This window comes from Sus scrofa, chromosome 3 (genome assembly GCF_000003025.6).
Source record: "Sus scrofa isolate TJ Tabasco breed Duroc chromosome 3, Sscrofa11.1, whole genome shotgun sequence".
NCBI lineage: Eukaryota > Metazoa > Chordata > Mammalia > Artiodactyla > Suidae > Sus > Sus scrofa.
In genome coordinates this window covers 76,937,855-77,009,763 of record NC_010445.4, presented here as the reverse complement: position 1 = coordinate 77,009,763, position 71,909 = coordinate 76,937,855, and the positions used below count along the sequence as shown (strand labels likewise).

Sequence of the window (71,909 nt, the reverse complement as noted above, 5' to 3'; positions counted from 1 at the left end):
CACACTATACCCCCAAGCCTGGCATGGCATCCGGCGCTCAATAAGTAGTGACGGCAGATGTGCAGTTGTGGTCATAGTTGCCAGTAACTGAGCGCTGACGTGTACCTGGCTCTGTGCTAAAGGTTTTACTGGTATTTTCTCACTTGGTACTCCTAAGAGTAAAGTAGGTGGCATTACTCTCGCCCCTGTAGAGGACCACGATGGGACACATTGCATTTTCTCTGCAGGCATGAGGAAACTGAGGCACAGAGTGTTTAAGTCACTCGACAGCTGGAAATATGTAAAATGGATATAGCCAGGCTGAGTGGCTAACCATCAGCCCTGACAGGCTCCCCATTTCTGCCATGAAGATGCACAGGAAAGACATACCAAGGTGGTTAGCCCAGCTGCAGGGATCCTCCCAGCTGATTTCCAAGGCGGGGTCCTAACCAGAGGCACCTAGAACCTCAGGGTCAGGAGGGACCTTTAGAAGACCCATCCCTTCCCTGGCACATTGGGCGCCTGAGCCAGAGGGCTGGATGATTTCAAGGCCACTTTGCTATTTGCTCTTTCTTGTTCCTTGAGTAGGAATTGCAAAAACCATTCAATCAGAGGCCTGGCACTGCCTGACTGAGAAAACAAGTTGCTGTGACGACAGTTCTGTAAAGACAGGATGCGGTTCATGGCCTGGCCCTGCCCATGCCCGGCTGGAGTGCTGCCTCAGTGACTTTGGCACCTTGGCCACATGGGCGAGCCTGGCAGCACTTGCTTGCCCTTTGCCTTAGCATTACCATCCTGCTTGCTGGAATGCCAACTGGCTCCCAGGTGCCCATCTCTCCCTGCCACCTTGGCAGTCGCTCTGGTGCTCCTGGTGCAACACTGGGGCCTAGTCCATAGTTTCTGACTGTTGTCTCCTATCCGGCTTCCTTCTCCAGAGATCCTCCAAGCTGCTTCCCACTCCAGACCTGGGAGCTACTTCCTTTTGCCAAGTCCTAGCACCAGTCCTGCCCACCTTTGCTCATACCCAGCCATAGCAGTGACCTCCCAGATGCCTCTCAGCCTTCACTTCTGCCCCCTCCAATCCATTCTCCACCCTAAAGCCAGATGGACCTTTACAAAAACCAAGTCAGGTTAGCCATTGCCCTATTAAAAGCCCTGAATAGGAGTTCCCATTGTAGCTCACCTTAGTTAAGAACCTGACTAGTATCCATGAGGATGCAGGTTCAATCCCTGGCCTCGCTCAGTAGGTCGGGGGTCTAGCATTGCTGTGGCATAGGTCACGGATGCAGCTTGGATTTGGCATTGCTGTGGCTCTGGTGTAGGCTGGCAGCTACAGCTCCAATTCAGCCCCTAGCCTGGGAACTTCCATATTAGGATATGGGTGCAGCCCTAAAAATAAAATAAAATAAGCCCTGGATAACTTCTGCTCACCCTGTGGATGAATCCCTAGTGTGGCATCTGGTCCTCTCCAGCCTAGTCTCCTCCTCCCTCAGCGGGGTTATTCCCAAAGCCCCTCTTGTGTGCACCTGACCTCTCAGCCTAGCTCAAAGCTGCTGTGAGAATCACACACCAGCTGGTGTGCACAGCACCTGGAGCAGAGGAATTGCTCAGCAAACATTGGCTACCCTGGTAGGCGGGCACTTCCCCTCCAAGTTCGCTTCCAGAGCCCAGCAGGGCTCTGCTCTGAGCCAGGGGACATGCCCTTAGCTGTGACCCTGGCCAGGTCTTCAACTCCTCAGATCCAGGTTACAACCCCCAAGAAAAGGGTAAAATGAAGATCACCTTGCCAACTATTTCTCAGGGCCTGTGTGTGTGTGTGTGTGTGTGTGAAGAAAAAGTATGGAGGCAATACATTTGGAATAGCTACACAGTTTGTTATTCTTTCCTATCCTCTGAGTGCAGGGGAGCCACTGTCCCCTTGGGTCCCTACACACAGCTGCGTGTCTCTATTCAGGACCAGGAAAGGACATAAGGATTATTCACTCCAAAGCACAGGGGTGATATCCGGTAGCAAGTTCTAACTACTTATTACCACATGTAGGTTCTTGTCGTCCGACAGGCAAAAGCAAGGAGCCATTTCAAGAATGCATTGTTATTACATCCAGAGGTGAGCAGGGAGCACTCCCGCAGCTGAGGGGGACCACCTCTGTGAGCCTGCATGAGGAAGGCAGATTCCAACTTGTACTGAGAACCTGGCAGCTGTTGGTTCATTAGGTTGTCTGTCCATTCATCCATCTGTTTATCCAGAGAACATTGATTTTTGCATCTCTTCCTTGTTTGTTGCCAAATAAGACACTGTGGAAGAATACCATGAATTGCATATTTGTGTCTCCACAAAAGTCATATGTTGAAGGCCTAATCCTTAATATGCTGGTGTCAGAGGTGGTGGGCCTTTGGAAGTAATTCATTTTTTCTGGGGTGGTGGGGGTGGAGCCCCCATGGTAGGATTAGTGCCCTTACAAGAAGAGCTTTTGGTAGGATGGTGGCCATCGGCAAACCAGGAGGAGAACCCTTACCAGACATGGATTCTTCTAGCACCTTGATTTTAGACTTCCCAGCCTCCAGAATTGTGAGAAATATTTGCTGTTTTTACACCCCCCCCCCCAGTCTATAATGTTTTGTCATAGCACCCCAAAGGAAGACAAAGCATAAGGAAAATCAGAGAAGCAATCCAGCTCTCCCAGGACTCTTGGGATCCTTCCTTCCTCTTTCCTTCCCCTCTTTCTTCTATCTGGAGGATGCATAGGGAGTTACTAAGATGATAAGTTACAGACAAGGTAAACTCAGTCCTTTCTCCCCCTTTATTATAGTCAGTTTTTTATTTTTAAAAAATTTTTAGCTTATGAAGTACTTGAAACATATGGAAAATTATAGAGAATAAGGTAACAGTCATCTAGGTACCCATCCCCCACTCCAGTGAATATTAACCTTTTGACATTTGCTTTGAAAAATGTTTTTTTGAAACAAGATGTCACAGATCCAGTTGAAGTGTTTGGGCAGGCTTTGGGCTTTTAGCCCCTGGGTGTAGGTCCATAAGCAATACGTAGTTTTTGCAGTTTGGGATTTCATGTAGATTATATCATACTACAGGCATCCTTTTGCAACGTGCTTTTTAATTTTATTGGAGTTTTAAAAAATATCTGTGTAATAGATGCTGGTTGTAACAAGTCAGGCAACACAGACATGGATAAAGGTGAATCATCTCCATCTGCCCCTTCCAGTTGCACTGCCGGAGGTAGCCACTCTTAACAGGTGACAGCCTTCCGTCTGCATGTTTGCTTCTGCTCACACAACACACACACAAGGGCTCTAACGCTGCAGGAAGAGCCAGGGAGGGTCTGGGACAGGCTGGAGCAGCCAGGGGTGCCACATGAACTGAGGTAGGAGGTAGATGGGCCCGCAGGCTGAGAACAGATGGGACTTGTTAGGCTGAGTAAATTTAGCCTTGCTTCTCTTTGACACTTCAAGGAGAAAGTTAATGGCAGAAACTCCACTCTGCTGGAGTAGAAAGATAAGATGACCACATCAATCACTCTTGGGGTCAAGGAGATCTCCCCAATTACGCATGTACAGAAAGACTCCTAGGTGTCAAAAAATCCTAATACTGTCCCAGAACGCTTTGGTCTAGAATCCATCTTTGCCAAAACATGTGCACATGTATTGGCGAAGGTCTGGTGTCCAGTTAGGTATGAGACATAAAATAATTGGCCAAAGGAAACAAAGACCCAGAAGAACTGTCCTGTGTAAGTGAAGTAAATCCCCTCACCGGTGCGCTTCTCATTGAGGGGGACGCCCGCACCCACACTCCTCTTTGGGGTGTGTTTTACTCCTCTTTGGGTGTGTGTTACAAAGCTTGACTGCTTTTCTGATTTTCCTTATTCTTTGTCTTCGTTTGGGATTCTGTGACAAATAATAGACCAGGGGTGGGGGTGTAGAAACAGTAAATATTTCTCACAATTCTGGAGTCTAGGAAGTCTAAAATCAAGGTACTAGAACATTCCATGTCTGGTAAGGATTCTACTGTAGATAAATAGACTGCTTCTCTGTGTGCTCTCCCACATGTTGTACTGTGTTTCTAACAATAAACTTTACACCTGTTTTTATAGTCTTCACCTCCTTGAAACATGCTTGCTTTCAACAAGGGGCAAGAATCAGGGAAATTCTGCTTCTTGCCTCTCGCTGGTCTAGTGGCTAGGACTCCTGGTTTTCTCCCAGGCTATCTAGGTTCAATTTCTGAGCAGAGAATTAAGATCTCACTTCAAGCCATCACTCACTGCTCTCTCTCTGAGATGAGAACAGACCCTTGTGCTGCTGGGTGAGAGGAAGGGCAGTCGGAGGCTGTGGAGGGAGGTGTGCAACTTCTCTGGCCGTTAGCCCACAGTCTGCCGGTTTCGCCACCCACAACCTCTCCCAACAGGCCTTGTGGTCTGCGGGGTGTCCAGGGTCAGTTCAGGAGCTTTGTCCTTCTATTGTGTCCTTGGGATGAGACACAGGAAGGGTCTCCTGCTGTCTGGCTGGGTGACTTGTGATGAAGGGCCCATAGGATCTCTGCAGCCCTTTCTGATGGATGATTGTCAGCCAGATTGTTCTAACCAAGAGCTGACCTGCCTGTGGGTCCCAGATGTTAGAGAAGTACTTGGGAGGCCAAGCTGGCTTTAGCCATGACCAAGGAGACTTTCACAGATGATATGTTTTCTGACCGTTCTATGAACCTGGAGTGAGGACACAGAATGCTAAGAAAGTTTCCAAGGTTGTTTTTGGGGTTTTTTTTTTTTTTTTTTTTTTTAACTCTTTAAAAGTGGACAGGACCAAACATGTTATGCTCAGAGCTGGACTGGAATTTTTTTTTCCTCTCCAAAAAAAAAAAAAAAAAAAAAGCTAATAATTAGAGCTTACAGTTACAGCTGTCTTGTTTTGTTTTTCAAAATGAGTTTCATGTCATGGCAAAGCAGTAAAAGAACCTAGATGTGACTTGATCAATCCCTATCGTGGAGCCTGCCCAACTTTTCTACCCTTCCAGGTTGCAATAGTTTGAAGAGAACCATGACGTTTGCTGGGGCTTATAAATCAAGATTTGAGATTGACCCTAGGGAACCCTGCAGTTGTTAAACTCTATAGTAACGTGCTTTTTCTTTTTTCCCATTCATTCATGCAACGCATTTTTCTTTTGAGTGCCTGCTCTGTGTCAGCCATTGTTCCAAGAGCTGGGGACACCAGCGACAGATCAGACAAACCCCTGCCCTCAGGGAACTAAGAACTCCTGAAAAAGGGTCTCAAAACATGAAGACTTGGAGTTCCTGTCGTGGCGCAGTGGTTAACGAATCCGACTAGGAACCGTGAGGTTGCGGGTTCGGTCCCTGGCCTTGCTCAGTGGGTTAAGGATCCGGCGTTGCTGTGAGCTGTGGTGTAGGTTGCAGATGTGGCTCAGATCCCGCGTTGCTGTGGCTCTGGCGTAGGCCAGAGACTACAGCTCCAATTAGACCCCTAGCCTGGGAACCTCCATATGCTGCGGGAGCAGCCCAAGAAATAGCAAAAAGACAAAACAGAAAACAAAAAAAACTATGAAGACTCACACTCTGTATCAACATTCAAATCATTTATTCATTCATCCTTCAGAATAAATTAATCCCTACAACACCCTCCTGCCAGTGGTTAGGACAGGTCTTCCTGGTTCCATTTTCCGAATGGCCAGACCAAGCACTCATAAATAGGAGTGAGGAGCATCCGTAGGAGCCCTGCAGCCTCTGAGGAAACACAGAGGTGGAAAGGCCCCCATCTCACTGCTCAGAACCTCTCTCTAGCTGCTCTCACAGGCTGGGAAAACTGGAAAGTGCACATCTTCCAAAGAAACCTCTGTTTGTTTGTTTGTTTGCTTGTTTCTTTCTTTCTCTTTTCTTCTGAAGAGACCTTAGTTTCCAGAAATGACTTAAGAAATAGGCAATGAATTCTAGAAAATGATAATTGAGTCAGGGAGGCAATTCCTTGAGCAAATAAGTGCCCCCTGCACTTCTCCATTTCTTCGAAAAGTTTGGGTCCCCATTTGACATCCTAAGAGCTGAAAACAGCTCTCTCTCTTCATTCTTTTCTTTCTTGCATTCTCCCTGGCCTCGTGTTGGTCCCAACGACACCACCCTACATCCAGGCTGGGGCCCTGATGCCTCCTCAGGCCCAGGGAATGCATCCCATGCTGAGCCCAGGACTCCCTAAATTGCCCAATGAGACTTTTATACGATATTTAATGGCTTATCCATGGCTCTGGCTCCCCCAGTTCCAGGCTCCCCGCCAAGTTTTCCAAATTGTTTCCATTAGCAGTGAAAGTCCTTCCTAGCCTTGCAGCAGAATTCAAGGGCTTTTCTCTCTTTTCCTTGCAGGGCTGGGAAGACCTTTTCAGGCTGCTGTCCTCTCGCAGCACAGATCATCCATCAGTAGGTGCCCAGTCCCAAATGTGGGCCTCCGGGTGAGATGGTGGCTCCCAACAAACTCTGCAGAAGGCTCCAAGTTGGCAGCACAGGCATAAAGGATTATCCGAACATTTTCTGTTCCTAAAAAGGTGCTTGAGATTTTAGGGTAGCAAATGTCTATATTTTGTTAGTTAAAATGGGGAAAATGATAATGCATTCTCAACTCAACCGAAATCCCCAACAAATATCCTTGCAATAACGAAAACACTGAGATACTTATAAAAAACCCACGGAGGAGCTCTAAACAGTATATATAAATCACTGGTCCCTAAAGCATGATCCCAGGCCAGGAAGAATCAGCATCATGTGGGAACTATAAAATGCAAATTCTTAGGCCCCATCCTAGACCTGCCACATCAGAAACTCTGGGATTGGGTCTAGCACTCTTGAGTTTTAGGGGATTCTGGTACATGTTAAGGTCTAGGGACCACTAATATAAAACATTTAACAATTAATTATTTAACATATAATGAACTCATCAGTGTACCTTTGCATCTAAGACATAATTTTCCTTCTCCATCACAATGATGGAATATAAACAAATGAAATTTTTTCTATACAGCAGAAATAGGCACAACGTTGTAAATCAACTATAATAAAAAAAGAATTTTTTTGTTTAAGATTCAAAATGAATGCATAGAAATCACAGAAAGAAATTGCACACAAGGTTGACAGGATTTGTGCACGGCTACGTAAACATGTCTTGTGTTTTCACATCTCACAATGTACTTTCTGTCTTCTCAACTCTTCCTCTTTGAAACTATGGGGTTTTTTTCAGGCCTCTTTGGCTCAATTATTTAATTCACAGGCTTTTAAACTTTCTTCCAAGACATCTTCGTAATACTTATGAACAACATGGGCACAAGAGGTGCTTCTACCAAGAGAAGAGCTGAGATGTGTCTGTGGTACATCCTTCACCCAGGATTTCAGAAACATCAATGTTGTTGTTGGAGCAGCAATTCTATAATGGAACGATTTTTGTTTTTGTTTTTTTTTTAAATTGAACTATAGTTGATTTATAATATTGTGTTAGTTTCAGGTGTATAGTAAAGTGATTCAGTTTTACATATGTATATTTTTTATATTCTTTTCCAGATTCTTTTTCTATAATGGGATGCACCCATGGCATGTGGACCAGGGTTCAAACCCAAGCCACAGCTGTAACCAGAACCACAGCAGTGACAACACCAGGTCCTTAACCTACTGAGTCACAAGGGAGCTCCTAACAGGATTATTTTTGCCAAGGTTTTTTTTTTTTTTTTTTTTGATTTTTAGAGCCAAACTTGTGGCATACAGAATTTGCCAGGCTAGGGGTCCAGTCAGAGTTACACTGCTAGCGAACACTACAGCCACAGCAATGCCAGATCCAAGACACATCTGTGACCCACACCACAGCTCATGGCAGTGACGGCTCCTTAACCCACTGAGTGAGGCCAGGGATTGAACCCATATCCTCATGGACACTAGTCAGGTTTATTACCACTGTGCTACAGTGGGAACTCCACTGCCAAGCCTTTATAGCACATACTTAGAGAGTGAGAGTTCAGGTGGTGATGGGGAGCTCAGGATGGTGAAAAACAATGGGTCACCCTCTTTGAGAAAATCATCTCCATTGGATAGATGGATATTTAAGTTCTGGACCTGCCCATGCCCTGCAGGCTCATTTCAGGAGCTAACTCCATACTCCCTGGAAGGATTACAGACACTCTCCACTCATATGTTCACAGAATTCCTGTCCTCATTTCAAACACAAACATCACAAGTGCTTCCTCCCTACAGATCCACAAGAAATGGTGGGCAAGTAAGATGCTTTTACCTTGTCCAAAAAAACTCCCATGACAGTTCCCTCCAGCTCAGTGGGATTAAGGATCTGGCATTGTCACTGCTGGTTACAGCTGTGACACAGGTCCAATCCCTGGCCCAGGAACCTGCACATGCTATGGACAAAGCCAAAAAAAGAAACAAACAAAACAAAACCCAAAAAACTTAAAAAAAAAAAAAACCAAAAACCTTTCCGTGCTCACCACTTCCCATAGGAAACTACATGGTGGGGGGGCTCCCCCCTGACACTGCTGCTGTCAGGTGGTTTCTGGGGGTGAGGTTCTCTGCAGGGACTTCCTCATTTCCAGTCTATGATCTGGGTGGATGCCTTTCTCTCCTTTCGAGGGTGGGAAAACTGTGAGAGGCTGGGCAAATGAGTGGCACAATTCTTGGCAGCTTCTCTTGATGAAGGAATCAATGGTGTCCAGTTTCCAAGGCTCATTGTGGAGTAAATGGCTCCCACCTTTCTGCCTGCCCCCACCACCTTGCCTACATCCCGGAGCTTCTCTTGCCTTGTGGGACAATTAAGAGGCCTTTGTTTTCTAAAGCTCAGGTTCAGGTCACAGTGGTGTGAGGTGAGGCTATAAAGTTTAAAGGATGAATATGAACTCAATAGAGAAGAGACAGGTGCACTGGAGATGGAGGACCCAGGGGAGAAAGGGGTGCCACGGTAGTGAAGCCTGCATGCACCCCCCTACAGAGCCCTGGGGAGGCTCCTTGTGACCCCATATGTCATGAAGGCTTTCTCTGAACCCACTCAGGGCAGCAAGGGTGGGACCAGCTCAGCAACTGCATCTTGCAGCAAAAGGGTGACTGCACTGCCGGCCCTTCCCTTGGACTAAGGATCAAGTTCCTCACAGCTTCTTGGCATCACGTAAGCTTCTTGACTCCATCTGGTCCCATGGAGATGGGGGCCAGCTCCAGAAATGGCCACATCAGACTTATCAGTTGGCAGGCACTTGCTCACAAATGGATGGATTCGTGATTTTTTTTTAAGAAGATATATGATGGTTTCATACCTGAATATTTCATACCTGAAAATGTGTACATATTAGACTTGATCATGGATCAGTGTGACCCTGCAGCTTCCTGTCAACTCAGAGGCATTGGGAGAAGGGCTACAGGGAAGGGGCCCTGGGAGCCTCAGAACAAAGCCCTCCTCCGAGGAGATGAAGAGACTCTCTTTTGGCCAAAAGCAAACAAAAAGGGACACTCACAGGGCACATGCAAAATAGAAATGCCCTTTACCACAGGAGGTCTGCCAGTGTCCTGTGGACTCTGTGAGATTCAGAGGGAGTGGACTAATGACTTAGAGCTTGTGAAGGCCAAACATAGGGCATCTGTGTGGTCCCTCAGGGCTGGAGCTTGACAGAGGACTGGGCTGGAACCAAACACTCCAAGAAGACCAGCCATGTCTTCAGCCATGGTGAGTGAGGTAACAGGCTCTCCCAAGATGGAGAATTTGGCTGTGGAGGAGAGGGGAGTGACCCCGATGCACATACTAATTACCTGATCCATATCACTGTATATTCCTCGATGTTCTCTAAAGTAAATGTAACTCTGTGCGGAGAGCTTGAGGGAAGAGCGTTATCTGGTTTAGTGGGATGGATAGTCCCCAAATTTGAGACACTGTTTGAGGTCTATGCCCCACCGCTGCTGGCTCAGAATCCGCCATCTTTTTATCACCCCTTGAACACAGCTGATTGGACCAGGGGAGGACACCTGTCCCAAGATGCGCCAATCAGCTTCCCTTTCTTAGGAATATGGGCGTGGCAGTGAGAGACTGCCAGTTATTCTCAACTTGAGGGTACGTAGTTGTTTCCAAGTGAACTTGGAAGCCGTGGGAAAAGGAAGGCAGTGAGCACATTCCATCCTGTGGACCAGAGAGAGAAACCAGGTCATAGAGAGAATGAGGATGAAGTAGAATCACAGAATAGCGGAGACAAGGAAGAGTCCCAACAGCCCTCCAATTCTTGACTCCAGTTCTCTGAGATCTCTTAGTCTGCCCTTGGGATCTTGAGATACACACCTGCCTCCTTGCACATCTCTTTTCTTTGCTGAAGCTAGCTGTTATTTGTTCTGTAACTTACAACCAAAGAATCTTAACCAACCACCAGGAATAATACATATGAAAAGAAGAAAGTCAGTGACTCACCATATTCTTTTTATTGTGGTGGTGCTCAAATATACATAACGTAAAACCTATCATTTTAGCCATTTTAAGTTGTACAGTTTTGTGGCATTAAGTGCTTTCACACTGCCCTACAATCATGACTACTGTCCATCTCCAGAACTCCTTGCCATTTTTTTTGGGGGGGTCTTTTTGCCATTTCTTGGGCGGCTCCCACGCATATGGAGGTTCCCAGGCTAGGGGTCTAATCGGAGCTGTAGCCACCAGCCTATACCAGAGCCACAGCAATGCGGGATCCGAGCCACGTCTGTGACCTACACCACAGCTCACGGCAACGCCGGATCCTTAACCCACTGAGCAAGGCCAGGGATCGAACCCGCAACCTCATGGTTCCTAGTCGGATTCGTTAACCACTGAGCCACGACCGGAACTCCTCTTTGCTATTTCCTTAATCAGGGCCCTCATGATGTAAGTGTTAATCATTGCAGTTGATCAGCAGGGGCTCAGGTGGTGACACGTCAGCACTGTGAGGTGGCTTTGGGATCCATTTGCTTTAGTTATATTCTTAATTTATTGTCAAGTGACTTGCTTTTTCCCGTAATTTCAGAAGAAAGAAATTGTAGTTATTTGAAGATTCCACTTCACCCAGTGTTCATTATAAAAATGTTGCCTGTTTGATAAAATTCATTGGCAGTTGCTTTGATTTAATACCCTCTTGCTAAACCTCACAAAGAACTTTATATCTAGATCTACACCCAAGTAATCTCCATTTTATATAACAACTTCTCTCAAAGGAGTTTATAGGCAGTCCCTTAATTTCCTGCTCCTTAAAACTATTTTAAAATACACCAAATTTGTATATTTCTAGGGATTTCAAAAACGGGTATAAAAGTAACAAATATTCCTAGGGATTTAAAAAGTATAATAGCTCTTGTCTTTTGAACATAATTTTGAACATCTATATCCACCATGTGTGACGGTTAATTTTATGTGTCACCTTGGTGGAGCCATGGGGCCCAAATATGTGGTCAGATACTGTTCCAGATATTTCTGTGAGGATATTGTTGGGTGAGATTAATATTGAAATCTGTGGACTTTAAGTAAAGCATATTGCCTGTCATAATGTGGGTGGGCCTCACCCAATCGGTTGAAGGCCTGAATAGAACAAATGCTTGAACTTCTTGAGCAAGAGGGAATCCTACCAGCAGATGCCCTTCAGATTTGAACTGAAACATAGGCATTTCCTGATTCTCCACCTTGACAGCCTTCAGGCTTGAACTGTAGATTTTTGACTCACCATTCCTTTATATATATATATATATCCCTCCTATATCTATCTATCTATCTATATATATCCCTCATATATATATATATATATATATATATATATATATATAATCTCTCTCTCTCTGTGTGTGTGTATATATATATATATATACACACAGTTGACATTGGAGTTTAACTGTGAAGGAAAAGAAAAAAATGAAAGGAAAAAAAACCCATGTATTAGTCAGGGTTCTCCAGAGAAACAGAACCAATGCGATGTGTGTGTATGTATATGTGTGTGTGTGTTTATATATATTCTGTTTCTCTGGAGAACCCTGACTAATACATCATGTCATACTTGGGGTTTTGTTTTGTTTTTTTTTTTTCATTTTTCTCCTTTCCTTCACAGTTAAACCCAAAAGTCAACTACCATAAATAAATATCCAAAGCAAGATTAACTATTCCTAGTATTCAGAATACCTAGTGAGCTCCATCTTTGCCTTAATCCAATCAAGTTTGAGCTCTTCTTCTTCTTCTTCTTCTTTTTTTTTTTTTTTTGTCTCTTTTGCCTTTTCTAGAGCTGCACCCATGGCATATGGAGGTTCCTAGGCTAGGGGTCTAATCGGAGCTGTAGTCACTGGCCTACGCCAGAGACACAGCAATGCCAGAGCCAAGCCATGTCTGCGACCTACACCACCGCTCACGGCAACACCGGATCCTTAACCCACTGAGCAAGGCCAGGGATCGAACCTGTAACCTCATGGTTCCCAGTCAGATTCATTAACCACTGAGCCACGACAGGAACTGCCCGAGCTCTTCATTTTTTATCACTGGGATGAACACTGATTTTCCCACTTTATATTTGTTTTGTAAAAATAAACACTGGAAATGTAATAAAATATTTAAATAATGGTCCCCAAACTGCCATGCTGACAAAAATGATGAAACTTCAGAACAGAGCAGTTGGCTGGGAAGCAACTCTGCCATGCAACAGCAGGAAATGTTCATTTTTGTCAGCTGATGCCTGAAGGGCTGAATTTGGCATAGAATCCTGACTTGGGGAATATCAGAATGTAAAAAGAGTTGAGGGTGTTTTAAAGCCCAGCCATTCATGTTGAGAACAACCAGTGCTATGTAGTGAAGTATAAGTAAACAGCTAACTCTAAGTGACTGAAAGGGAACCAAGGAAGGGCAGCAAGAGGCTGCAGCAAGGGTAGCTCCCATCTGCTTTCAGGGGGAGGGGTTCCAGGGATGGCATTTGTCCTGGGCCCTAATGGATGGAGAAACTTGGACACACAGATAAGGATCATTGGGGTTTTAGGAAGTCAAAGAAATAATATTCCCCCACCACCACCATGAGTTTTGAACTACTTGAGATGGAGATATAGGAATCTGGCATATGAGAATGAAAATATCACTCTTATTATCTATACAGCCGTTAAGATAACATGACTAAGGTCTGTGGCCAAGAGGGTTCATGGAGGCTTAACCTCTGGGGCCCAGCTGGGTGAATTCTTTAACCTGCACAGCAGAGATGTTGACCACAGGCTATCCCAAAAGAGGAAGGAGAGCAGCCAGCATGCCCAGATCTTTCTCTCAGAGCCACCTACCAGATGTCACTTGTGAGAGGAAGACAGGGCGGGGCGGCGGAGGTGGGGAAGCTGGGAGCATGGCTCTAGGTAGACTCTTGCATGGGAAATGTGAGCAGTGGGGAGCAGGTGCCCACACAACAAGCTCCAGCCTCCTGTTCTCCCAATGCCTTGGGTTTCTCCATCAGGTTTGCCATCAGCTAGGGATGTGACAACCCCTTCGAGAGATAGAAAACAACAGACTAGCTGGATGGTCCTGCCCCACCTCTGAAACTGCCTGGTGCTCTGAGCATCCTCCGAGGACTGCTGACAGGCTGTGTACATTTTATCCCCAAAGACTCTGGAATGGGTCAGGCGAATACACTAAGTCAATCATGTTCCAGTTGTCCGTTGCTGCATAATAAGTCACTCCAATTTAGTGTCAAAACCTGACAATCTCCTACTATTCTCTCCAACAGTTCTGAGTTGACAAGGCTCCGCAGGCAGTGGGGTCACTCTCAGCAGCTGGAGCAGGATTGCCTCAAAGCCCTCCTTGTGTGTCTGGCACCTCGGCTGGGAAGACTCGCAGAGCTGGGGCTCCTTGGACATCTCTCTATCTCTGTGTGACCTCCCCGCATGGTCTCTCTCGAAGGGCAGCTTCGGCATCATGCAGGGCTCCAAAGGTACATGTGGAAAGGGACAACCAGGTAGAGCCTGCAGCCTCTTCTATGACTGAGTCTTGAAATTGTGCAACATCACTTCTGCCGTCCTCTGCTGTCCTTGGAGGTTCAAAAGAGCAGAGCAGTCGTGGGGTTCCTGTTGTGGCTCAGCAGATTAAGGACCTGAAATTGTCTCAGTGAGGATGCAGTTTCGATCCCTGGCCTCATTATTAATGATAAATCTTTTATGAAAGAAACAAACTTGAAGGATTCTCCCCATTCCTGCACAAAGCCCATCACTGGGCAGACTTCATTTGCCCAGGCCAGGAAGCCACACCTGCATCCGGAAGGCCTACAGAGCACAGAACGCTGGAGGGGAAGCAAGAACTTGATAAGGCTTGAACCCAAACTAGATTGGACTCTCTGATATGCTGAACCAAAACCCCTCCCCAACACCACCATGCCTCATTTGCCTCTCATCTGAGGAGGAGATGTGAGGTGAGATGCAATTTGGATAATCAAGTTTCCTCCTCCCAAAGCCCTCAATCATTTGGGGTGATTTTTTTCTCCTAAAATATCTTGCCTATTTTCTTGCCATTTTAAACACACCATCAGAAACCTCTTCAGTATCTTATTGATGTGGCTGCATCATCACATTGAACATCCATGCCAGGAGGTGAGATTATTAAGCTATTTTAGCTTTTCGCTGTTTAGTGTTTGTCTTTTTTTTTTTTTTCTTTCTGTTGTCTTTTTAGGGCCCCACCCACAGCATATGGAGGTTCCCAGGCTAGGGGCTGAATTGGAGCCGTACCTGCCCGCCTACACCACAGCCACAGCAATGAGGGATCTGAGCTATGTCTGGGACCTACAGCACAGCTCAAGGCAACACTGGATCCTTAACCTGCTGATCGAGGCCAGGGATTGAACTTGTGTCCTCATTGATGCTAGTAGGATTCATTTCCGCTAAGCCACAACAGGAACTCCTTTTTTTTTTTTTTTCTTTTTATGGCTGCACTTGTGGCATGTGGAAGTTCCTAGACCAGGTTGAATTGGAGCTGCAGCTGCAGGCCTACACCACAACCAAGGCAACACCAGATCTGAGCCACATCTGCAACTTGTGCTGCAGTTTATGGCAATGCTGGATCCTTTTTTTTTTTTTTTTTTTTTTTTTTGCTTTTTTAGAGCCACACCCATGACATATTATGGAGGTTGCCAGGCTAGGGGTCCAGTCGGAGCTACAGCTGCCAGCCTATGCCATAGCCACAGCAAACATCAGATCCGAGCTGAGTCTGCAACTACACCACAGCTCACAGCAAAGTCGGATCCTTAACCCACTGAGCAAGGCCAGGGATCGAACCCGAAACCTCAGAGAGAAAATGTTGGTCCTTAACTCACTGAGTCACAAGAGGAGCTCCTGTCAAGGTTTTGACATGAAAGGGTATGAGGCTCCCAAATGTCCTTTTCGCCTGAGTTGAAATGACATTCTTTCCCTGTATTATTGTCCTATTGCTGCTGTTACAAATGACCACAAATTTCGTGGCTTAACATAACACAGTTATATTATCCTATAGTTCCAGAGGTCACAAGTCTGAAATGGGTCTTAATGGGCTGAAATCAAGGTGTTGGCAGGCCTGCAGTCCTTTCTGGAGGCTTAAGGGGAAAATCCCTTTTCTTGACTTTTGCAGCTTCTATAGGAACCTGCATTTCTTGCCTTTAACCCCTGTCCAGCTTCAAAGCCAGCCATGAATGACCAGTCAAATTTTTCTCATGGGACACCACCCTCAGTCTTCTGCCTCCCTCTCCCACATGGCAGGACCCTTGTAATTATATTGGGTCCACCTGGATAATCCAGGATAATCTCCCTATTTTTGGGTGATCTGATTAGTAACCTAATTCCATTTACTACAATTCTCCTTTGTTGTATAATGTAATATATTCACAGCTTCTGAGGATTTGGATTCAGACTTTGAGGGGTCATCATTCGGCTTACTACAGTCCCCTTATTTTATGATAAATGTCTGAAGGTGAAGCTTTTAATTTTTGAAAAACTAGAAAATAGAGTGATGGCCAAGTGGAGGGGAACAATGATCACCCCAGTGGCCCTCATTCTTTGTGGCATCTCTGAAATAGGTTTGATTTCCATGAGGCCCATTTGCCTACCACCTTTCGGAATGACCTTGAAAACCATAAGATGCCTGTAGTTCTTATACATTTTCTAATTTGCAGTTTTATCTGATTTGGTGCAGTTTTGGAAACCAAATAATTTATTTTGGGATTGTATCAAAAAAGGGAATAACAAATATTTGTGCAATGCTCACTAAGTGCCAGGAATTATTCTAGGTGCTTTTCTTTCTTTTCTTTTTTTTGATCTTTTGTCTTTTTAGGGCCACACCTGCAGCATATGGAGGTTCCCAGGCTAGGGGTGTAATCCAAGCTGTAGCTGCTGGCCTATGCCAAAGCCACAGCAACGCCAGATCTGAGCCTGTCTGTGACCTACACCTCAGCTCACAGCAATGCCAGATCCTTAACCCAATGAGTGAGGCCAGAGATTGAACCCGCAACCTCGTGGTTCCTAGTCGGATTCGTTTCCACTGTGCCACTACGGAAACTCCTTATTCTAGGTGCTTTTATTTCCAGTCCTTCCAACACTCTTAGAGGGTAGATTTGTTCGGCCCATTTTAGAGAAGAGGAAACTGAGGCTTTGAGAGATGCTGCTGCTGAAGAGTGAGTTTTTTTCCTCAAGAAAAACAACTAAGCCAAAATAATTTTTTAAAGAAAAACCTCATAGTAATCCCATTTCAACCAAAACCATAAACCATAATATAACTAAAATTCCACTTGTTGGAGTCCTAAGTTCCCTAAATATAACCTGATAAAATTTGAGGAGCTGCTCTGTCTTTGGCAGACACCACTGGTTGCTCACCCAAAAGCCCCACCTCCACCTTCACGTGGCACTTTCCTCCCTATCACTTGATTTTATTCACCCTCCTCCCAGTGGCTGGGGATGGTTCTTGATTAGTCTGAGCCTATCCTAGCTGACTCAGTCCCGGGTTTCTAAGTGATTGTTTAAACAAAGACATGGATGTGATTGCAGCTAATAAGACATGAAGTAAAGTTTGCAAGAGTGTTTTGGGAAAAATTTCCCTCACTTTCGAAAAGCAACGGATGATGGGGACATTTCCTTTTTTGGTCATGGTATGCCATTCTGTAAGTATGTGATGCTGCAGCCTTCTTGTAGCCATGAGAAACAAGCTTGAAAACAAGAGCCAGTCACTGAGCATGGCAGAGCAGAGACACAGAGAGACGTTGGGTCCTTGATGTTGTCATTGAACTTCTGAGCTAAGAACAGGACTCCCCCGACCCCCTGCCCTGCCACCCAGACTTCTCATTATATGAGAGAATAATAAAGATTCCATCTGAAAGCCTGTTTTCAACAGATTTTCTATTTTTTATGGTGAAAATGATCCTAATATATATATTATACAACTTTCCAAAAGAAAAATATCTTTCAGGTGTAGTTCTGGAAAATTTCTGACTCAGAAATCTTGACACAGGATAACACTAAAATGTTCTTAATCAAATCATTCTCTAGAATATTGGTTTTGCTACCTTACATTTCAAAATTAGGCAAAATTCATTTCAAGATTGCAGCAAATTCATTTCAAGTTTAAAAGACTGGAAGCATTTTGTTTCAAGTGAAAAGGAAGACCAAAGAACCTTTGTGGTGACATCAGCAAATTCACCTTTCAAAGTTGGAGTCCATGAGGATAGAACAAATGAAAGGGAGAGCAGAGTGTGGAGTGAAAATGGCAGGTACAGAATAATTCCATTAAGAGAGACTGATGAGCAAGCAACAAGTTAAAACGTGATGCAGTGCTTCAGCCGTTTTTTGTTTAAGGATTCTGTTGCCTACTCCCAGATCATTTTATTGCAAAATCTTAGAAGCAAAGAAAAAAAAGAGTTGAGAACTGAGTTACATAACTCTTGCAACCAACAAGAAACAATATTACTGATAAAAAGAATGGGTTAGACTAGCTGTTCTCACTGTGGCTCAGTGGGTTAAGAACCCAACAAGTATCCATGAGGATGTGGGTTTGATCTCTGGCCTCAATCAGTGGGTTAAGGATCCCGTGTTGCCACAAGCTACAGTGTAAGTTGCAGATGCAACTCGGATCTGGTGTTGCCATGGCTGTGGTGCAAGCTGGCAGCTGCAGCTCTGATTGGACACCTAGCCTGGGAACTTCTATATGCTGTGGGTACAACCTTAAAAAGAAGAAAAAAGAATGGGTTAGACTAATTTACACATATATAATGAAATGACCCATGCAAAGAAATTCTAAATCACTGCATAATTAATAGGGATATGGAAAGATATGCAGGATATATTAAGTGGAAAAAAAAAGTTCCAGAATTTTCTATAATGTAGGGTGACCAATGGTCCAGGTTTTCCAGAGACTGAAGGGGTTCCTGGGATATAGGACTTTTAGTTTTAAGACCTGGAAAGCCCTGTGCAAATGGGGACAAAATGATGAACCTAGAAAATGAGATTCCATTTCCATAATAATAACAAAAATATATAACTTGTCAATTATGATGTCGTCAGCTGAAAAACACAGAACCCTCTAAACAATAAGAACTTTTGCTCACATGCCCTTACAAGAAGTCCATATACAACTGTTACCTTGGTCTTCTGGCTCAGTTCTTCAAGGACAGAGATGGTGGCCGTGGTTCTGGATGTTCAACTCAGATAAGGCAACAACCAGAGGAGGAAGAGAAGTTGCCTCTGCCTGGTCATGTGAGGAGTCTCCCAGAAAACCCCAGCCAATTGCTTCTCATTGGCCAGAATCTCATCATATGCCTTTTTCTTGGTTACAAGGCTTGAATAATAGCTTGAGTTTCTTCCACAAAATGGGGTTGTTTAGAAAAGAGCAAGAGTGGATGCTGTGTAGACAGTCAACAATATATTCTATCTGTACATTTTACATGTTAAAAATATATATGTGTTCAAACATTCTGCAAGAATATAAATAATGTTAACAGTTATCTATGAGAGGGAACTTGTGCTAAGGTATTAATGTCTGTGATTTTTTTTTACAATGAGCCTGTATTTTTTTCATAACAGGTATTATTTTTACATTTAAAAATGAAGTCATGGAGTTCCCACTGTGGTACAGTGGGTTAATGATCCAGCTTGTCTCTGTGGAGGCGTGGGTTTGATCCCCAGCCTGGCGCAGTGGGTTGAGGATCCAGCCCAGGATTGCTAAAGCTATGGCAGAGGCCGTGGCTCCAGCTTGGATTTGATCCCTGGCCCGGGAACTCCCATATGCCTTGGCTGTGGCCATAAAAAAGGAAAAACAAAATGAAGTCATGACCTTGTAAATCAAAAATACTTCAGTAAAAATAAATAAATAAAAAAAATGAAATCAGAATTCCCATCGTGGCTCAGTGGTTAACTGACTAGGAACTATGAGGTTGCGGGTTCGATCCCTGGCCTTGCTTAGTGGGTTAAGGATCAGGTGTTGCTGTGAGCTGTGGTGTAGGTTGGCGGCTACAGCTCTGATTGGACCCCTAGCCTGGGAACCTCCATATGCCCTAGGAAAGACTAAATAAATAAATAAATAAAGTCATTCAGAATTGAAAGCAGGAAATAAGGATTAATTTCACTCAGGAAGTGGACCAATGTCAGTAGAAAGAGTAAAAGAAGACTTTGTGACAGTAGCAGGGAGAGAGGACCAAAATAATGAAGCAGACACTCCAAGATTCAGATTAACAAATGCACATCATTGTTTCTAGAAGGGTTATGTTAGAAGTGCACAATGTGTTACTATTGATCCATTTGGAATTTGGAAATGAAAATTTGTAGACCTCAGTAAGATACACTAAGTTTTGTGCTGAGATGTACAAATGGATTTTTAAATCTTAATTAAATTAAGAAAAAAATTTAACTGAGAGAGGTGTGCGTTAAAGAAATCTTGAGGTTGGGGTTTTCTTTCTTTCCTTCTTTCTTTCTTTCAGCCATGCATAGGGCATGAGTAAGTTCCCTGGGGTCAGGGATCAACCCACACCACAACAGAGATCCAAGCCACAACGTAACAACACCAGATCCTTAACCCCCTGTACCACCTGGGAACTCCAAGGGTTTTCTCAATGTAAAATATACCTGTCATTTGGAATACGTTGTTTCTATCACTTAAGGCCAGGATTTCCTAAACTGTGCTCTGAAGAATTTTTTTTTTTTTTTTTTTGTCTTTTTGCCTTTTCTAGGGCCGCTCCCACAGCATATGGAGGTTCCCAGGCTAGGGGTCTAATCAGAGCTGTAGCTGGTGGCCTACACCAGAGCCACAGCAATGTCGGATCCTTAACCCACTGAGCAAGGCCAGGCACCGAACCTGCAACCTCATGGTTCCTAGTTGGGTTCGTTAACCACTGCGCCACGACGGGAACTCCCTGAAGAAATTTAATATGTGTTCCGTGAAAATAACTAATGCCGATACTATATTACAAAAATTTACTCTAGGAAAATACACATATGTTAAAAATCAGCTAAATAAATATTACTTTAATCATGTAGTAAGCTGCCTTTAGCAGAAACAGCAGGAGCAATCCCTGGAGGACATTTGCTCTGTGCTCTGATACAGGAGCAGCACTTACCACCGACAGACTTAACTCTTGGTGGCCAAGACTGAAACTGCCTACACAACATCCACTCTCGACTTCCTTACCAGTAGATAACCTGGTTTTGTTCAGGGTGCTCAAGGCCCAGATACAAGATTTGATTTTTCTCAGCTTCTTGACAACTAGTAGTGGCCATGAAATGTAAGGGACATCTGCTAAATGGGCTTCCTGAAATAAGCTTTCCTGGCAAAAGGGGAAAACTCAGCTGCTTTGCACCTTTTTCCTTTGGCCCTGTCTGCCTTTCTTCTGCCTGAGACACAGACTTGACATCTGGAGCTGCAGCAGCCAACTTGTGATCAAGAGGACATATGTCACATGCTAAGGATAGTGACCCAAGGAGCCAGTCTAAGTTGGAGTCCTTGATGATGTCACAAAATCAAGGTACCAGTTCTGGTCTGCTCATCTCTTAATTCCGTGTTATGGGGGGGAAAAACCCTCTTTAGTTAAACCATTGTTGTTATAGTCCTGTTATATGCAGCCAAATGCATTCCTATTGTACACCCATGTACATCATCTTTTGATTGATTACCATAAATGTCCAATACCTAGGCACATAATTTCAGCACCAGTCCATGAAATTAAGCAGTGTTTATCCAATATTAAACAATCAGCCAACACTAACATCCTTTCTCCTGATCTATGGCTAAAGTAAGAAAGATTTGAATGAAATGAAGTTCTTAGGATCCTAAATGGTATCTGAACCAACACAAATTTAGAAGATTTTAAAGTAGAAATGAGTAATCTGAGCTTTAACTTTCTAAAAGAAAAAAAATCTTGGAGTTCCTGGTGTGGCTCAGTGATTAACGAACTGAACTAGTATCCATGAGGATGCGAGTTAGAACCCTGGCCCTGCTCAGTGGCTTAAGGATCCAGCGTTACCTTGAGCTGTGATATAGTTTGCAGACATGGCTAAGATTTGGCATTTCTGTGGCTGTGGCATAGGCTGGCAGCTGCAGCTCAGATTTAACCCCTAGCCAGGGAACTTCCATATGCCACAAGGGTGGCCCTAAAAAAAAAAAAAAAATCTAGATGTGTGCTGCCCAGGATGAAACAATGAGCACTAAATGAGCCTAACTTAAGAAGACACAAATATTACACAGCAGATAGCTCACATCCTTTGCCCCTTTGTGCCAATGTATCTGGGCAGGTAGGACTTTTCTTTGCACACTGCATTGAAAATGCAGACCAGCAGCTACATCTGATGTACCGCTCAGCCATAGCAAGGCTGTTTCCAGTAGAGAGGTGAATTTTAAAAAGACAAAAAATTTAAAACACAAATATGCAGAAGACATAAAATATATAAAAACAACTTTAAAAGTTTTATAAGAACATGGAAACCAAAAAGATGTTTTGCTTCAATTTTTTTCCTTAAGGAAGTTCATCAGTGAGACCCTTTACACCTGCTTTCTTTCCAACTAGCTTGCATTGTAGCAAATGTGCACCGGCTGGTGTTCTGTCAATACGCTATCATTTCCATGGTCAAGGGTGATAAGTTTGGAAAACACTATTCTAAACCGATCCATCTCTAGTCTCACCCCAAAAAATGTTTAAAAATCATAGTCCAAGGATAGGAGTTGGTCTGGTTTAGGAAATCCAGGTTACCATTCATAAGGAGAGCTTGCTGCTAATTGCTTTTATTCAGCTTTCTGTTGCATTTTTTATTCATAAAAAAATCAGATTACGAAAGTAGGTCATGTCCATTGAGAGCAATTCCCACAGTACGGGAGCGCACAAAGTCCTCCCCTGCTGGACTGTAGACTCTGCAAGGCGAGCCATGCCCATTTTATCTACCTCAGCCTCTCCAGTCCTTAACCCTGCACACAGAAGGGGTTCCAAGGGACAGCACCTTCTTTCCAGAGTTACAAGGCTAAGGTGTTGCATTGCAGAACTCTCCTATGCAGAGCTGTAAAATAAATTTTAATTTTAGAGAAATCTCAGACTTACAGAAAAATTATAAAGGTAATGCAGACAGTTTCTATATACCCACATTTATCTTTCCCTGTTTTGAATATCTTACTATAGGATGCTACATTTGTCACAATTAATGAACCACTTATTGACACTTTATTCAGATTTCCTTAGTTTTTACCTAATATCCGTTTCTGTTCAGAATCCCATCAGGCTACCACACTACATTTAGTCATCATGTCTCCTTAGGCCCCTGTTGGCTGTGACAATTTCTCAGACTTTCTTTGTTTTGATGACCTTGGTAGTTTTGAGGAGTATTGGCCAATTATTTTATTTTTGGATTTGTCTGATGTTCTTATGACTAGATAGGGTTGTGAGTTTTTGAGAGGCAAACCATAGAAGAAAAGTCCTCATCCTCATCACTTCAATATTATTATTATTATTATCATCATCATCATCATTATTTTTTGCTTTAAGAGCCACACCCATGGCACATGGAGGTTCCCAAGCTAGGGGTCTAATTGGAGATACAGCCGCCAGCCTACACCACAGCCACAGCAACATGGGATCCAAACCGTGTCTGTGACCTACACCACAGTTCATGGCAATGCTGGATCCTTAACCCAGCGATTGAACCTGCAACCTCATGGTTCCTAGTTGGATTCATTATTAAGGGTTATGTATTATACAGGTGACTTTTTTTTTTTTTTTAATTTGGCCATGCCTGCAGCATATGGAAATTCCTAGGCCAGGGATCGAATCCAAGCCAGAGTTACAGCCTGCACCACAGCAGTGGCAATGCCAGATCCTTAACCTGCTAGGCCACAGGGAACTTCCTCAATATGACTTACTGCTGTTGATATTGACTTTGGCTCCTGTGCAGATTTAAACATCCCTCACATACTGTAAATGGAATCCCTCTGCCTTTCACATCAAGACGAGGATCTTATTCCAATTTGTAACAGTCAGTGTCCCCATTTAGATTGGACTTGGGCAGCCTAAACACTCAAATGATTCAAAAGAGAAACATGTGACCTTCATACTGGCCCTGAGCATAAGAGGAGGGGGCAGGGTGGAGAGGAGGCAGGATGACCTGCCCACTCCAACAGCATGCCAAAACTACCAGGGAGGCTTGCCAAGGGCCAAGGTCAGCCGCCAAGCAGGGCCAAATGCCCAGTCCCTTTCCTATCCACAGCTGATGACCTTTCATGGTGCCACTTGGAACTTTCAGCCCCCTCCCTTCTGCAAGTGCCTTCTGTGTGTGGTGACTCACTTCCCAGCACTCTCAGAGGCAGTAAGAGTTCAGGAAAGCCAGGCTGGCATACAAAGCGAAGAGAAAAGAACACATGGAATTAGATATGACAGGTTCACTAGAAAAATGTCTAACCAGGCTCTCTGTTACACTGTGAGGTTTTCTTGGATTCTTCCTTGCATTATTCAAACACAGCATGAACAAGAATTCAAATTCTTTTTTTTCTTTCTTTCTTTTTCTTTTTTTCTTTTTTTCTTTTTTTGTCTTTTTGCCATTTCTTGGGCCGCTCCCTCGGCACGTGGAGATTCCCAGGCTAGGGGTCGAATCGGAGCCATAGCCACCGGCCTACGCTAGAGCCACAGCAACACAGCAACGCGGGATCCGAGCTGCATCTGCGACCTACATCACAGCTCATGGCAATGCCAGATCCTTAACCCACTGAGCGAGGCCAGGGATCGAACCCGCAACCTCATGGTTCCTAGTCGGATTCATTAACCACTGCGCCATGACGGGAACTCCTTTTTTTAAAAAAATTTTTATAGTTGATTTACAATGTTCAGTCAATTTCTGCTATACAGCGAAGTGACCCAGTTATACATATATGTGTATATATATGTGTGTATATGTATATATACACATTATTTTTCTCACATTATCCTCCATTATGTTCCATCACAAGTGATTAGATATAGTTCCCTGTGCTATACAGCAGGATTTCATTGCTTATTCACTCCAAATGCAATAGTTTGCATCTACTAACCCTAGACTCCCAGTCCACCCCACTCCCTCCCCCCACCCCCAGCAACCACAAGTCCTTTCTCCATGTCCCTGAGTTTGTTTCTTTTCTGTAGATGGGTTCTTTTGTGCCGTATATTAGATTCCAGAATTTGTCTTTCTCTTTCTGACTTAATTTACTTGTATGAGAGTCTCTAGTTCCATCTATGTTGCTGCAAGTGGCATTATTCCTTTCTTTTTTATGGCTGAGTAGTATTCCATTGTACATATGTATCACATCTTCTTAATCCATTCATCTGTCAATAGACATTTAAGTTGTTTCCATGTCTTGGTGATAGGGATAGAGTAGACACAGGTGGTTATAGAAGTCCCGATAGGGAATCAGAGATAAAGAGGGGAACCTGGGAGATGTTGGGACCACTGTAGAGAAAGACATCAGAAAAAGGCAGCCTTGCTTAATTAGTGGAAGTGCCTCAGGTCATTGGGTGGGGGATGGAACAAGGCCTGCATTCAGATTCAGATCAAGGGCAAGAGTTTGAAGCCTGCCTGTCAGCTGATTTGAATACACACCTTACCAGACACTAAGGAGGAACTACTATTCCTGGAAAGGAAGAGGCAGGCCTTTCCAACGCCTTGGATGATAAAACTCCCATCGGATCCTCGGGGCAGAGCTTCCTTGCCAGCCTGCTTGCCTCTCTTACAAGCATCCTATCCTTAACAATCTGCTCCTTGCCTATCACTTTGTCTCTAGCTGAATTCCTTCTGTATGGAGGCATAAAGAATGTGAGCCTTAGTGAGTCCAGACACAGGGTGAGTAACTCGAATTTAAAACTGTGGTTTAAGTACTAATCTGGCTTTTGGCTAGGTTTGAGTCCCGCCACATGGGTTCAAGTCCCAGTTTGGCTTTTGGCTGGGTTTAAGTCCCGCCACATGGGTTCAAGTCCCAGTTTGGCTTTTGGCTGGGTTTAAGTCCTGGCACATGGGTTCAAGTCCCAGTTTGGCTTTTGGCTGGGTTCAAGTCCTGGCATTTGAGTTCAAGTCCCAATCTGGGTTTTGGCTGGGTTCAAATCCTGGCATTTGGGTTCAAATCCTGGCATTTGGGTTCAAATCCTGGCATTTGAGTTCAAGTCCTAATCTGGGTTTTGGCTGGGTTCAAGTCCTGGCATATGAGTTCAAGTCCCAGTCTGTGTTCTGGCTGGATTCAGGCCATTAGTGCTGTTGTTTTCATTGGCTATTGTGAATAGTGCTTCAGTGAACACAGGGGTGCATGTATCTTTTTCAGTGAAAGTTTTGTCTGGATATATGCCCAGCAGTGGGATTGCTGGGTCGTATGGCAGTTCTATGTTTAGTTTTCTAAGGAAGATCCTTACTGTTTCCCATGGTGGTTGTACCAGTTTATATTGGGTGCTCTACACGTCTGGAGAAACTTCTCTAGTAACGAACTATAGAAATGATTCCTGAAAGTATAGTTTTCAAATTATTTTTCATTGGATACGATTAGGATTTCCTTCCCCCTCTTTATCCTGACACATTCACTAGTTCAAGTAGCTGAACTAGATCACACAAAATAATAATAAAAGTATGTTATGTGTCTATTATTTTGGTTAACAGTTATTAAATATTTTACAGTGCATCAGGAACTGTGGTAATTATTTTATGTCCATAGCTCGTTTGATTCTCAGCAACACGATGAGTTTGTTAGCCCCATTTTCTACAGGATAAAATGAGGCACAGAAAGGTTAAGTAATTTGCCCAAGATCACATGCTAATACATGTCCAGGAGGGAAATAAAACAGTCTGACTCCTCACCCCACACTGCTACACAGATGAACAAACCACTACACCGTATTACTTTACTATTCAGAACCACCACCACTAACTTGTTCACCTAACCACCCAACATACTGCCACCCTGCTCAGCCAGCCCCAATAGCTACACCGTAGTGTCTACAACAGTCCCAGCAACTTACAAGGTGCCAGGAGTAGGAAGATGACCACAAGGACTTGGCCAAAAGGACCTCACTGCTGGTTCCCTTATGCCTAGAAATGCAGGAAATCCAGAGGTTCCCACAAACCCATGGGCAGACTCAGTGGTGCTGGGAGAGTTGACTAGCTGGAGCAGACCTCAAATCAGGATAAAGAATTCCAACATGTGGTGACTTTTTTTTTTTTTTTTTTTTTTTTTTTAATATTTTTAGGGCTGCACCCGCAGCGTGTGGAGTTTCCCAGGCTGGGGTCTAATCGGAGCTGTAGCCACTGATCTACACCACAGGCACAGCCACACAGGATCCAAGCTGCATTTGCGACTACACCACAGCTCATGGCAATGCCGGATCCTTAACCCACTGAGCAAGGCCAGGGATCAAACCTGAGTCCTCATGGACTAGTCAGATTCGTTTCTGCTGAGCCATGACGGGAACTCTGTATGTGGTGACTTTGAGATCAAAGGAAATGGCATGGAACATGACCATGATCCCAAATAACTAACAATATTCGAAATGTTGAAAATCAGGTCAATTCCAGTCCATCAGAAAAGATCGACACCCATCATGGTGGAGGACAGGACAGTCAGAATGGTGGCCTCTGTGGAGGGGCTGGACATTAGATAACCCCCAGAGATGGAGAAGCAGGGCCCCTCAGGCATTCTCAGTTACCCAGGAGACCCTCCAAGCCATGCTGAGAGACCCAGAAGAAAGAGGATGGTTGATAAGATTTTCAGCACCCACCAGGTATTGTGTGTGGAATAGGACACTAAATGTCACTCATGTTTTCATTAATATTGTATTAGCTTATAAACCTATGAACCTGGTTCTTTCCTAAAGACTCTAAGCTCAACATATAGCTTTTATTTATTTACAAATCTAGCAGTTTTTGTGTTGAAATAAAAAATACCCTTATTTTTATTTATTTATTGAAGTATAGTTGATTTACAATGTTGCATTAGTTTCGGGTGTACAGGCAAAATGATTTAGTTATATATATATATATAACTAAAATATATGTAAATCATAATGGGAAAGAAAAAGAAAAATTACATATATATGATTTATGATTTGTAACAGAATATTGAATGTAGTTTCCTGTGTTATACAGCAGGATTCTGTTGTTTATCTGTTTTATTTATAGTAGTTTATATCTACCAATGCCAACCTCCTGATTTATCCCTCCCTCTTTCCCCTCCTTGGTAACCATAAATTTGTCTTCTATGTCTGTGAGTCTGTTTCTGTCTTGTAAATAAGTCTATTTGTATCATATTTTAGATTCCACATGCAAGTGATATCACATGATATGTGTCTTTCCCTGTCTGACTTCACTTAGTATGAGAGTCTCTAGGTCCATCCATATTGCTGCAAAAGGCATTACTTCTTTTTTGTGGCTGAGTAATATTCCATGGTACATATATACCACATTTATCCATTCGCCATCAATGGACATTTAGGTTGCTTCCATGTCTTGGCTATTGTGAATAGTGCTGCTATGAACATAGGGGTGCATGTACCTTTTCAAATTACAGTTTTCTCTGGATAGATGCCTAGGAACACTTTCTCTTTGATTTATTCTCAATAAGTTTATACATTTGACAGATTACTTTCTCCATAAACATTTACAAACTTGGTTAATTAAATTCCTTTAGATATTTCAAACCAGTCACCAACATATCTGATCCTCTCAAGAACTTCAAACATCAAACAGCAGACTTATAAATCTAAAAAGTAAACTCTTCCTAAAGACTCACCGGTCTTATAAAACAGATTTACAAATGTAGCAAATAAATTAGATTAGCTTACTCACTTAGAGCATCATAAAGAACAGACTATACACAAGCAGCACAACATTTTAAAAATTTGTTAATATACTTATTTAAGGACAATGAATTGGATTCATTACTTCATTCTGGAATTACGCATTGCTCATGTAACCAAAGGGAACACAATTGCCATCTTAGGCTTGTTATATGGACCGAGGTCGTGGACTCTGCCTATTGGGGGGCCCAGGGGCTCAGTATGGGGACTTCACATTTTCTCTCTCTGCACTCACTTCCTGGTCATCTCATCCAGTCCTGTGGCTTTGAACGCCATTTCTAAGCTGATGACTCTCTATTATATATCTCCAGCTCTAGTAGGTATTAACAATGCTTACCCATTATTTCTGGTTCTTCTCTTTCTAGGAAAGTAGAATTATATGTCCTTACTTTCACCTTATGGCCACTGGACTTGCTTTGGCCAAGAAAGTGTGAGTGGAGTTATGGGCTACTTCAAGGCAGAAGTGTTTCCTTGCTGGTATGAGACTCTGCAGCTCTTTTCTTCCCTTTGCCACAGCAATAGCCCAGGGAATGGAGCTTCACTCTGACTTCCAGAGAGATAATGACATGGTGCAGGGCCCTACACAAAACACGTCAACATTCATTGTGTTAATCCAGAGAGATTTTGTTACTGCAGCCTAGCCCTTGCCTATCCTGCCTAACATTTATCAGCCCACACCTCTCTCCTGAACTCTAAGCACAGATTCCATTGGGATGTTGAGGCTGACACTTCAAACCTAACAGGCCCACAAGCGAATTTCTTAACTTCCCCGCTAGAAACCTGCTGCACTCAGCGTGCCCCACCTCCATGGGGGTGGAAATCAGTTCCATCCTCATAATAGCTTAGGCCAGAAATCTCAGAGTCAACCTTGTCCCTTCTCTTTCTCTCACATCCTATATCCAATCCATGAGCAGACAACTTTGGTCCTAACTTCAATGTATATTCAGAATTGAACCATTTCTCACCACCTTCTGTGCCACCACCCCGACCTCAGTCACCATGATCTATCACTTTGATAACTACAACAGGTTCTCCCAATAGGTCTCACCTCTTCTATTCTAATGCCCCCATACAGTCTTATTCTCAACTTGGCAGATCATTTCAAACCATTCAAATCATGCCCCAAACCCTGCAGCAACACCTCATTTCACTCATGATAAAAGCCAAAGTCTTTTTTTTTTTTTTCGGTCTCTTCAGGGCTGTACCCTTGGCATATGGAAATTCCCAGGCTAGGAGTCGAACTGGAGCTGCAGTTGCCTGTCTACACCACAGCCACAGCAACACCAGATCCAAGCCTTTAATCTACACCACAGCTCACGGCAATGCCGGATCCCCAACCCCCTGAGAGAGGCCAGGAATCAGACCCTTGTCCTCATGGATACTAGTCGGGTTCGTTACCGCTGAGCTACTATGGGAACTCCAAAAGTGAAAATTTTAATGACCTGCAAGGCCCTGCTCAGTGTGGTTCTCCCCACACCTCCCATCCCTCCTCCCTTTCTTCACTTCACTCCAGCCACACTGGCCTCCTTGTTATTCCTTGAACACACCAGGTATATGTCCAAGTTAGGTCTTGTGTTAGCTTTTTCTCCATGCCTGGAATATTCTTTCCCCAGATACCCGCTTGGTAAATCTCCTCACCTCCTCCAGGTTTTTCTCAAATCTCATTTTTACAATGAGGCCTACTTACTTAACACTGCAAACTGCCCACCTCAGAGTCTCCTCATCCTTTTCACCCTGTTCTACCTTTTCTTTCCTCCATAGCATTTCTTACCCTCTAAACAATTATGTAATCTCTTTCTTTAATAGGCTTATTGCATGCTGATCTCTCTTAGCTGAAAAGTAAACTTCACGAGGACGGATATTTTTGTATTTTTTTCTTCACTATCATATTCCTGGCATAGTGCACATAACAGGAACCCAGTAAATGTTAAAATAATCAGCTGAGGAGCTAGCTCCCTTGTGGTGCAGTGGGTTAAGGATCTGGCATTACCACTGCAGTGGCTCGGGTTGCTGCTTGGCTTAGGTTTGATCCCTGTCCTGGGAACTCCCACATGTCATGGACCCAGCCAAAAAAAAATTGGTTGCATAATTAACATATGAATTACTACTTGGGACTTGAACACAGGACCAGAGTTCTCTTTCCAGGATGATCTTGTTCCAAGTGTTTTTTGGACTGAGCTGAATTGTTACTCCCTGGATTTTACTGGTAGTACTTAGGTGCTAACTAAATCTGACTGTACATAAGCTTGCATTAGAAAAAAGAGCATTTTCTTCAAACACTCTCTGAAACTCATAATTGTCTTTCTTTGAATGTGTATTTTAGTTACTCCTTTTGAGCATCATTATGTAGTCATGTTCTGCACACAAATTTTTTTTTTTTCCTTTTCAATGGTCAGGTTGTTGAAATCTGGCCAATGGGAGTCCCAGAGGTCTTTGTAAGCATTTTTTCTTTTTCACAACAATAAGATTTTCCCAAGACACTTCTGCTTTCTCTGCCCTAAACATAGAATAATAGAGTCAGCTCCTCTTCAAGGAGCCATGGATCCATTTGTAGAAAGTAATATTAGAGACTAAAATCTAGCTGCCTTAGGGATGGGTATGAGATTGTTCCCCAGGAACACAGGTGGAGGCAGCATCACTACTGGACCACTTTAGTAACAGATGTGGTGTATCTTTAAAAGATTTCATTAGTCAGGATTGAGGCAGGAAAAAAAAATCACATGAATTTCCAGTGGGAGAAATATAATACAGACAATTAATTACAAAAGTGTTAGGTAGCTGGGAGGAGAAACACAAAGGATGCTGAGGTAAACCAGCGATTATTAGGTGAGGGCGTAGCTGCCCCCAGGCTGGAGGACAGAAGGAAGGGGTGGTATTACTAGAATCCAGAACTTCAGAGGAGGGCTGGGTGGGCCTGACACCCAGACCTCTGCCCACACGTGTGTGCTGTGTCCTGGATGAAGGTGCCAGTGGATGGGACCCTGGATGATGAGGAAGCTGTGGGCCCGCTGATGTGGGCAGCTTTAAGGGGCTGCACAAGACTGGTGTTAGGACAGGAGAAAAAAACTGGAAGCTGGAGCTAGAACTGTCCAGGGCTGCCAGCCACCTCCTGACAGGAGGTAGGTGCAAGGAAACAGCCTTCTTTTCCTTTCTTCCGCCCTCCCAGTTCCTCCCAGTGCCTCCAGAACCAGTGGAAGCCACTAGCCAGGGAAATCGGGAAGTGTGGCTCAGCCCCAACACCACAGGGAGAAAGATAGAGTGGGGAACAATAAGGAATAAGCAGCACTAAGGTCATGAGGTTGCCCAGAGCTTCCAATTAAACGCCAGCTTTTTTCCCCTTTTTTATTAAAATACAGTTTATTTTTAATGTTGTGTTAGTTTCAGGGGTACAGCAAAGTGATTCAGTTACACATATGTATATATATAGTTTTTTGCAGCACATTTTCTATTTAGTAATTATAAGATATTGAGTATAGTTCCCTATGCTATGCAGTAGGTCTTTGGTGTTTTCTATGTTTTATATATAGTAGGGTGTATATGTTAATCCCAAGCTCCTCGTTTCTGCCTCCTTCTACCCCTTTCTCCCGTGGTACCCATGAGTTTGTTTTTTATGTGTGTAAGCTCTGACTTTTTAAAGTCCTGTTTTCTCAAAAAAAAAAAAAATCTTGTTTTGGTGTAAACTATTTCCTTAGTTACCAGTTTCTCCAAGTGTCTTATCATTCCTGACCAATTTTAATATATCAAATATGTGTACACATTCGTGTAAACCTATGTATTTAAACACCATTATAACCTTGATGGACGCTATTCCTTAGTAGTATCCATTTATATGTTACTCAGAGCCTGACCTAGGCTGGAACTATGTTCCCTTTCTCTCCCTCTCCCTCGCTCTCTCATTGTGCTAAAACACACACAATATAAAGTTTACCATCTTCACCGTTTTTAAGCGTACAGTTCAGTAGTGTTAGGTACATTCACATTGTTGTGCAACCAATCTCCAGAACTCTTTTCATCTTGCAAAACTGCAACTCTCTGCTCACTAAATGGTAATTTACACTCTCCCCTTCCTACAGCTCCTTTCTACTTTCCGTCGCTCTGAATTTGCCTACGCTAGGTACCTCATATAAGTGGGATCATACAATATTTGTCCTTTCGTGACTGGCTTCTTGCATTTAGCATAGTGTTGTCAAGATTCATTCCTTAAACAGGAATTTCCTTCCTGTTTAAGGTTTTTTAATATTGTGTCATATACGTAGAATATATACATCACAGATACACGTATGTATGTATATGTGTGTAGACCACATACACACCGCATTTTGTTTACCCATTCATTTGTCAGTGGACATGGGTCTCTGCCTCCTGTTTGACTATTGTAACACTGTTATGAACATGGGTATACATTTCCCTTCTCTTTTATAATCCTTCTATAGACCTTCATGATTCTTTTTTTTTTTTTTTTTTTTTTTTGCTTTTGGGGGTCCGCACCCGTGGCATATGGAAGTTCTCAGGCCAGGGGGCCTATGGCAACTTGGAATCCGAGCCTCATCTGCAACCTACACCACAGCTCACGGCAACACCAGATCTTTTAACCCATTGAGCAGGGCCAGGAATCAAACCCACGACCTCACGGATACTAGTCGGGTTTGTTTCCTCTGAGCCACAATGGGAACTCCTCCATCGGAGTTATTCTTAACCATGTCAAACCTCACCTTCTCTCATCCTAAAATGAAAATGTTCATAAGTAATATAACCTGTCTTCCACATGATTTCAGGAAAGTCAATATAATAAAGTATCTAATTCACTGTGAGTAAATACCTGAGAACAATGAAATACCTGAGAACAGGGCACATAATGAAATAGTCAAATGTTTGCATGTTGCTCATGGTGGCCACAACCACAAACGTAGACTGTCTCAGGAGCACTGTACTAGCGATTTGAATACACAAGTAGTGTTGCTTGGTGGCATAGTTTCCTAACCTGGGGAACCAACACAGTGCAGTTTGAAACAAAGCAATCTTTTTTCAGTGTCATAGCAATTGTAATCTTAGAAATGCAGTGCATATTTATGTGACAAAAATATTTGATGTTTCTGTGTGAAACAGAATTAGGTTCTTGGCTCAGATCATTTTAAACAGATGATTTCTGTCGTGGCTCAACAGTAATGAACCCGATTAGTATCCATGAGGACGAGGGTTCAATCCCTGGACTCGCTCAATGGGTTAAGGATCCCATGTTGCCGAGAGCTGTGGCGTAGTTTGCAGATGCTGCCCAGAGCCCTCGTTGCTGTGGCTGTGGAGTAGGCTGGAAGCTGCAGCTCTGATTCGACCCCTAGACTGGGAACCTCCATGTGCTGTGGTGTGGTCTAAAAAAAGACCAAAAGATGATTCCCTTTGTGGATACCATATAGGGCATTGAGACTTGGTGAAGAACCCACGAGATCATTTGTTGTGCATGGCGGCCCAGTGATTTGTATGACATCTAGCGTCTTTGGCCCATGCTCACTCAATGTCAGTAGTACCCCCTCAATCATGATGACTGGTGGCCAGGAAGTGCCCCCAGACATTCCCAGAATGCCCTCTAGGAGGCAGTACCATCCACATTAAGAACTGCTGTTCTGCAGTTGAGTCTCCTCCATACTTGTATGTATTAAGTCTTTTTTTTTTTTTTTTTTTTTTTGTCTTTTGTCTTTTTAGGGCTGCACTTGCAGTACATGGAGGTTCCCAGGCTAGGGGTCTAATCCAAGCTGTTGCTGCCGGCCTACACCAGAGCCACAGCAGTGCCAGATCTGAACTTCGTCTGCAACCTACATCCACAGCCCAAGGCAACGCCAGATCCTTAACCCACTGAGTGAGGCTGGGGATTGAACCCGAAACCTCATGCTTCCTAGTCGGATTTGTATCTGCTGCGCCACGATGGGAACTCCCGTATTAAGTCTTAACTAATAAAACTGTGTTACCACCGCAGCCATGAGGAGAAAACCTTATAGACTTATTAGACTAATTGGCTGATTAGTGTGCTCTGAAACCCACTGCCAAGTTTATGCTCAGGCCATGCATCCCACAGGTTGCTCCAGCCAATGGCTGAGCACGCTGGGGATGCTAAGGTGACCCTGTTCCTGGAAGGCTTGAGACTCCTCCGACAGCAGACTTTGCCTGGAGCTTCCCCAGTAGCCTTGCTGACCTTTCTTGGCTGGACGACAGGCTAAGATGTTTCTTTCTGACCTTCCTTCCCTCTTTCCTTTCCCTGGGGTCACACTTGCCCTCTGACAGCCCTGCTAGTTCCCCTTCTTCCGTATTTTCTCTCAGAGTTGTCTCCCAAATAAAACCCCACAGAAGCTCCAATAGGTGTTTACTGCTCATGTTTCGGGTGGGGGGAGGTTGGTGGGGTGCTGACTAGACAGTTCTGCTGATCTTGGCTGGCCTTGCTCCCACATCTGAGGTTGCCTGGCGGGTAGCTGATCTCGGATGACCTCCGCCATAATGATGGGCACTCAGCTGTGCTCCACATGTCTCTCATCCTCCAGCAGGCTAGCATGGGCCTGGTCTGATGGCAGTGGTGCAGGCACGAGAGAAAAGCCCAATGTATACGCCGCTTTCAAATTTGCGCTTGCCTTGGATCAGCGACACGCATTGGCTAAGGAAATTAGAGTTGAGCCCAGATGGAGTTGGAGGACGCTGAAAAGGAATGTGACAAAGGGTGGGCCGGAGGGAGAGGTGAAGAATGGGACTCTTTGTAATCTACCTCAGTGTCCATGCATTTTTCTTATTAGTGAAGTATGACTGTTCAGGTTTTCATTTTTTTTTTAAATTGTAACCTTTCTTGAAATTATCTATAATCTTCACATCATTGTAGAGTCATTTATTGGCAGAGAGGAAGTCTAAATACTGAGTATTTTCTAAAAGACTCTGAGTTATCCACATAAGGTCATTTCAATTGCAAAAGATTTCCATTGCATTCATTGTCAAGTTAAAGCTATTTTCGCCTCCCTGCAATGACCCAGTGCTGTGACTGACCGTGGCAAAGATTAGATCAGCTACAGATAGCAAATAATTTACATTTTCTTTGTATTTCTGAATGATTTAGTGAATTTTCAAACCCCTTATACACAAAAGGAAAGTTCAGACACTATTTTTAAAATAAAATTTGAATGAATTCAAAATTATCCCTAGGACAATATGATTTACAGTCCAACATTCTTTCTTAAGTAGGAGGAAAATCTGTCCTGTTACACATCAGTAGCCAGGAATTACATCTAAGCCCAAGTCCACCTGTGGCAGTGCCTGCTGTGTATAAACATCGTTTGTCATGTGTGTCGTGGCAGAAAATGAGTGGAGGACACAGTGCTAGCCCACCTTTCTGTCCCAAGCTTCTGTAACCTATACTTTCCTGCTTTTTGTTTAATCTATTGTGCAATAAAATGAAGGCTGGAGACTTTCTCTTTTATTGTTTATTCTCTCTTGTAAAAAAAAATTATCGTTTTGTAATTTTGAAAAAACTTCAGCCTACAGAAAAATGTCAAGAACAAAACAGTGACTATCCATATTCTCCCTACCTAGTTTTACCTGCCTTTGACCTGTGGCCTCCTCTACTACACTTCCCTCTTTATATTTACACACATTTCCCCTTTATTGAGCCATCCAAGTGTGGTGTGCAGACACTATGACACTTCACCCATGAATAATTCTTTTTTTTTTTTTTTTTTGTCTTTTTAGGGTCGCACCCATGGCATATGGAGGTTCCCAGGCTAGGGGCCGAATAGAAGCTGCAGCTGCTGGCCTATGCCACAGCCATAGCAATGAAGGATCCAAGCCACGTCTGTGACCTACACCACTGCTCACAGCAACTTCTGATCCTTAACCCACCAGTTGGGGCCAGGGATTTAACCTATGTCTTCTTGGATGCTAGTCAGATTTGTTTCCACTGAGCCACAATGAGAACTCCCATCCCTGAATAATTCTCCATCCACTCCCAAGAATGAGGCCAGTGTCCTATTATTGACACAGTTACCACACCTGAGAGGCTCAATGTTAAATTCAACATACAGTTCACATGAAATTTACTGAATCGTCTCAAAATTATGCTTTAGCTTCTTTTTAATCCAGATTCCATTGCATTTGGTTGTTATATCTCATTAATCTATTAATAGGAAGAATAAAAAAATAAGGGACTGAGTCTTGCCTAGAGCTACAAAAACAAAATTTCCAGGGTTGGAGCCCAGGAATTAGCCTTTCGAAACTCTTTCTGGATGACTCTGCTGAGAGTCAAGTTTAGGGATCACTGAGTTCTACTTGGAAGGTTAATTATCTTTTCAGCCGTCTGTGGCTATTTCCCAAACAGATTTCAGTGAATTCTTGTGCCAGGAATAATGAATTGTCAGGAGAACTCATTCTACTTGATATCCATTTCCTCTCTATCCTAACCAATGTCCCTCCCCTCTAATCCCACCTGCTTCTGACCACTTAGCATTATGTTCAGTAAGAAGGACTTCAGTGACAGGCTTTGAAGTCCTGGCCCTAGACCTTATCCTGGACTTCTCTTTAATTCCAAATTCTGTTAATTCAATGCCCTTGTAAGTACTCTTTAATTGAATAATCTGGGGCCAGGGTAGGCGTCCTGGAAGGGAAGGATTGGCTCATTGAAATGCAGATTCCTAGGCTCTCCTCCAGGCTCAGAAATGTGCATTTTAATCAGCTCCCCCAACAGTCCATACTGCCCCCAACCCTTTTTTTCTTTTCAGGGGCATACCTGCAGCATGTGGTAGTACCCAGGCTAGGGGTAGAATCCAAGTGGCAGCTGCTGGCCTACACCACAGCCACTGCAACACCAGATCAGAGCCACACCTGGGACCTACGCTGCAGCATGTGGCAATGCCTGATCCTCAACCCACTGAGCAAGGTCAGGGATCAAACCTGCATCTTCATGGAAACAGTGTCAGGGTTTAACCCACTGAGCCACAATGGGAACTCCTATAGTCCTCTTTTTCATTTTTCACTCTATGAGCCTTGCAGAGTGATTTACTCTTAGTGAGCAATCAGTAAACCTCTTGCATCGTTGAATGAAACCCCTAGCCTTAGAACCTCTGCCTGTAAAACCCAGGCACCAAAGGAACTTATCTCCCCATTTTTAAAATCATCTCTTTCAACACTATTTCACAAATCCTTTCTCAGAGGAAAATATCTTTTCACAGAGCTTTCTCTCGTCTCTAAAACCATAGAAACAGATATCTTATTTCTGCTTCACTCTGCCTTTTACCCCCACTTGGACGAAATTCCCTTTTAGTGTTGACTCACATTGTTTATCTGAGCCTGTGCCTGACCTTTTGGTTGTAGGGACATCTTTATGGCCCCTTCCCCCCTCCTTTTTTTTCTTTTTGGTGAGTAGAGATGATACAGAGGGGAGCCTAGAGGAAGGATTTCAGATTGTTAAGTCACCCACACTTTGATTCCAGTGCGCCCCTGAGTACTAAGTTGTCCATCGTGGGAGAAAGAGAACTTATTTATTAGTTTGGATTTTCACGTTGCTCGCTCTGTTTGCTAATCTGATCTATTTGAAAAGCAAATATTCTTTTTCTTTTTTTAAATCATTGTATTTTCTACAAAGCTGTGTTTTGCTATCATGGAAAGAATTAAACTGAAGTGTGACATTGTTGAACAATCTGGTGTCTCTCAGTAAAGGTAAAGAAGCACTCCAGAATCCAAATTTGATCGTGATGAAGGACACACGTTTCCTTTTTCAGTCCACTCATGGAAGAAAATAATTTCTGCTCTATGATGTGAGTCTAATGATGCCACTAGTAATTCTAGTGAAATAATGTGGAAAATATGAACCCATCATCAGATGTGAAGTTAGAGCTGAGATAACCTCCTTACTAGCAGAAACCAGTATGTGTGTATAATATTCATCAGTATATTGATATACAAGTATATTGGGAGTGATAAACAGTCCCTCTGATGAGGTAGGAAAAATGCCATTCTGCACAGGTGAAAAATCCACACCATTGCTTTAATGAGGGAAACTGATTCTTCTTCGTGATGGATAAGGTACCCAGCCAGTCCCAGCTGTTCTAGCCACAGTAGCCCAGATACCAGGCATGTGAATGAAAGAGTCGTTCTGCACATTTTGGTTTCAGTAGATGCAATGTGTAAAAGAACCAAGAATCTCAGCAGATAGCGAGAAATGAGGTCACAGGCATATGGCCCCAGTTGAGCCAACCTAGCCATCTCTAGCCATTAAGCTAGGCCAGCCGAAGCTACAGTCAGGAAACACTGTAATATGTTCTCTCTGAATGTCTGGCCTACAAAATTATGATCATAAGAAAATGGTATGGAGTTCCCATTGTGGCACAGTGGGTTAAGAATCTGACCGCAGCAGCTTGGGTTGCTACGGAGGCTTGAGTTCAATCCTCAGCCCAGCACAGTGGGTGAAAGGCTCCAGCGTTGCCATGGCTGCGGTATACACTGCAGCCATGGCTTGGATTCAGTCCCTGGCCGAGGCACTTCCATATGCCGTAGGTGAAGAAAGGAAGGAAGAAAGGAAGGGAGGAAGGAAGAAAGAGGTTGTTATTTTATGCCACTACATTTTGGAGTGGTTTGTTAGGGTAATAGAGAACTGTTAGATATTGAAGAGAGGATTTGTATTACTTGGCTATTGCCACATTAACACAGGACTCCGTTGTCTGTGGGTTTCAAGGACAGCACTTATTTTTCTCACTCATGGGTCGGTGCATTGCCAGGAGTGCTCTCCGTTCAGCTGTGAGAGAGCTGGACTTGCTCAAGGCCGTGGGGTGGATTCAGACACATTCCTCTGCCTTTGTTCTGGTGCCAGACTGAAGGTGGAGCATCTCCCTAGGGCATGCTGGGTCACAGGTGTGCAGAAGTCCAAGCACAACTCCACAAAAACATTTGGACTCCTCTGCTTATTTCATTGGCCAAGTAAGTCACATGGTCAGGCTCAAAGTCAAAGGGGTGAGTAACTACACTCCCATCCAAATGAGGGGAACAAGAGAGGAAATACTTGCTGACCTATACTCCAACCTGTCAAGAGATTCAGGCATCAGATGATGGTGGTGGTGATAGTGAGTGGTGTCAGACTGGCCGACTTTTAAGGTATTTCTGTAATTTGGTACTTATACATCTAGAACCCAGAGAGAACACTTACGAGTGTTGTGGGGAAGGTGTCTAAATATAGGAATCAATACTTATTTATTATTTTATAAATAATACTTCTATTAAGGATATAGATATAATTTATCAGTTTATATTGCTTTTGGATTCTAATCTCTACAAGCAGGAGGCATGTAAAAGCATGAAAAGGCAAAAAAAAAAAAAAAAAAAGTAATAGAAGAACAAAAGGAGAGGGATTTAAAAAAGAAAGGAGAGAAAAAGAAGCCGAAAGTGAAACAGTTAACCAGCTGCTGGGGAGGCCAGGCGCGGACACCTGTTTCTTGGTTTGCCTATGCAGGCAGAACTGTTACAGAGCAGCCAGTCTCTGAAAGAAATCCCGAGAGACCAGCTCCTCTTTATGGAGAGGTTTTGCTAGTTCAATGACAGAGGCATTTGGTATGGCATAAGACACCCCAAACACACTCTCCCACTCAGCACCGTATTTATAGCCAACAAAAGTGCCAAAAGTGTGGGGTTCCCCACTGCCAATTGAGGTTTAACTATTAACACAACTAGAATCTTTGAGGGGCATGGGAACAGCCCCCAAACTATGGGCAGCAGGCAGAATTAGAGCAAGGGGCATTAAGAAAGGCTTTAGGGGAGTTCCCGTCGTGGCGCAGTGGTTAACGAATCCGACTAGGAACCATGAGGTTGCGGGTTCGGTCCCTGCCCTTGCTCAGTGGGTTAACGATCTGGCGTTGCCGTGAGCTGTGGTGTAGGTTGCAGACACGGCTCAGATCCAGCGTTGCTGTGGCTCTGGCGTAGGCCAGTGGCTACAGCTCTGATTCGACCCCTAGCCTGGGAACCTCCATATGCCGCGGGAGCGGCCCAAAGAAATAGCAAAAAAGACAAAAAAAAAAAAAAAAAAAAAAAAAAGAAAGGCTTTAGGAGGGATTTCCCATCGTGGCTCAGTGATTAATGAATCTGACTAGGAACCATGAGGTTGCAGGTTCGATCCCTGGCCTCGATCAGTGGGATCTGTAACCGGTGGCTACAGCTCGGATTAAGCCCCTAGCTAGCCTGGAAACCTCCATATGACACAGGTGCGGCCCTCAAAAGACAAGAAAAAAAAAGAAAGAAGGGCTTTAGGAGAGAAGTGGTGTCTGAACTGGGACTGGATGCAAAGGCCAGAAAATGTGAAGGACCACACAGTCTCATTTTTGTTGCATGTATAGAGGGTACAAGGCTGGAGATGAGCTGAGGCCAGATCATGGCAGGTCTTGAATGCCCAGTTGGAGAGCATGTTCTTAGTTCAGTGGGAGCCACTGAGAGCTTTTGAACAAGAAGTGATCTGAAGGAGTTGTTCTCCAGTATCATTCTTTCCTGGTTCTTTAGTAACAGAAGCCCCAGTTTTTAACTGGGTTTAGGCCTTGTGCAAATTAAGATTAGTGTTCCTAATTTCTCTTGCAATTAGATATGGTCATGTGACTAAATTCTAGTTAATGAAATATAAAAGAAATAGTGTGTGTAACTTTTAGGAAGTGTTCTCAGAGAGAGAAGGCATTGCTCCTTTTTGCCGATCTAACCCTAACATGCATATTATTCATTAGGAAGATTGGCTGGGGGCAAGGCAAAATATAGGATGGTTGGAGCAAGAGGAGCATTGGAGGTGGGAAGACTCATTAGGAGAACATTTTGACAGTTGAGATGAGAAAAGAGGAAATAAGAACTAAGTCAGTATGGCTGCTTTGGGAATGGATGGGGGTTGAAGTAATGTGATAAATATTGCAAAAGGAGTGCCTGTGGGACTTGGCAATTGGTCAGCTGAGAGGAGAAACCAGGAAGAAGCAAAGGTCCTTCTGAGGTTTCAAGCAGAAGTGACTGGGAAGTTAATGATGCTGGTAACAGAAATAGGGGAATCAGCAGGATGTGCAGATTTGAGGAAGACAACCAGGAGTTGGGTCTTAGAATGTTGAGCTGGGATGCCCGCAGGATATCCAGGTGGAGATGTAAAATACGCAACTGAAAATTCATTTCTGGAGCATGATTTGTGAATCCTTTGCATAACAGTGGTAGTCAAAATAAAGGGAGGGGCTGGTTGGCAAAATAGAAAGTGTGTCTGTAGAAATGCCTCTTTCTTCAATGCACACGGAGAAATAAACATCACTCTGCAAAACCAGTTAAAAATATGTAAGATCTTTACCTAACATGTACCACCCTCCTCAAAAAAACCCCCTGCAAGCTCAGGTCAATGGCTGTCTGACTTGCTTAAAGCCACTTAGTCTTCACTGTCTCAAAATGTGTACAGCTCCTTAAAGTTCCGTACTAAACACCTTTTTTTTTTTTTTTTTTTTTGTCTTTTCTAGGGCTGCACCTGTGGCATATGTAGGTTCTCAGGCTAGGGGTCCAATCCAAGCTGTTGCTGCCGGCCTACACCAGAGCCACAGCAACGCCAGATCTGAGCTTCGTCTGCAAACTACACCCACAGCGCAAGGCAACACCAGATCCTTAACCCACTGAGCAAGGCCAGGGATCGAACCTGCGACCTTATGGTTCCTAGTCAGATTTGTTAACCACTGAGGCACGACGGGAACTCCTTTTTCTTTCTTTCTTTCTTTCTTTCTTTCTTTCTTTCTTTCTTTCTTTCTTTCTTTCTTTCTTTTCTTTTTTTCTTTCTTCATACTAAGCATTTTGATTTGCACAAATATTGGTGCTGACATGTCTTAAGATGACTCCTTTTCATCAAGAGAGCTATAGTAAATCGTCTTTCTCCTTGATTCAGGTCACATGTGAGAAGATTTCCCACTCACATAAGTCTTAAAAGTATAATTCCTTCAAAAGCAGAGTGAGAAAATATGAAAATCTAATAAATGTGACAGTAAAACGACTCTGCAGAGGTTTCTCTCATATCTGCCATGACCAGAGGATATATTAAGATAAATAAAAGCTGAAATAGAAAGGAAACTAATTTCATGTAAACATCAAGGAACCATCTTTGTCGGCCGGCTGCACTATTTTCATTAGATGGCTGGGGGTCTCGGGATGGAAAAATCCAGTGGCTTGTGTATTTCAGTTGAAGTTACGCCACTGGAAGTGGTGGTGAGAGCTCTATTTCTTCTACAAGAGTTTTGCATTTTCAGCTCACATTCTGCAGACATCGGCCAGAGGTCCCAAGCTACGCGCCTTGGAGCACGCAGCAGTGTGGCCCTGGAGCTGAATTATGGACCCCATTTCACTTACGAATGAAGATTTGTCAGATCTCTTAATGAGTGTGTGATAAAGCTTTTCTAATTCATTCACTCACTTACCCATCCATCCATTCATCCATCCCTTGTCTCAGGGCCAGGGCCTACGATGGGCACCCCAGCAAGCCTTATCGCACGCAAACCCACAGGACTAGAGGAGGACTCAGCGGAAGGACCGCCCTGCACCCCCTCACCGCGCGAGTCCCCGGTAGCTGGAGAGACAAGCCGGCCCTGGGGCCGACCGCACGCAGCGCTGGGGCGGCAGCGCCAACCCTCTTGGGAACGCCACCCCTCCCCCAATCCCAGGACTGGGAACGCGGCCGCGTTCCACATTCTCCTCGACCCTCTGACCCTGAGGGCCCAGACCTCGGCCGGCCCGAGCGGCCCCGGCAGGTGCCAGCGAGCCCGGGCCGTCCCTCAGCCCGCGCCGCCCCGCGGTCGCCGGAAGCTGGCCTCGGTTGGCAGGGCCTCGGAGGCTGCGGAGCCCGGGATCGACCGCTTCTGCCCACGCCCCACCGGCCTCCGGAGGCTCCCACGGCCCGACCGCCCCTCCCCCCGCGCCCGTGGCTGAGAGCTGGACGAGGGGCGCGCGGCGGCTACTCTCGAGCGCTGATTGGCCAAAAGCGCGGGGGGCGGGGCGGTGGGTGTGAAGGGGGCGGGCCCAGGTCGCTCTGCGCTCCTTCTTTCCTCCGCATCTGCGTGCTCCCTCATTGCATCATCTTCAGCCGGTGGCTGCTGTGAAAGGCTGGGCGCGGCGCGATCCACTCAGCTGGGGGCTCCAGACTGAACTCTCGCGTCTCTCCTGGTCTTCTCTGCACCTGCTTCAGCGCCCGGGCCTAGAGACCCCCTCGGGCCGGCTCTGAGAACTCGAGGGACACAGCTAGCGGACCTTGCCAGCTCCGCCTGATCCATTCATTGAGACCAAGTCCCCCGCCTTCTCCAGCTTGCAGCTGCGGGCCACGCCATGGAGAAGAGCAGCGAGACCAACGGCTGCCTAGACAGCGCCCAGGCGGGGCTTGCAGAGGGGCCCGATGGGCCCGGGGCCACGGCCAGTCGCGCGCGGCGCTGCGCCGGCTTTCTCCGGCGCCACGCGCTGGTGCTGCTCACGGTGTCCGGGGTGGCGGCTGGCGCCGGCCTGGGCGCGGCGCTGCGTGGGCTCAGGCTGAATCGCACACAGGTCACCTACCTGGCCTTTCCCGGCGAGATGCTGCTCCGCATGCTGCGCATGATCATCTTACCGCTGGTGGTCTGCAGCCTGGTGTCGGGTGCCGCCTCCCTCGACGCCAGCTCTCTCGGGCGCCTGGGTGGCATCGCCATCGCCTACTTCGGCCTCACCACGCTGGGCGCCTCGGCCCTTGCGGTCGCTTTGGCATTCATCATCAAGCCTGGATCTGGCGCGCAGACCCTTCAGTCCAGCGACCTGGGTCTGGAGGAGTCGGGGCCCCCACCGGTCCCCAAAGAGACAGTGGACTCTTTCCTCGACCTGGCCAGGTAACTCCCCCCACCCCGCACTCCTCCCTCCTCCGCCCCCCACGTGCTGAATGCACATTGGGAAATGCTAGCTCTCTAATGCACTCAAGTTTATGCATACACATCTTCATATACTTCTAAAAGTTAATTCTTAACTGGCTCCTGGTGGCCTTTAACTTTTTTTTAAATATCAAAAAAAATACGTCTGGTGTCTTTGGATGCTAACCACAGTTTTGCGAACGTTAGTCGTTAGTCGGGTTGCACCATACATTCTCCGGTATCAGAGCTGCATCTTTTAGCAAGAACCAGTTAGGTGGAAGTGTTAGGGAAGAGGCAGCAATCTCACCTGTACTTTACTCCTTATACTCTCTGGCTGCCCTCACTGGGAAAAACGTTCCAACCCCGCCACAATATCCTCACCCAATTTTCTTCCCCAGCAGTGCCCAAAAGGTGCTGGAAGCATTGGTTAACTTTTGCCTGTTGAGCATTCTTGTTTGTAATCTGTGGCCTCTGTTTCCACCTTTTGGCTGGGAGGAAGTGGGCAGTTTTTTTGAAGAGTTGTCAGTAGACCTGAGGATAACAAGTCTGAGGTTAGTTGGGTGCTACTCATTGCCCAGAAATGTGCCACTTCTGGGGGCCTGGGATAGGTAGGAACCTCCACAGTTAGGACCACTGTAGAGTACTGTGAGTTTCAAGGGCCTTTTTGTGGGAAGGTGTAAATTCTAGAGAGGCGAGAGAACTAGTCTCACGTAGCTTTGTCTGCTTTTTGGAACTCTTAGAAGTTGCATTTTATCCTCTGAGATAGAGAGTACTTTTTATGGATTTGCCATAGACTCAGCCTCTTTTGCTTCCTCCGTTTGCCTAGAGTTCACAGATGGGAAACTGCAGCCTAGAGGCATTTACTGACTTGGCCAGGTTCAGCTGAGTGGGGAGCTCAGCTGGCTCTACCTCCAGGTTTCCAGTAATTCTGGATTCAGAGCCTTGGACATATGTTTTGTCTTGGATCACCGAAGCAAAGCTCCTCATTGCTGAGACTGTGAAAAACAGCAAACTCCGGGTGAAGTGTCTTGACTTCCTCCTGGTTTCCATTTCTCCTTCTGGAAAATATGATGCCTGTCTGCCACTTAAGAAGAGCGTGTGTTCATTTAAAACTACAACAAAAAAAGTCCAAGGAATTTACAGTGGGAAAAACTCTCTGATGAATTCTGATGAAGACCAAAAGGTCTTACCAAAATTTTTACCAAAAACACAGGTGGAGGTGGCCTGTTAGAACTTTGATGAGGTACAGCCTTTGTTTAGTGTCTGGCAGCTTGATATTTGGAGCCTTTAGAGATTCTTATAGTTTTGAGAACTAACTTTTTTTTGGGGGGGGTCTTTTTAAGGGCTGAACCCACAACATATGGAAGTCCCCAGGCTAGGTGTCAAATAGGAGCTGTACTTGGAGGCCTACACCACAGCCATGGCAATGCCAGATCCTTAACCCACTGAGCGAGGCTAGAGATCAAACCCGCATCCTAATGGATACTAGTCAGGTTTGTTACCGCTGAGCCATAATGGGAACTCCGGGACTAACTTTTAATTGGGCACTGAAAATAAAGTCTACTGAGGTTGAGAATCCCTTTGGCTTATTACCTTCAGTATATCAGTCAGGGAGGATGGTTGGTGGGGTTAAAGGAGTCTTTTTGCAGGGGTCAGTGGCTCAGGGAGGCAGTGTGGATGCCTAGCCCTGAACTACTCATGGTACCCCATAGGGAGGCTAGTAGCTTTCTTTTATCAGCAAGAGGGGCAATGACCAAAAAACGGGACAGGGGGTGAGGTGAGGGGTTGCCTTAATACTGTTAATCCCAGAAGGAACTTCTCATTTCGTGAACATGGTTTTCCAGTTTTAGATCCAAGCCCCCTTCAACTTCTGCTTCTGAAGTGAATGACCAGCATCATGGCTTAGAGGTCAGTGTAAGTGTAGACTTGACTTGGGCCGCAGATGCAGGCAAGAACCAAGAGGACTTTGTTGTGGCTTGTTGGGGGGATGAGGTAGCATTTCATGATGCTTCCGATGGCCAACCTCTTTAATCCAGAAGTTCATGGATAAAGGTAGGGCAGGTGGCATGATCCTATCTTACCAGTGAGGAAACAGAGATTTGAGTTGCCTCAAGGCCAGAGTGGTTTATCAAAAGAGGGATTAGACGAACTCTGGGTCTCACGCCCCCCTGGTTCAGGGCTGTTTCTCTCACTCTTCCCTTCCCCAAGTCAACACACCATAGTAATGAGGCCATGCTGCTGGTATGGTTCCATCTTGAAAACGTTTGCCCTGAATCAAAGGTTGACCAAAAGAGGAACCAGGTAAGGGTCTGCTTGAGTCGGAGCAGATGTTCATTTCCTGTTAGCAGAGGAGGTGTACCCCTTCTGTGAAGGAAAGCAAGCGCACAGGTAGGATCTGGCTTTCTCAGTAAGTAGCTTGTGAGCAGAAACTGAGTCCTGAGCCACGTGGAAATGCCTCCTGGGTCTCGGGAGTCTGGGTAAACATTTTAAAATCGTTTCCTTCAGAGAAACCTCATGGATGCTGATTTTATGTGACTCCGGGCATGTTTTCTGGCAAAGGCAGAGTCCAGTCCTTTCTGCCTGTGGGCAAGTGAATGAAAGGAGACTCTGCTGGCAGAAAGCTCAGTGATCCCACAGGCTGGTACCTGGTAACTCCCTAGAACTTAAACACCTGGAAGGAGTGGAGAAAGCCTCTGGTGATTTAGGGCAGCTGCTGCCGAGTCTGTGCTGTTGCTCAAGTCTGTGACCCTGATGGTGGAGTGCCTGGGAACTTCTACTGGGTCTCCCTGTCGTGACTTCTAATTTATTTTTTTCAAGACGGAACTACACGTCAGAAAGAAAGGAAGCTAATAGATACTGATTATGCCTTTGAGAAACTTGAGAATGCCATTGCAAGTGGTTTGATTTCCCACCGTATAATGGCTTAGACATAGCATAGCAGGTGGGGTGGGAGAGTGAGGCTAGAGCAGAGCCTCTGAGAGCGGAGAAGGGAGAATGGACAGCAGCTGGCAGGTGGGAAAGTCTCAGTCTCCTCTGGAGCAGCCCAGAGCACCATGCTTTGGAACCTGGAAAAGTTCAGGACTCAGAACTGGGTGTGACCCAAAGTGACTTTTAAGCAGGTCTTCAGGAACCCAGGCATAGTGGAACTTCTTGGTGCTTAACAGTGCTTACTGGTTGTCGTTCCTGGGACATGTCCATAACTTTCAGTGCCTTGGCTTCCTCATCTTTATAACGGGCATCATGAGAGTGCCTGCCTCACAGGATTGTGAGGAGTTAGGTCTGTAAAGCTCTAAGAATAGGGCTGACCCAATAGATGCTTGCTCTTGTTATAAACGGAGCAGTATTACGGAGCAGTTGGTTCACATGAGCTAATGCAGATGGCTCTCCTTACATAGTCGGAAATAAATGAGACGAAAAGGATGTTTGGGGAACTCAAGATGACTTGAAGCCAGGGTCGCTTTTAGGTTTATTGGAAACCATGTGGAGGCTGGAGGGAGAGGTGAACGGTGACTCTGTTTCGGACGAATAGAATCAACACTGTGGGAAATTTGGAAAATGGAGAAAACTCAAACTAAACACAGAAGAGCCTTCCATTCTGAAATGGGGCTGAAATCCTCACATATCCTCCCTGACATCTCAGGTGCTTTTCCCCCTCAATTATCCGTCTCTGGTCTCCAAAGGTGACCTCGGTTTTCCTCACCTGCAAATGCAAAGGATTGAGGCAAATGAGTGCTAACATTCTTCTGAGTGCTGATATTTGTGGTTTTCAAATATCTGCCAAGGTGGCGGGTACCTCCCGGGCCCAGGGCACTGTCTGCACTGGCAGCCAGAAGACTGACCCTGGGCCACAGTCTTGTAGAAGCGTAGCAGCGGGAGAGCAGGGGCTGCCGTGTGCCTGCTAAAGACAATTGGAATTTTGCCTGCTTCCCAGTTTCCTAGGCTTTGTTGCTTTTCTTGTGCCCATTTTCTCAACAGTGGACTGTGCTGGAAGCCTTTCCCTTCACAGAAGGAGGCATGAGGGACTTACTTTCCTTCTCGAGAATTGGGTGAATATGACGCTTCTCAGGCGTAAGGAACACCCATTTCTTCAATGGGTGTGAAGAAACCTACCAGGGACAGATCTGATGTAAGCCTGGAGATTACAGTCAAGGGAGTCAATGATGAACCTTGTATTTTAAATGTTGACCATGGCAGGTTATCTGACCTATGGCTCTGTCTTCTGTAGGCAAGATGAAGACTTTTAGCAAATCTAACAAGGATCCAAATTAATGGAGGTTTCTCAGCGTAAGTAGTCGCTAAAAGTGGCAGCTTGTAATTTAAAGAAAAATATTTTTTTAGCTTTACACCATGCCCGCTGCCACCTAGGAGAATACCTGAATAGCTCAGAAAAGAGTGTAAACCCAGAGGGTAGTGTGGATAATGATTATGAACAGACACTGAAGTCAGCTACCAGGGTTGAATCCAGTTGTGCCTCTTACTAGCTATATGGACCAGTCGCTTAACCTCTCTGTCCCTCAGTTTCCTTATCCGTAAAATGAAGCTAATATTGCTGTGTCTACTACCTATAAAGATGAAAGGTGTTAATATTTGAGTGTCTTGCTGATGTTCGAGTGTGTCCCAGCCTCTCAGGGACAGCTGAGGGCTGCTCCCTACAGAGCATGTGTGCTGCTTTTAGCTCTATTTCCTAACCACCCCCCCCCCCGAATTAGCCTTTCTGGCTGGAATCTGAAATTGGATGTGGGCCTCAAAAGGAGGCTGGGTTACTCCCCCTCCCCCCACCATCTCCATAGAGCTCCCGGCCTTGTAGGGGGTACCAGGATCTAAAGGGGGCATGTCCCTGTTAGCTGACTCTGTAACAATAAGCACACGGGATAATAAATATTTATCAGGTGTATATACCATGTCACATCCTGTTCTGAAGAGTCTTTGAAATGTTCATAAGTTTGGTAAAGAGTTTTTGAACTTAAATAAAAAGGAAATACTTCTGGAACAAAAAAAAAAAAATAGACCTAAGCAAAAGTGAATTGTTTTACATTCTTCTCACATGAAACAGGGAAATGCATACCACCCTTGACAATAGGATCAGAAGAACACAGAGGACCAGATGTATAAAAGAGGAACATTTTTGAAGTTTTTTTCATGGTGTGAGCTGTGTGAGTCTGCACAGTATCGCTAACACGCGTTCTGCTTTCGGCACTTCAGCCTCAGCTCATACTAGTTTTTCTGTTTAAATAACATGTCCAAAGGTTCCTATAGCCCTGGGTCGTCCATTCGGCCTCTCCCAATTTGGTCGACTTGGATCTCTGGATTTAATAGGACAGTCTTGGCATTTTTGCAGGTGTTTTTGACCCAGACCCACCATGAGAAGTACATTTTAAACGATAGCATTCACATACAGACACTCCCATCCCAGCATATATAACCTGAAACACAAGGTCCACAAAACAGCATTTTTAAGTGTGACACATCTTACCTTTTCTATTCTGTCTAGCATATTACATGTTTTAAGTGCTGGATAGAGCCAGGAAATTGATTTCATGGCCTACTAATATTTGAGAAACTTTAATGTATACCTGGTTTTGTGTAATTCAAGGAAGTTTCTCAGGGTCAAATAACAGAAAAAGAACATATTTGAGAATTTGAATAAGATGAAGAGGTCAGTGGTTAGAAGGTTAGAAGCATCTAATACCCAACAGAATTGAGTGCTGTGCAGAGGTAAGCTTGAGAAGACCATTTGATCCTTCTGATTTCTAGACTGTGGATCTCACAACTCCAGATCTGTACTGTTCAGTAGGATAGACACCAGCCACACATGGCTGTTTAAGTTTAGCTAGTTTAAATGTAATTAAAATAAAAAAATTCAGACCCTTGGTAGCACTGGCCATATTTTGAGTGGCCAGTAACCACACGGCTACTCTCTTGGACATTCCTGAATGCAGGGAAGCTCAGGAGAAAGAAAACGCCCAAGTTCACAGCAGCATCTGTGTTTAGAAGCCAAAGGAAAGAGGGGTAACAAGAGCACAGAGAGAACAACATCTGAGGACTGACACACCCATCTCACTACAGTAATCAAGACAGTGTGGTGTTGGCACGAGAACAGACAAATAGATCAATGGAACAGAAGAGAGAGCCCAGAAATAGACCCACGTAAATATAGCCAACTGATCTTGAACAAAAGAGTCAAGGCGATACAATGGCATGAAAATAATCTTTTCAACACATGGTGCTGAAACAGCTGGCCATCCACACACAAGAAAACGGATCTAGACACAGCCCTTGCACCATGCACTAGAGTGAACTCACAGTGGGTCACAGACCTAAATGTAAACCGTGAACTATAAAACTCCTGGAAGATAATGTAAGACGACCTCTGATATGGCCATGACCTCACCCGCCACTCCTGCACCCTGCACCAAAGGTGCAGCCCATGAACAGTAGAGAACAATGTTGAGCTTAACTCCTGCAGCCTCACTCTATTGCCCCTCACTTCTGCTCCTGGTCTGTGGCAACCAGAGGAACTAAAGCAAAGGATTATGATTCTGTGGGTTCAGCTCACTGCCCTCAGCCGATTCTTCCCAAAAGATTAATATTTGAGAGTTGAGCTATATAATCTAAAAATAGTTCAAGAGTTCCCATTGTGGCTCAGCAGGTTAAGAACCTGGTACAGTATCCATGAGGATGTGGGTTTGATCCCTGGTATTGCTTCAGGCTTTGGTGTAAGTCGCAGATGCAGCTCGGAACTAGTGTTGCCATGGCTGGGGCGTAGGCTGGCAGCTGCAGCTCCTATTCGACCTCTCGCCCAGGGAACTTCCATATGCCTCAAGTGCGGCCTTAAGAAATATAAAAATAAAAATAAAGTAAAATAGGTCAGTCATTCCATTGAATGTATGTATTCTTTGGTTGTCAAATCTCCTTTGCAGTTAGCACTGTATCTTTTGTTCTGATTTTAAGCAATTTTGAGACATAATTTACATACCAAAGATGTACCCATTGCAGGGGTACAGTTCAGTGCGTTTGGACAAATAGATAAACCATTTAACCACTAATACCATCTGATCACTGAACACGTCTCGCTCCCATGACCCTTCTCAGCAGTTCCCACTCTCCATGCCTGGCCCCAGGCAGTTCTGGATAGAAAGTTTTGCTTTCTATCCCCAAGGATTAGTTTTGCTTTTTCTAGAGTTTCATATCAATGGAATCACTCAGCATGTACTTTGCTTTGTCTGGCTTCTTTTGCTCTGCACAATGTCGTTGAGATTAGCCATGTTGTGTATGTTAGTGGGTGAATCGTTTTTATTGCCAGGTAGGCTTCTGTTGTATGGATTTATCACAAGCTGTTTGTCCATTTGTCAGTTAATGGACGACATTGGAGTTTTGAGCTATTATGACTAATGCTGTTATATATACAGGTCCTTTTTGCAGACATATATTTTCATTTCTTTTGGGTAAATATCTAGGAGTAGAATTGCTGGGTCATATAGTAAGTGTATGTTCAAGTTTATAAGAAACTGCCAGAATACATCATGTTCTTCTCAGGAACTTGATTTTTTTGGCAGGAATTGCTGTTTTGCCTCTAGCATGGAATGTACGTACCCCTTTGTTCCCATTGGGTTTTGTAGACTCGATATTATAGACTGTCTGAAAACAGGTTGGTGGGTCAGTGGCTGTTTGGTTTAGAAGTTCTGGGTTAGGGTCAGGGTCCGTTCTGGGAGAGATAGTATTGGGTTATTGCTTATGCTAAAGACACGAGGCAGGCCGGGTAGAAGGGTTTAAACAAATAGTATGTGCTCTTTGGAAAGGAGTGTGTTTCAAGGCTGTGGGAGAGACTGGGCTGGCACCCAGTGAGGGAACAGCCCATTCCTGAGGATGCAAAGTATTTGCAGGGGAAGCTGTCCCCCGTGGGGAAGATGGAGGTCTTCTGCCCCAGCTCTTCCCTTAACTTCCCTGTCCTCTTAGGGAGAGTGGCAAGGGGCCAGCTTAGTCTGGGAATCACTATGGTGGAGGTAGAACAGAGAAACCTTGGCTTGGGGCCTGCTTCTGCTTCTAACTAGTATAGCAAATGGAAATGAGATACCAAACATACCCCCACAAGACTGAGAAAGGTGCTTTGTAATGGAAATAATAGGCAAAATAAGTTGCTCTTCCCCTATACGTAAAGCGTAGCCAGTGCAAATCCCTGTCTGTTTCTACCTTTCTTTCAAAGTAAATATGCTTGCAATAGGAATCAAATTTCTGATCACTGTTTGGCAACGGTTAATTCAACTGAAGATCACATTTTGTCCGTTTAAACACAGGCGTGTCCTCTAAGTATGTTAAAAGCAATTCAGGTTTCATAGACAAGCACATTGGGAAATGCCGAGGTGCAGTCTCTGGATGCTGGCTGTCTTATGGAAGCACCTCGGGTGTTCTAAGGAAGTCATGTTTGCATCTCGTTAACCATGTTTGGCGGGTGCATTCATTACCTATTGTTGTAATAACAAATTAGCATCTATTTAACAGCCTAAAAATCACACATATATAGGAGTCCTCTCTGTGGTGCAATGGGATCAGCAGTGTCTCTGCAGCGCGAGGATGCAGGTTCGATCCCTGGCGCAGCACAGTGAGTTAAAGGATCTGGAGTTGCTGCTACTAAAGGAGAGTAATTTATAATAAAAATAATGTGTTTCAGGATGTAAATGCTCTAAACAAAGTGGTTAGGTGCTTGCTTTTGAATTGAGAATCACCATTCATGAGAGAACTTTAAACGCAGACATACTTAATACTGGTGTGTGTAATTAAGGACCCAGATCCTACAGATCTCCATTGGTGATGTGATTTCCCAGAAAGACAAACAATTCTTGGAACCATTCTGAACAAAACAACAAAAATAATCATCCCACATTTTACACGGGAGCTTCAGTCCTAAAAATGTCACTTTATGTCCAAATTGTGCAAGAGAACTTATTTTTGTTTTTTTTTAAGTTTTATTGAGATATGATAATTGAGGTTGTGATAATTTCTGCTGTACAACAGCTTGATTCAGTTAATACATGTATACACATCCATTCAGTTATACACGTACACACATCCATCTCTTCCAGATTCTTTCCCCCACAGATGCTCACAGAACGCTGCGTGGAGTTCTCTGTGCTCTGCAGCAGGTCCCTGTTGGCCAGTCATTCCACATACCTCAGTGTGCATGAGCCAATCCCCAACCCCAGTCTATCTCTCCCCCACCACCTGTCCCCTTTGGTAACCATAAGTTTTTACAAAGTCTGTGAGTCTGTTTCTGTTCTGCAAATAAGTTCATTTGTATCCTTTTTTTAGATTCTGCCTATAAGTAAGTGATAGCATATGATGTTTGTCTCTCAAAAATACACCTTGTTTGAAGTTAGTTTTAAGCTCAAGACATTTATAAGATTTTCACCTGCAGGTGTATCATACAAGATGTTGGAAATTGTGAGACCATTTATTACACAGGACTTTGCCTCGATTAGCAGAACAAATGGCTGGGACCTGGTGCTTCCACCTAAACCCACTCCCCCAATTCCAGGAGTTCCCCCCCCCCCATTATTGTAACAACAAAACGCTTGTTTGGGTTTCCCTAGTGAGCAGCACTGCTCTGTTGAAAACCACTACAATAGGGCTTCGCTCCTGGGGCAAGGACAGTGATGCAGTTATTCTGGTTTGCTTGGACTCGTGGAGCCTCAATATTGAGGGCCACCACTAGGGAGATGAGGAGAAAGATCCTCACATCTCCTGGCCACGTGGATCAAGCAGAAGGCGGCAGGCCCTGCTGGAGGTGAGGCCAGAGGGAACCCTGTGTGTTAGGCTGTTGGGACTGGGCACCTTAAAACGGACACTTTGAAGGCTGGATTTTAAGAATACTGACAAAATGCTTTCTTCTCCAACAGAAACCTCTTTCCATCAAATCTCGTGGTTGCAGCTTTCCGTACGGTAAGCTTGATGCTTTGCTGAAAATACGAAACTTTGAGGAGGGAGGGCCGTATACGTTACTGCTATAGAGTTAAGTAAGGTGGAGCAGGGAGGGTTGTGTTGTTGACAAAACTTAGTATCTTTGGCCTCAGTTTCTAGAGATGGGTCCCTGGGGTGAAAACAAACACAACAATGAACAACCAAAAAATTTTCCAAAATATTCCATCAGTCCCAGCATCTTTTCATATCACCTGAGAAATACCCTCAAATCACGTTTTGGGGATCTCTTAAATATTTTAGAATTTCTAAAAATATATTTTTGTCTTTTTTCTAATTATAGAGATAATGTATGCTTATTGCAAAAAAAAATTGTAAATAAAGTACTACAAAAAAACAGAAGAACATAAAAATCACACATAATCACTACCGAGAGCTACCCACTAACACTTTGGTATCCATCCTTCAGATGTGTTTTGCTGTGCGTGTGCGCACACACATGATTTTAAAATAATCATGCTACATACATTGTTAGCATGTACACATGCTACGCACATTTGTAACCTGCTCTTACTGTGACCTGTTTTCTCATGTGGCTGAGTATCCTTCTGCATAAGTTGTTGGCTGTGTTCCAGTGCATGAGCGAATCATAATTGTACTCAGTCAGTCCCTTGTTGATTATTGTTTCAGGTTTTCCCCTAATTTTAGCAATACTGCAAGTAACATCCCTGCAACCATGCTTTACACAGAGAAGGAATATAAAGATTTAGATTAGATGTACTAAACTGATTGCCTTTTCAAGCAAAACCTCTTCTGTTTCTACTTACAGCCTCTCTTAAAAAAAGCAGCCTGCACATAAACACAGCTGTGGCTTCTATAGAAAATGTAAGATAGAAAAATAAAAGGTTGGTGGGGCTTTCAGTGCCTGCCACAGAAGGTAGGGGGGTGGATTTTGTTCCCCCTGCCACCCTCGATCATGAGATAGCCAAACACCTGCCTGTCTGAAAGCCTAAGACCAAGCTGAGAAGGACCAGAGCTCCTAAAGGCGGGTTCAAAGCAGGCGTCTGGGTCTGAACCCGTTAATGGGCTCCTGTTGCCAGTTCAGGAGCCAGGTGTCCTTAGAAGGTTCAGGAAGGGTGTCTTATAACAAAGTTCCCTTGACCATAGTGCATCCTGCCCCAGGAAGACGCCTGTGTGCCTGGGGCAGGAGTGCGAAGTCACACCACAGGACCAAAGTGGTACAGACATTTCCCCTCTGAAAGCAGACCTACCAGAAGGCTCAGCAGAAAATGCCACCTTGCCTCTCACCCTTTGCTTTGGAGAGTGGAGGCTCAGGCAGATTAGAAACAGATGCTGAAAAGCAGTCCGGCTCAAGTAGGTTCTGGAACAAAGTGGAGCTTAATAAATAAATGAACGGAAATAAAATGACATATCAAAGTCAACTTTGGCGTGATGGAATCAACAGCAAGTTTCTCCAAATAATATGAACTCTCGGCTGTTTTGAGGTAGCAAACTATCAGCTTGAAATTGCGCAGACCTTCCCCTCCAAACCAGTGTCCAAGGGACATAGGACATTCTCTGCATTTCCTTGGGTCCCTAAATAACCAGAAGGCTCCTGGACCGCACTTGGCCTGAAGTCATTTTTGTGCAGTTCTCAGAGGCCCTTGTCAGGCCACCCGAGTGAGGAATGCGCAGAAGACGCGGGGTGGAGAAGGACAGGGTAGCCGGAGTCCCCGTGGTCCTCGGTTCCTCCTGGTAGGTCCTCAGCTATGAACTGACAGGGGTTTCTCTCTTGCTCACAGTACGCAACCAGCTATGAAGAGGTGACCCACAACACGAGCAATGGGAACATCACCCGTGAAAAGGTAAACTCTTTGTGAGAGCACTTGGGGCAAATGCTTAAAAAGCAGATAATGCTTCTTAATGGAAGAGCATGCACGATGCGTGTTTTCTCAGCGGGGCTGAGGACTTTGGGGCTTGAATGGACTGTTTGAATCACATGGGTCATGTTTGCTCCTTTGGACATTTACCTACATGGCCAAAGGCCAGTGTCTGTAGCATTGGCTCTTCAGCGGATTCATTCCACTGGATCAGAACTAATGTCCCCTTTCTTAAAAAAGATAGGAGTTCCCGTTGCAGCTTAGCGGATTAAGAACCCAACCAGCATCTTTGGGTTCAATCCCTGGCCTTGATCAGTAGCTTAAGGATCCAGCACTGCCGTGAGCTGTAGTGAAGTTTACAGACATGGCTTGGATCTGGCCTTGCTCTGGCTGTGGGTAGCTGCAGGTCTAATTCTACCCTTAGCTGGGGAACTTCCATATGCTGTGGGTGTGACCCTAAAAGGACAAAAAAAAAAAAAAAAAAAAGAACACCCCTTGTTCTATATTAAAATATAATTAATAGGTGATTTAACCTACCCCTGCCCAGAGAACTTGTCTTCGGGGCTTAACTCACAAGTATTTTTTGAACACCTGTTGTTTACCAGACACTGAGCTAAGTCCCAGCCTTCGTGCTAGAGCTGGAAAGGACAAGGGGCCTCAAGGGTTATTCAGTCCAGCTTCAGAACTTCCCTGAGAAGGAGGGACTTTGCCCCTCCCCCACCCCACCCCAAGTAGGACTCCCTAGGGCTCAGTGGCTCTGAGTTCTACCGGCCTTTCTTTGATTTTAAAAAAAAATTAAAAGCTACTCATTTAGGTCATTTCACTCCATCTTGCAGATGAAGCATCTGAAGCTTAGAGGAGTTACTTAGTATCAGAGCTGGGACCAGGACTCAGACTAGAAAGATGGTAAAAATGCTTTCAGTTTTTACCACGCTGACATGTTTCCCATTCAGAATTTCATAATGTGTTGGGATGGAATAAACTGTGTGTCTCACATATGCTTTCCATAGTAGGCGTCAGCACTGCTGGAAAAAATAAAGAATACATTATAGCTATACATTTTAAGTCAGTGATTTAGGAAAGAATATCCCAGAGCTCTCGCTGTAGCTCAGTGGGTTAAGCACCTGACAGTGTCTGTGAGGGTGCGGGTTTGACCCCTGGCCTCACTCTGGATTTAGGATCTGACATTGCCACAAGCTGGGGCATAGGTCGCAGATGCTACTCTGATCTGGTGTAGCTGTGTTTATGGCATAGGCCGGCAGCTCCAATTCAACCCCTAACCCAGGAACTTCCATGTGCCACAGGTGCAGCTGTGAAAAAAAAATGTAAACAATATCCTGAAAATATCCATGTTGATTCTGAACACCTTGTTTTGAAATTTGTCAGTGAGGAGATGATGGTAAGAGCCCAGCAATGAAGAATTTGTTGTTTTTGGTGGTGGTGGTGGGGGTCTTTTTAGGGCCGCATCCACGGCATATGGAAGTTCCCAGGCTAGGGGCCTAATCGGAGCTACACCTGCTGGCCTACACCACAGCCACAGCAACACCAGGTCTGAGCTGCATCTGTGACCTACACCACAGCTTGCAGCAACACCAGATCCTTAACCCACTAAGCAAGACCAGCATTCGAACCTGCATCCTCTTGGATACTGGTCAGGTTCAGAACTGCTGAGCCACAACGGGAACTCCCAAGAATTTGTTGATATTTAGGGGGCAGAATTAACAATCATTGACTCTTGATCAGAAGGACCTTTTCACCAACCAGCTCTTCTTTTATAAGCAGCCTTTCCAAGTGCTTGTCTGACCTCTAGTTGAATATATCCAGTGATAAGGAGCTCACTACTTTCTGCTTCAACCTATGCCCATTTTGAACAGCTTTCAGAGTTAACAAGTAGGTGAAATTTTTTTTTCTTGGCCATACCCACAGCATGCAGAAGTTCCCGGGCCAGGGCTTGAATCCACACCACAGCAGAGACCTGAGTTACCGCAGTGACAACACCGGATATTTAACCCACTGAGCCCCTGGGGAGTTCCCAACAATTGGTGAAATTTGTGTTTGTTGACTTTCCATATCCTCAGACTCCATCTCCCCTCAAGTTTCCTGCCCCTTGATCTGTGAAACCACTGGGCGGCGGGCAGGGTGGCAGAGGGAGGGGGTTGCTAAAGGAAATATAGGCCTTTTCCCCTTTTGGGCGTGGTGTTTGTGTCTGGTGGAAACACTAGCAAATGTATCTTTAATTCTCACTCATCTGTTGTCGACTTAGTTCCGCTGTCCCCTCTGACCCTACAGATCCCCATTGGCACCGAGATTGAAGGGATGAACATTTTAGGTTTGGTCCTTTTTGCCTTGGTGTTGGGAGTAGCCCTGAAGAAACTCGGCTCTGAAGGAGAGGAGCTCATTCGTTTTTTCAATGCCTTCAATGAGGCAACGATGGTGCTGGTGTCATGGATTATGTGGTGAGTGTCACCCTGCGACTCTCTCTCATTCTCGTTTTTCCTACTGTCCAGAAAAGAACCTGACTCAACTGTGCTAGGTCCCTCTGTGGGGCCACCTGGCCTGGGGCTTGTATGTGATGGATGGATCACAGGCCATTTCTGGTACAAGCAGACATGTGCCATGTCACTTCCTCGTCACCACAGTGACCCCTAAGGGTCTATCATTGGCGTTATAGCTGTGAGTCCCCCAGCATCCCATAACACGTGGGAGGCCCCTGTGGTTTTGCGGGGCAACGAATTCTGTAGGTTGCTATCTGCTGTATAAAATAAGGCTCATTTCTCTTAAAAGGATAGACTTCAAGCTTCAGAAGGACCCCTTACTGTAGTACCTTATAACAGACATATATGTCAACTGGGAATGGTCTTTCCTTTACAGCAATGTTTCTTTATATAATATCAATGAAAGGATCATTGTTTAATAAAAACCATTAGATTGATTTCTGGCTAACGAGGAAAAATTTTATGAGATCGCTCACAGCAGCTTCTCAGAAATCCTACTGATTCTGGTGGCAATGCCTCAGAAGCTTTATCCTGCTGTTTGACTCAAGCCAGTCTTTGTGGGTTTTAGCTTCTACCCATTCATTGTTGAGAAACCAGTTTATCCTTTCTTTCATGCACAAAACATTTTCCTTATGGTCGTCCCTTAAATATCCTAGAACTTCTCTCAAATGGCATTGGAGTGGCCATTGGACTGATTTTAGAAGTGAAACCTGGAATGTGGTAGGAAAGTTTGGGATTGAATGGGAAGCCAAGTTTGGTGCCTCCACTGGTGGTGTTTCTCTTGCTTAACCAAATTTTCTTGCTCAACCTAAAATTTCAGTTTGACTCTGTATTGTAAACATGACACTTCATAGGACTCCTGCAGTTTGGGGAAGGAAAATATTTTCAGAAAGATAAAAGTATTTTCATCACATCAAATTCTTTTCCTGGCTTATTTTTTTTAATCTAAAATCCTCCCAAAGGTTGGATTGAAGGAAACTCTGTGCAAGAAAATGATGTTCCTATGTCAAGACATTTGTTTTCAATTTACAGTCATTCCTTCAATGTGATGTATTGGTTACAGAAGCAGATATTTGGAAAGGCGGACTTGGCTGAGTGTCTAACTCCGGTGGGAAATCTGCTGCCCAGAAAATGCATCCCACACCGAACTGGGGTTTTAAATGCCTTAACCAGGAGTTCCCATTGTGGCTCAGTGGTTAACAAACCTGCCTAGTATCCATGAGGACACGTGTTCGATCCCTGGCCTTGCTCAATGGGTTAAGGATCCGGCATTGCCATGAGCTGTGGTGTAGACCGCAGATGTGGCTTGGATCTGGTGTTGCCTTGGCTGTCCTGTAGGATGGCAGCTGCAGCTCCAATTCAGCTCCTGGCCTGAGAACTTCCATATCTGCAGGTGCAGCCATAAAAAGAAAAAAGAAAAAAAAAAAGAGTTTTAACTATTGAAAAAGAAAAAAAGACATGATAAACTATTGGAAAGTGGACAAAGTATGTGAGCAGGGAATTTCATAGAAGAGGAAACCTGAATGACCAGTAAATATTTCCTTCCTTCCTTCCTTCCTTCCTTCCTTTCCTTCTTTCTTTCTTTCTTTCTTTTTCTTTCTTTCTTTCTTTCTTTCTTTCTTTCTTTCTTTCTTTCTTTCTTTCTTTCTTTCTTTCTTTCTTTCCTTCTCTCTTCCTTTCTCTCTTTCTCTCTTTCTCTCTCTCTCTGTCTCTTTCTCTCTCTTCTTTTTTTAGGGCTACACTGGCAGCATATGAAGATCTCGGGCTAGGGGTCAAATTGGAGCTGCAGCTGCTGGCCTGTGCCACAGGTACAGCAACACTAGATCCAAGCCACATCTGCAGCCTACACCACAGCTCATTGCAATGCTGCATCCTTAACCCACTGAGTGAGGCCAGGAATCAAACCTGCATCCTCATGGATACTATTCAGGTTCATTACTGCTGAGCCATGAGCAGAACTCCAGTAAACATCTTCAGGGATGCTCAGTTTATCAGCAATCAGGGAAACGAAAAGTTTGATTTTATTAGACATTGATAAGGGTGAGGACAGGATTTCTCAACAGCAGCACTGTTTTTCCCCCCTTTGGAATTTCAGGAATTTTAATTTTAATTTTCCAACTCTCTATAATAAACATCTGTTGCATTTTTTTATGGAGAGATGGTTGACTTACAATATCATACTAATTTCCCATATACAGCATAGTTACTCTAAATTTTTATAGATTATACTCCATTTATGGTTCCTATAAAATATTAGCTATGTTCCCTGTGCTGTATAATACAGCCTTGTTTTAGCAGCACTATTGACCTTTGGGGCTGATCATTCTTTGTTGTGGGGGGCTGTCTTATGCGCTATCGGATGTTTTGCAGTATCCTTGGCCTCTGGCCCCTAGATGCTAGTAGCACATGCCTTCCTCTACCCCGTCAAAGTTGTGAAAATCAAAAATGTTTCCTGGTAATGCTTAAAGTCCCCTGGAGGCAAAATCATCCTCGGATGAGCACCCTGGTGCAGGGAAAGGATTATTCTCCTAGACAGCCGGTAGAAGGTGAATTGGAACAACAGCTTTGGAGAAGAAAACTTAAAACATGCGCACACACCGCCCCCATGACTCAGCAGTCCTGCTTTGTAGACAATACAGGAATCTGGACACAAAAAGACTTGTTTGCAGTATTCTTTGTCATGGTCAAGACCTGAGAATGATTTAAATGCCCATGAGCAGGGCAGTGGCAAAGTAATCTATAGTACAGTTCTGAGGATGATATTTAAAAAGAATGAGATAAGGTTGGAATCAACTCAAATGTCCATTGACAAATGAATAAGCAAAATGAGGGATATACATACAATGGAATATTATTCAGCCTTAAAAAAGAATGAAATTTTTTTTTTTCTTTGTCTTTTGTCTTTTTAGGGCTGCACCTGTGGCATATGGAGGTTCCCAAGCTAGGGGTCTAATCAGAGCTGCTGCTGCCGGCCTACGACACAGCCACAGCAGTACCAGATCCGAGTCTTGCCTGTGACCTACCCCAGAGCTCACTGCAACGCCAGATCCTTAACCCACTGAGCGAGGCTAGGGATGGAACCTGCAACCTCATGGTTCCTAGTTGGGTTCGTTTCTGCTGCGCCATGACGGGAACTCCTGGAAGCAATGAAATTCTGACATATGCTATCACATGGATGAACCTTAAAGACATTATGCTAAATGAAATAAACCAGACATAAAATTCCATTTAGAAGGAGGACCTAGACTAGTTGAATTCACAAATCCTGAAAGTACAACAGTGGGGGCCAAGAGCAAGGAGGTGGGAGAACAGGGTTATTGTTTACCGAATACAAAGTTTCAGTTTGGGACCATGAAAAAGTTTTAGAGACGGATAGTGGTTATGGTTGTACAACAGTATCAGGGTACTTAATGTCACCAAACTGTACACTTAAAAATGGTTAAAATGAGGAGTTCCCATTGTGGCACAGTGGTTAACGAATCCAACTAGGAACCAAGAGGTTGTGGGTTTGATTCCTGGCCTTGCTCAATGGGTTAAGGATCTGGCATTGCTGTGAGCTGTGGTGTAGGTTGCAGACGTGGGTCGGATCCCGTGTTGTTGTGGCTGTGGCTATAGCTCCGATTAGACCCCTAGCCTGGGAACCTCCATATGCCGTGGGTGCAGCTCTAGAAAAAGGCAAAAAGACAAAAAAAAAAAAAAAAAGGTTAAAATGGTAAATTTCATGTTACGCATACTTTACCACAGTTAAAACCAACAAACAAACAAAAAAAAAAACAGAATTAGGTAGATGTCTGTGTATTGAAAAGATCTCAAAGATGTAGTGGGGAGTTAAAAATAAATGTGCAGATTTAAACCTATACCTATGTTATTTAAATGCATAGGAAGTGGACTGGTCATGAGAAGAGGGTCCGACTTGAGGATAGTGCCGAAAGATTTTGGCCTAGTCTCCATTTTTTTTTTTTTTTTTTTTTTTTGGCCTCACCTGCAGCATATAGAAGTTCCTGGGCCAGGGATCAAATCCAAGCAGCAGCTTTGTGGCAACACCAGATTGAGCCTTAACCCACGCACCACAGTGGGAACTTCCTATGATGTTTTAATTTTTTGAAAGGGGAATGTATTCATGTATTACTATGTGAGTTAAAAATAATAATAATGCTTAGAATATCTCTGGGAGGAAAACTCAAGGAACCAGTGACATTGGCTCTCTCCTTGAAAGTAAACTGGGTTCTTGGGGGACAGAGGTGGGAGGGAGACTTCACCCACTTGTACCCTTTGAAATTTGAACTATGTGACATTATATAATTAAAATTCACAGAGTCAGTAGTTACAAAATTCTTCCTCAATGTATATTAAATTCAAAACAGCAGCCTTTTGTTCTTTGCAGCTCCCGTAGTTCATTTCTTCCCTTCCTTCTTCCCCTCCTGCCATTTAAAAAATCTTCACGCTCCAAGAGTGTTCCCAGAGGGTCATTGTTAGTGACTTTTTCCCACGGAATCATGTTTTCCCAACCACAAAGAATTTAAAACTTCACAAAAGTCTCAGCTTTGGCTCAATTCGGCATCACAGCAATCCTGTGAAATAGGTGTTAGTCTTTTGTGTTTCTAAGTTCTCAGAACAAGCCTGAGAAAAGCTGAAGTCAAGCTCACAGTCCCTGAAGCTTTGATCTCGAGGAGTTCCTTGCCTTTCCGCTAGGGAGCCCCTGAGGTTGTTAAGAACATACTATATCCAGGGGGAAAGAAGTCTGGGTCCTGGAGTTCCCTTGTGGTGCAATGGGTTAAGGATCTGTCATTGTCACTGCAGTGGCTTGGATCACTGCTGTGGCACAGGTCAGTCCCTGGCCCAGGAACTTGCACACACCATGGGCATGAGCAAAAAAGAAAAGAAAGAAATCTGGGTCCTGGTCCTGACTCTATCACCCACAGCGAGCAATCATGTTCATCTCACTCAGTTTCTAGCCTATAAAATGGGCCCGTCCTTTTCTGTCCTCAGGGTCATCCCAGGGAGAGACGAAGACCTCCTCACTGAGAGTCCCTGCGTTCTGTGTCAGGAAGGGCCTGCGTCTCCCAGCCCCAGCGTCACCACCCTCCCTGACAGGTGCCCTGTGCTCATGTCCTAGGTACGTACCTGTTGGCATCACGTTCCTGGTGGGAAGCAAGATTGTGGAAATGAAGGACCTCATCGTGCTGGTGACCAGCCTGGGGAAATATATCTTCACCTCCATATTGGGCCACCTTATTCATGGAGGAATTGTTCTGCCCCTGATTTATTTTGTTTTCACGCGGAAAAACCCATTCAGGTTCCTCCTGGGCCTCGTCACGCCATTTGCAACAGCATTTGCCACCTGCTCCAGGTGAGTAGGCTCCGGGTGCCTTGGGCTCTCTGAGCTATGTTAATATGGAACCAGGTGAGCCCATGGTGAGTCCACAACCAGCATCTTGATATATTTTAATTCCTTGAAAACCCTGAATTGACCTCTTCTGATTTTTTTTTCTTTTTTGTATTACCATCCCCTATAGCTCTTACAGAAGTGGATTTCTGGAATTGCCAGAATGAGGGATCGCCTCTCCCTTCTGCGTCTTGCTCCTTAGAGATCAGTCCGATCATTATTTAGCCCAAGCGTGGGTCTTCTGCACCCTCACTAGACCTCTGCCTGAGTAGAAGATGGCAGTCTCTTAACTCAACATGCATTTCAGGGACATTTCTAGAATGATACCTGCCCATTCTCCCTCTGGGTGCGTGCTCTCTAGGAATTCATAGTATTGTGGGATTATCTAATTTAGCACAAGAAACGCACCTTGTCATTGTTGGAAATCCTTCAAAAAAACATTGGGGAGCTGCTATTGTGGCTCAGCAGGTTCAGAACCCTATATAGTGTCTGTGAGAATGTGGGTTTGATTCCTGGCCTCGCTCAGTGGGTCAAGGATCCAGTGTTGCTGCAAGCTGCAGTGTAGGTCGTGGATGTGGCTCGGATCCCGCATTGCTGCAGCTGTGGTGTAGGCCGGCAGCTGCAGCTCCAATTTGACCCCTAGCCTAGGAACCTCCATATGTTGCAGGTGTGGCCATTAAAAGAGAAAACAAACAAACAAACAAACAAAAATATGGGGCTTTCCAAGTACATTAAAGAAAACCTTCAAAGGACAACCACACATCGTTTCCTTCACACAGTTAGTGTTTCCCTCTCTACTGCATGTCTCCTCCACTCCTGCCTGGCACTGTATCTGACACGGTAGTGGTGGGAAAAGAAGGGAGGGAGGGACCAGTTTCTCCAGCTTAGGAGAGAGCAGGTCTTATTCTTCATTAGCGAGGAACTCAGATTCTCTTTATAAACTCTCGGTGTCATTCTGTTTCTTGGCCTAAAAGGGGAAAAAAAAAAATCACAGTTTGCCTTTTACTTTTTGGGGGCAAAAAGCATTTAAGAGAAGAGCTGCACCTACAGAGTAAATTGTCCTTTGTTCTCGTGAGAACATTTTGCCCCGTGAGACAGTGTTTGGTTCTTGAGAAATTTGGAACAGGTGTATATCCAGGTAACAAAATAATAGGTAAATCTGGGGTGTCCGATTTTAAATAGTTTGGGAGTTGACAAAAACCCCATGTGGTGTCAGAAACTCTGAAGCAATTCTGATTTTTCTCTTATTTCAAGAGGAAGCACCATAAACTAGGATGGTGCTAGCTGCTCTGTCCCGGGGTCAGAGCTGAGTACTGTGTTAGCCTGGCCAGGAAGGACTGGTCTCATGGTTTTTGCATCTTTAGCTCAGCAACCCTTCCCTCGATGATGAAGTGCATTGAAGATAACAATGGTGTAGACAAGAGGATCAGCAGGTTCATTCTTCCCATCGGGGCCACCGTGAACATGGACGGAGCTGCCATCTTCCAGTGCGTGGCCGCCGTGTTCATTGCCCAGCTCAACAATGTGGAGCTGAAAGCAGGACAGATTTTCACCATCCTGTAAGTTCTATAGTCTTCATCTTTAGGCCTGGTTCAAAACCTGAGGGTTTTTTCTTGTGATATGCTTTGAAAAACTTCATAAATACCAATCTCACCATGACTACAGGTGTCTCATTTGTAAAATGAGGATGGCATGAATTCATTACTTGAAGAGAGTGGATCCTCTCTCAAGGCACAGCCGACAGAATCTAGGCCTGGGCGGGTTTCAGTTTTCAAGCCACAGCTGCCATGTTCTGCACGTCTCTGTGCCCAATCCATGCTCTGGGCTAATGGCTGTCCCATCCCCTAGAGTGACAGCCACGGCATCCAGTGTTGGAGCAGCAGGTGTGCCAGCTGGAGGGGTCCTCACCATCGCCATTATCCTGGAGGCCATCGGGCTGCCCACTCAAGACCTCTCTTTGATCCTGGCTGTGGACTGGATTGTGTAAGTATCAAGTCCTAAAGGCACCGAATAAAAGAAAAGTCTGATTGAGCTCCCTAGGAGCTTGGACTCTGCTGGCCTGGGGCACGCAGAGAAACTCAAAACATGTCATTACCAAGAACTTGCTCAGAACATCCAGGAAAGCTGGGGGCCTGAGGGTCTGTGGAGACTTGGTTGGGTTGCACAGCATTCGTAGCCATTGGAGCAGTGAGCCTTTGGAATGAGTGTTTTGGCCTGGAATGTCCAAGGAGTGATTTCTGGGAGGGGAGAGAAGCTGAGCCCAGCTGATGTGAGTGCCTTGGCTTGGGCTCAGGGGAGGAGTTAGGATGGAGGCGTCATCAGGTGGCCTTCCCCAGGGCTCCCGTAGAGAACAGACAGTCTCTTAACATTGCTTCCTTACGTTGTGTGGCACCTTTCTTGGATACGAACAGCACCTGTTGTACAGGGCAGGTCAGCTGAAGCACTGATGTTGACAATTCACAGTAGAGCATGTGAATAAGAAATGAGCTTTGGAGCCCAAGTACCTGGTTTTGAGTCCCAGCTTTACCATTTACTAGTTGTGTGCTATGAACTGTCTGTGCCTTGGTCTGCCCATCTGTCAAATGGGGATAATAACAGAACCCACCCCAGACTTGAGGTGGAGATTAAATGAGTGGCACACATAGCAGGGAGGAGTTCTGAGCATGCAGAAGAGCATTCAACAAACATTGGGGAAGAAAGCATTCCTATTGTCGAAAGTTGGCCTCTGAACACTGGTGCCAAATGTGGAGACGAGTTTTGGGCGAAGGAGAAATGAGTAGCTTTTATTGCTTTGCCAGGCAGAGGGGGAGGCCACAGCAGGCTAGTGCCCTAAAGACTGTGCCCTCCTCTGGGAGAGAATAGGAGGTGGTCTTCCAGTTTGGGGGTGGAAAATAAGGCCACAGATAAGGATCAGGGTAGATGCAAGCTTGCATTCTTTGTTTTTGTTTTTTGTCTTGGTCTTTTGTCTTTTTAGGGCCCTTCCCACAGCATATGGAGGTTCCCAGGCTAGGGGGTCTAATCGGAGCTATAGCTGCCAGCCTACACCACAGCCACAGCCCAAGCCTCGAATGCAACGTACAACACAGCTCATGGCAATGCCACATCCTTACCCACTGAGTGAGGCCAGGGATCGAACCCCCAACCTCATGGTTCCCAGTCGGATTCCTTTCCTCAAGCTTGCATTCTTAAAGCTGGTATCAGGCATCCCAGGATAGGTTCTGGTGATCCTGACCTTTTTTCTGGAATGAAGAATGCTTCATCAAGTAATTACCATCTTCCATTTGTTAGGGGTTTTAGTTCTGCAGAAGAGCTCAAAGATCTTGTTTTATATATATCCCTTGAGGAGGAGCCAAGACTCTGCCCCGGAGGCTGCACCATTGTTCCTTGACTGCCTCTTCCTGGTCTCTGCATCCCCTTCCTTCCCTGATTAACAGCTGCTTGCATTCTTTGGAACTCAGGGAGGGCCATGGGGGCTGAAGGAGACCTATTCCTACAGAGCAGAAGTGGGGGACTTTTGTGCCCAGGAATCCCACAGGGCCCTGCTGGGTTTTACTCCCGGCCAGGCTAGTCAGAACCAGGCATGGGTTATCCTATACACTGGAGTCTGGCCCACGTTCATGGCTCTACCCATGGTGGTTTCCACCCTATTTTTAAAGCCCTGGAAACATGAAGGGGCTTCTCAGAATCCCTAGGGCCCCTGGGGGGTGAAATGTGCATTGGAGACTTGCATTGTCCAGACTGCACATCAGCGGGAACTCAGTCCCTGCAGTGGGGCCAAGTTGGATGGGACACGAGCAGAGTGTCAGAGGCCCCGCCTCCTTCCTCACCCAGCTGCCTCCTCTAAGCAGCTGAGGCAGGCCTCTAAGAAGCTCAGCCAGGACTAGGGAGATAGGGCACCTAGCAGGCTGTGCAGGAGAGACCTGTGGTCACGTGAGCCCTTCACCTCCCAGGACCTCAGATTCTACAGCCCTCAGCTTCTCCAGTGCTTCGGGCAAGTTCACATTTTCTCCTCTCTCCTTTTTTTTTTTTTTTTTTTTGCCATTTCTTGGGCCGCTCCCACAGCATATGGAGATTCCCAGGCTAGGGGTCGAATCGGAGCTGTAGCTGCCAGCCTATGCCAGAGCCACAACAACTTCGGGATCCAAGCTGTGTCTGTGACCTACACCATAGTTCACGGCAATGCCAGATCCTTAACCCACTGATAAGGCCAGGGATCGAACCCACAACCTCATGGTTCCTAGTCAGATTCATTAACCACTGTGCCATGACGAGAATTACTCCTCTCTCTCCTGAATGGGCACAGTACTCCCTCTGATCCCCAGGGATGGGGGATGGTTATCGGACTATGGGAAGACAAGTTTCTGGAAAGGACAGTACTGTTTTCTGTGAGATGGTGTTGCCAGCAGCCCCAGGAAGCATATGAAGGTTACAGTCCAGCAGAGATGCTATGTGGAAATGAGCAAAGAAGGGACACTCCTGCAGCATGACCATGAGGGGGAGGGAAGCTGGGCTCAGAACCGGATCTACGCTTTCATCCCGGTTATCTGTAACTTCTCTACCATGGTGTCTCTCACACAGGACATGCATATATAGAAAGATTTCTGGGAGTCAGCAGATCCAGATGTCAGTACAGGTTAACTCAGGGTGGTAGATAGAGTATGGCGGCGGTGGGGGGGGGTGACTTTTATTCTCTTCTTTGTACTTCTCTTTTCCCAGGTTTTTTTTTTTTTTTTTTTTTTTTTTTTTTTTTTTTACAGAGAGGGTCTGTTACTTGCATAAAAATAAAACATATCTGAAGGAAAGCACTTTAGCATCAAGGGAGGCCTTGTGCACGCTGTTCCTCAGGGTCCCCACCTCCCCGAGCTCAGCCCGCGGTGACGCCCCCTGCCCCCTAGTGGCTCCAGGCGGTATCGGCTCTAACGCCAGCCTTTTTTCTTCCTCGCAGGGACCGCACCACCACTGTGGTGAATGTGGAGGGCGATGCTCTGGGTGCCGGCATCCTCCACCACCTGAACCAGAAGGCCATGAAGAGGGGAGAGCAGGAGCTGAGCGAGGTCAAAGTGGAGGCCGTCCCCAACTGCAAATCAGAGGAGGAAACATCACCCCTGGTGACACACGCAAACCCTGCCGGCCCAGCGGCCAGCACGCCTGAGTCCAAGGAGTCGGTTCTGTGATGGGGCTGAGCTTCCAGCTCGCCTGCCGGGGGTGCCGTCCCCGTCAGTCTGGCCGCAGGGTCCCCCCAGCATCACCCTCGCCGACTTTTAGTCTCCCGAGCAATGCTTTGGCCCAGTCACCAGTTTGAGGATTACTTCTCGGCACAGGCATCGGGCTTCCCAGTGGGAAGTGGTTCCGAGGACCACAACACTCTGACACTTGGCTTGACCATGTCAAGGTGCAACTATGTGCACCCAGGCTCTGTTTGTAATCACGCCCTCCAGCTTCCAGGCCCCGGAAGTAACACGCTCGTGGGGACCTGATGGTTAAAGCTTGGAAAATGCACCTATTACTTCATTGCTCCTATGAAAGCTCGGCATTGGGTGCTTTCTGGGTAGACCTGGGTGGGTGGCAGTCATCTGTCGCATTGCCTGTGAGCCATAGTAATTGGAAAAATTCCCAAATTAGCCTAAGCTGGAATGTGCTGAGCCTGGGACTCGAGGTGTTGAGAGTCTGTGCCACAACAGGGTACAGCTGGCTTTTGGGTCACTGGGCTGGGGGCAACTGCACGTTGTCAAGTTAGAAATACTCCATGGTGTTAGCACGGCTGTGGTCTCTGGTCAGCAGTGTTAAGTAAGCAGTTACATTCTGAGGTCAAAGAAAGGAGGGGGAGGAGAGCCCTGTGCAGGGGAAGGAAAGCAGCCTAATCCGGACAGGACACACCACACACACACACACACACACACACACACACACACACACACACACAGCCCATTCTGGCTCTAGCCCAGGGGGTTTTTCTGCTTTCATGACCTGGGCTTCTGCCAACATCATGGCTTTATCCTGGACCACTCCAATTTGGCAACAGGCCAGAGAGGGGAGGTATGAGGCAGTCATTACATTCGAGACCCATGTTGGTCTAGCAATTTATTTTACAACTAGACCTTCCCTAAAATGCTGCATTGCAGAAGAAACTAAACAAAAAAAAAAAAGACGTTTTAAATTGCAGACCCACTCCCTCATTGGGGTGGGGTAGCCCCCTCCCCAGATCCCCTGACTTTGGTGATTTCCATTGACTGGGCTTCCTTTCCTTCTACTACATCAAAAGTTTACAACTGTAAGCCAGATGGTCCACCTGACACTTGCTGACCCCTCTAGGTGAAGGGGCTTTATAGAGAGGACTGGTATTGCCAGTGCAGGGAAAGACCTCAAAGGCACAAGACTGCCATCTCACTAAGGCCGTTGGCATGTGCCATGGGGTGACCCGCAGCAAGTCCTAGGGCCTCACTTTACCCCATTAGTAAAGTGGGGCTGACGTCACCTGCCCCTTACCTACCTCAGAGGGATTGGGTGAGGTGAACTGAGTGAATCTATGGAAACGACCATTTCACATTTCACTTCTTGGAGGTCAAGTGCTAACACCCCTGTACCCTCCTCACTGTTACCTAAGTGATACCTAAGTTCCCCAGGGAGCTCCTTCTCCCAGGGAGGACAGCTTTTATGAGCAGAGCTTTGTTCTGTGTGCAGGAGCAGCTTCGATCACGTCACTCATTCTCTGCTACTTTCTTGTTAGCATCAGATGCGGTGTCTTCCGGATGTCCTTCAACTTTTTGTGATTCACTACTCCCTCCCACCCCACTTCCGGGTACCTGGCCTCCCCATGACTCCCAGACCCAGGGCACCATTTCTGCCACCAAACACTGGCCATCAAATAGCTCCCAGGCTTTAAGCCTCATTCATTCCCTTGTTTTTCCTGTCACTGTCACCTAGGCACTGCAGAAGGGGAACACACTGTCAGGATGCATCTCCATCACAACTAGGATGGGTGGGAGGGACAGAGACAACCAAGCTCCCCAGTATTAAAATTGAAGGGGGCGCGTGCCTGAGTGGAAGAAGTGGGGGAGAACCAAGAGGCGCAGAGCAGACCCGGCCAGTGGGCAGCCCCCGCTCCCTCCAGCCCTCTTCAAACCAGCTAAGCCGCTCCCGTCTCCTATGATGTAGGAGTGACTAGGAACTGGGCTGAGAGGTGCCTGGAAACCTTGACCCTCTGGCTCATTGCTGATGCCTTCTGTTTTCAAAGGGGAAACAATCCCATGGTTGGAATGCAAACAACAGTTGAGCATTCACTGATTTTCAGGCTTCAGTCAATCTTATCTTTCCTTCTGCATATATACAGTTTTATATATACATACATATGTGTAGCCCATATAGGGGGGTTATCTGTGTGTGTGGCGTGTGTGTGTGTGTGTGTGTGGCGTGTGTGTGTGTGTGTGTGTGTGTGTGTGTGTGTTTTAGCTCCAGTCCAAGCAAGTTTGATTTGGGACAGAGGTGAACTAACTGCCAGTGGTGTATGGCTTCGGCATCAGGATATTCCTGTTTCTAAAGGTGAATTTCACAAAACGTGGACATTAGAGCCGGACCATCGGACCCCGGGACTGCGTATCCTCTGCGCTGGGCCTGGAGCACCCTGGTCTGGGGAAGGTGCTTCCGTTTAAAATCCCGACCATGGCAGCTCCCCTCTCCCGGTGGCTCCCTGTCCACAAGAGGGACGAGACCACACGTGACCTGGCTGGGGAAAATGCTACTTTGTCATTGTCTGATGATGTCTCGTCTGCTCTTCTAACGTAAATACTGTGCATCTCTGACCGTTTTGTATGCGTGACACTTGCCTTAAAACATAGCGGTCTTCCAAAATGAATATAGCATTTCTACTAGAATCTGCTTGTTCCTTTATTCCTTTCTTGGGTTTTGAAATGGCATTTACTGGTGGAGTTCTAGGGGATGGCTTGCGGGTGCCTGAATTGATTGCTTTTCTAGCTGCCTTTAGCCAGCCTGACATCCTGAGGCAGGGGGAGCTGCAGGGGTGGGCAGAGCTGCTGCAGGATGCACAGTGACGTGGCTTGCAGTGGTGAGGGTCCAGCCTCCTGGACGCTTCCCGCTCAGCACTAGCAGGGCCTCTGCCAA

At 45.2% G+C, this 71,909-nt stretch overlaps 1 protein-coding gene across 2 annotated transcripts; it reads left to right on the top strand.

The window, feature by feature from the left end:
• Nucleotides 39,245-71,662, top strand: SLC1A4 (solute carrier family 1 member 4). Of its 2 annotated transcripts, XM_021087450.1 has the most exons (9): nt 39,245-39,367; nt 42,705-44,100; nt 54,012-54,054; nt 55,833-55,895; nt 58,200-58,366; nt 63,522-63,755; nt 65,156-65,350; nt 65,640-65,774; nt 68,737-71,662. In XM_021087450.1, the coding sequence occupies exons 2-9, from the start codon at nt 43,574-43,576 to the stop codon at nt 68,963-68,965; spliced, it is 1,593 nt and encodes a 530-aa protein (XP_020943109.1). In that variant the 5' UTR covers nt 39,245-39,367; nt 42,705-43,573; the 3' UTR covers nt 68,966-71,662. The 2 variants fall into 2 exon arrangements, with proteins under 2 accessions (XP_020943109.1, XP_013851554.1); XM_013996100.2 differs by lacking the exon at nt 39,245-39,367 and having other exon boundaries at nt 43,324-44,100; nt 57,215-58,366.

Coding starts and splice junctions, on each gene's coding strand:
- SLC1A4 (XM_021087450.1), top strand. CDS start 43,574: ATGGAGAAGAGCAGCGAGACCAACGGCTGCCTAGACAGCGCCCAGGCG. Junction 54,055..55,832: donor TGGTTGCAGCTTTCCGTACG/GTAAGCTTGATG, acceptor TCTTGCTCACAG/TACGCAACCAGCTATGAAGA. Junction 63,756..65,155: donor GCATTTGCCACCTGCTCCAG/GTGAGTAGGCTC, acceptor TTGCATCTTTAG/CTCAGCAACCCTTCCCTCGA.